We start from the raw sequence: 72089 nt of genomic DNA on the forward strand, positions 1-72089 counted from the left end.
TTTTTAGATGGATTTTAAGACTTATTCTTTAAGGACGTGTAACCTCTAACACAGAGCTCATGAATATGAAAAATAAACAAAATTTTAAAAATTTAAAAAAATAATTTTAATAAGAAAACATTTAAACAATTAGTTTCTAATAATTCTAATAAGAAAACAGGCAGCATATGCAGAAATGCAGTCCAGCAGGCATGAAACAATTTTCCTTTCTCTATTCCTAAGAATTAACGGATTATCATGATCTAGGGTAGAGTAGAGTAGAGGATTTTCTGTTGTCATTTAGAAAATTGATTGAGGATATTCTCGGCACTTTTCCAATGACAAAAGGAAAACGATGAAGTGGATTACCGTCCATGCACGTAAGAACTCGACAAGAGCCCACCGCCCAAACCCCATTCCATACTGTTCCTCTCACTCTTTCCTTCGCCTTTGATGATCTCTCCACCAAGCAGACTTCCTCCCCCCTCCCTCACCAGCTCCTACTTTCTATAAATCTCTCTTACCTCCACCTCCACCTCCACCTCCGCCTCCACCTCCTTCACACACTAAACGCCACCCCCATGGACGGCCTTGATCACGCCATCATGGCGGCCGTCATAAGCCTCGGCGCCACGCCGCCCCCCATGCTCATCCGATCTCTCTCTCTGCAATCTAATCTCCACTTTCACAGGCTCTACCTCCTCGCCAAATCCTCCCACCACTTCAACTGCGCAGTCCGCCGCCTCGAATCCCTCTCTCTCAACCAAAAAACGCAACTAATCGCTACCATCTTTGTCGACCTCCTCAGAACCCTCACCCACTTCCTCCAGACTAGCAAGCCCCAACGCCCCAGTCTCAGCATCTCAGATATCGCTGACTTAGATGCCGGAACTTTGCTCCTCGTGCTATGCGAGGTCCACGAGCAGGAGCTTCGTGGATCAGATTCCAGCCACAGGAAAATGAAGCCTCAAGCCGAGTGGCCCCAGGTTTTGGCCGGAATTATCGCCGGAAAAGTTCTTAGCATGACCGGAATTGGGGTGGGGGGGTCATCTTCTTTTGCTTCACTAGTGATGAGATATGGCCGTTTGCTAGAAGCTATGCAGGGGTTGCTTAGCGCCGGTGGTGTGGGACCAACGTTTGACGACGACACCTGTGAGGGGAGTGGCACGTGCGAGAAGGGTGAGTGTGTGATTTGCACAGAGGAGTTGGGGGTGGGGGCGTGTAGGCTGCCTTGCTCGCACGTGTTTCATCGCCAGTGTATAGGGATGTGGTTAAAAGGAAGGAGCACGTGTCCTTGTTGTAGGTTGGAGCTTGGTGGGTGGGATGTGTACCGCGAGATCGATAGGCAGGTCGGGGTTTTGCTTGGATTTGTGAATGGACGGACCCGATCTAGCTTTGCGTCCTGTGATGGTGAGATGTGAGCAATACGCGATTGCTTTGTATTATGCGTTACTAGCCGACTCCATGTGCTCCATGATTTGAATTCTTTTAAAGTAAATTAAAAGGTTTTTAATTAGCGTGTGGTTTATTATAAGATGTAATTTTGACATCAAAAATTATAGGATGTCTGACATATGTCTGTCGTGGTGATATTTTGTGTTGTCAATTTAATTTATGTGATTAATTTAGATGTCAATCCTAAGTGGCTTTAGAGATACCTAGTTAAAAGCCATAGCGAAAATTTTCCATTGTAAAAAAAATTAATTTATATTATAGCTTCAAATTCAATTATTAATTAAATTTAAAATCATTGGTATAAGAAATTTATTGTTTTTAAAACAAATACTTAAAATTAATTAAAAATATATAATTTACGTAGTATAGATTGAAATTTATTATAAAACTCATATCTATTTTAGAGAAGTTCCCTTAAGGAAATGATAAGCAAGTAAAAATCCTTTTTCAAAATGATAAAGACATCTTGTATTTTCAAATAAACGATGATAATTAAAAAAGAAGCAACCAATCATGCCTGAGCACCCCGGATTCATCGATTATACATTTAAATTTATTTTGTTTATTATTTAAGATTTTAAGTTTTGATTTTTCAAAATTGATCATAAAGTGAACTTATTTTATAGGAAAATTATACAATGAGACCATTGATCTTTGGTACAAAGTGATCACAATTAATTTTGACCATTATATGTGAAATTGGATGGCTGCATTTGTTCTATTGACCAAGCTTAAAGTTTAAAACAAATTTTCTTGAACTTTGTGACACACCTAAGCTATCATATTTCACATCGGATGGTTATAAGTAACAGAAATGATCCTATAAGACCCTCCCCCACCCATGTGTATAGGACCCAAAGGATCACCATTAAATTTGACACGGACTTATAGAAAAGTCAAGTCCCATACCTATGTGATAAATTTTTTAGAGATCCGTGCCGATTAATGGTGATCCTTTGGGGTCCTACACACATGGGTGAGGGAGGGTCCTATAGGATTATTACTCTATAAGTAATTGTGCCTCCTTATACTAAAAGTAAATGGTCTCATTATATACAATCCCTATTTTATATTTTAAATATTCATAGTTTAACTTATAATATGGGAGCAATATGCAAATTAAAATTACTTACAACATATTTTCTTTATATAAAAATGAATTTCATTTTAGAGAATTTTCACTTAAGAAATTATAAATCCGTGAAATACTTTATTTCATATAATTAAACATTTTATTATCTTTTTCTTCAAATAATGACAATTAAGAAATTTTACCGTATGGATATAATTGTAGAATTTAAAATAAATATTATGAAATGCAATAAATGTAAATCGACAAATTAGATAGGATTTTTTTATTTTATAATGTAATGGTTTGATAGGGTTGCAGTCCTACCAAATAAGTAAACCATCACCTCATAATTGATAAAAAAAATGGTAATTCAAGCATGGGAAACCTTTTAAATTGATAATTTTGGCTTAAATATTATGATTGTGAAAAATATTAGGATTTCAAATGCTAAAAATAGTTTATCTTGCAGAAAATCATCTAAATCATACATTTTGCACTAAAAATACATGATCGTAGATCCACAAGATCTGTAACATTTTTTTAGTTTTAGATTTTATTGCTGATGTCAAATTTTGATTTTAGAGCTATCATGGAGATTTTCGATACGGGAAGTACTTTCCATAATGAGGATTTGAGGTGAGGCTTTATTTTTTTCATAAAGCCTAGGCCTTATAGAAACTTCACCTAAGCCTTATAAAAACTTCATCCATTATTTTTTATTAGATACTCAATGACCCAATTGTTTTTTCGTGTAAAGATGTTTGTCATTTTTTAAAACAAATTGAAAGTAATTATTATTACTTTGGCCAGGTCATGTGGCAATATAGGCTATACTTTTTTTGTTTTGAAGATTATTACTTTTGCTCAATCAACTAATTGGAAAAACCCTGAAGTATCCTCGTGGCTCCACCAACTCGTGTTCGCATATTTGAACCCGAATGGTTAATCGGACATGGGGTTGGGAGTAGTTAGTACCGAAACCTCGCTAACTGAGCGGTAAACCGGAGCGGGTTGGTTCGATAGATTTTTTAAAAAATTTTTGGTCAAAACCCCCTCAATTTTTTTTTAAAAAAATAAAAAAATATAAACTAAGTATATACTATCTTATTACCTACATTTATCTTAAAAACAATAAATTGAAACAACTAGTTGTTGAAAATATGCGATTTAAGCTGCTCTAGAAAATCTCCTAAAACCAAAACCAAAATACACAACATTTCTGATACAAAGTAACCTTATAATCATCCACCAACAATAAGCTAAACCTAAATGATTTTTAATTTTTAAAGAAGAAAACATTCCTACTAATTATGAAACCCAAACAACCAGCATATCAATAAAAGAAAAAAGAAAAAAAAATCCATATAACAAACACACGAGCACTGGTTTCTAAAAAAATTAATCTCGTATCTCGTATTTAGTTTCTAAAAAGCACTGGTTTCTAAGTTGTTGAGATCCATTGAAACCAATATAAACTATAATTTTCAAAATTAGATTAAAACCCATACAAACAACATAAGATTACACAAAACCATCAAACCAAATATGCTGATCAAAATGATAAAAGCTAAATACACTTATACCTCCAAGAATATCTCGCAGTGAAACAAAAAAATACTTTCCAAGTATAATTCTCTAAGAATAACCAAATTAATTAACATATCACGTATACAAACATTACATTTTGAGTGTGTTATTTCAAATTTAAAAGTATTTTTTTGCATAATTATTTTTCTAGCAAAATAAAGTGGTAAACAAAATACTCGAGCAACTCAAAAATCATATTAAAAAAAAATGCTGAATGAAAAATCACATGAAATTCTTACTTGCAATCTCAACTGTAAAAATTGATCACCAAATCGAGTACAAAATCGAGTGGTTGGCGGGCACTTTTCTACTCAATTCAGAAAAACTGAGTCAATGCCCTAATCTTTCAAAATAGAGCACCATATCTCGGATTTTCAATGAAATTAGGACTTGAATCTTTTGATTAACGTCATGATCTACAAAAGCCTTAGATTTTGATTGATAAAAAACAAAAAACGAATCAACAATCTGGAGTATGGCGGATTTTTTCAACTCAGTTCTAAAAAACTGAGTCGCTGCCCTAATCACTCCAAATCGAGCTCCAAATCTCAAATTTTCAATGAAATTAAGAGTAGAATCTACTGACTAACTCTATTATCTACAAAATTCATGGATTTTGTTCGATAAAAATCCAAAAAAGAGGCCACGATATGTAGTATGGCGGATTTTTTGAAATCAGTTTAGAAAAACTGAGTAGATGCCCTAATCAATCTAAATTGATGTCGAAAACTTTGATTTTAAATGAAATTGGAATTAGAATATACTGAATAACTCTATTATCAAATCCATAGATTTTTATTGATAAAAATCCAAAAACGAGGCCACAATATGCACCATGGAGAATTTTTTCAAAACGCAAAGAACACGAAAATAATGGCCCAAAAAATCAAATTGGGTGTGTTTCCGGTTGAAATCCTTCATTTTATACTATTATATCAACAATTTCAGTCAATAATTTACTGAAAAATCCTGAAAAATGCTAAAAAAAAGTAACAAAAATCGAATAAAAAAGGGATCCAACAAAAACTAAGGGTTTTGCAAAAATAATGATTGCTGATACAAATAACGTCGCACCGCTAAATAACAGATGTTATTTCGACGTTTTTAACATTATTGGGCATTTTTTCTAAAACTCGGTCCGGTTAGCCAAAAAATCGCCCGGTTAGCTTCATAGATAGCCGGTTTGTGTAGATTTTGGCCGGTTTTGGGCCGGAAATTTTTGAGGGTGTCAGATATGCTAAGTAGAACATCAAAACCAAGACTAACCGGAACCATGAAGGTCTCGGTTTCGGTTTGAACTGGCTGTTTTTTTCCAACACTGCGACACATATTTCACCCCTTAGGTTTTAGAGAGAACATAACCATTTGAATTTTTGTAGAGTGATTTTATGGTCGATAATTGAGGAGAGAGAAAGAGAGAGGGATTAGGAAATGAGAGAGAGGGATTAGGAAATGCACAAATAATAACCCCTTGTCCAATGTTTGCATAATGTTTGCATTGCCGGATAGGAGGGTAACTTAGGAAAACAAAAAAAAAAAAGCGCTAAAAAGGGTGGTGCTTGTAATTTTTGCAAATGATATATCAAATGGTAATTGACTCCCCAAATAAGGTCCGTACATAATTTTCTCGAATGTTTAATTGCGTTTTACATATAGACCATATGTGTAACGAAAACAGATTAACATCTCAAATAGTATATTTAAATGAAGTGTTAGAAAAGACCCCAATTTTAAAAGCCGGTAGACATGCAAAGCTTAATTTCATCTTTTTTAAAAAAAACAAAAAGTGTTTAATATCTTATTCCGTCATATCAAAGTATAATACACATTTACGTCACTGATACCTCTGCAAACACATCCACCATCTCCCTTTTATTGCCCCATCTTCACTATTCTTTTGTTGAACAACTCATATCAACAAATTAATAATTCCTACATCAGGGCATCATCTTTTGCTAACTTATCTGCAATAAGATTCTTCTCGCAATATACATGCATGAATTCCACCTCTACACTAATACATAATCCATGTGACCAAGGATTCTCCATCTCCTTGTAGTATTGTCCAACTAACTTGTAGTATTTATTCAAAATTTCAACATTGTGATTACATACCACTCCCCCTAAGCCTATTCTCCTTGGATTCCCATAGGAGCTTCCATCGAAGTTTAATTTGATAACAACTTCATCGGGTGCCCTCCGCATTAGAAATCAAATTCACCACCTTTCTCATCTGAAGTGCCTCTTCATTTGATACATCTAATCCATCCTATATATTCCCCAAAACTCCTTCCTAATCAAAGCCCATTCAGCAACTAAACCTCTTACCTTCTCACACACCTCAATTGAATCTATCATGCCATTTTTTAATCACACACCTCAATTGAATCTATCATGCCATTTTTTAATCACACACCTCAATTGAATCTATCATGCCATTTTTTAAACATCTTCTATTCCGCTCTTTCCAAATCTCCCGCACCACCACACCTTTCGCAATTTTTCATGGTGTTTTACCTCCAATAATAGGAACTTCCCACTTTGTCAAAATCTCGTTAACTTGATCCATTCCAAATCAATCTATTATATGTACACTTCAAAGCAAATGATCAATAAACTCTTTATTTTCCTTACATGAAATAAAAATATGTCAAATTTTTACTCCTCCTTAGCACATCATTTGTTAGCAGCTCCTTTAAACTAATTAATCAGATAAAACACCTAACTTTATTCGGAGAATGGGGGCTTTCATAGTCACGCAAACAACATTCATTCCATCTATTCTTGTCACTAAACAATAATATATAAATTGAGCTCTTTGCAAACTAACATTTTGAGCTAGGTTCCCGCACCATTTTGTCCATCAACCTTGTGAGAACCTTTTTCTCCTTCCTTTTCCCAACCAACACCTTGTGTTCCTTAAGAATACCTCCCTTATGAGCTATAATTCGCTTCTAGACCTAGGATATACCTTTGTTATTCCAACCTCGAGCCACAATGTTTTGCTCTTATCCCCTCCATATTTCTTGTCCAATATTTTCTTCCATAATTTGCCTATCTTCATACCATTTGTTAAGAAACTGTTGATCATTTATAACCATTTGATTCTCATGCTCCATTTATTTATCAGTGTGCATACCCTATATTAATTGACCAAGTTAAGTTTTCTCTCCACCACAATATACATCAAACCCTCTAGCTTCTTGCTAATATCATTTGGCATCCTAAAAAGGGACACATGATAAAGAGGTAAATTGGACTAAGTAGACTTCATCAATGTCATCCTCCCTCTAATTGATAGAAACTTTAATTTCTATCAGTCCAATTTAAATTGTACACTTTGAACCGCATGTCCCATATAGATGGTGTGCATTTCCCATTAGTAAGAGGCAATCATGTTGGAAGTTAGTTGGGTGAAATAGAAGCAGAAAATGGTACAATTTGCAAAAATAGGATCTCGAACTCTTTTTCTTTTTGGTCACGCAAGAGCGTTATCTCAAGACGATATTTGACCCACTTCGATAGATTATTTGATGTGCATAAGAAAGGCAATTCGTCATTGGGATACAGGAAAACAAATAGGTCTTTTACAATGTTCTTAAGCTCTATGCATCTGAGCTTGAAACTCATACAATAGACACCATAGTCTCGATAGCTTAGAGTTAGAAAGAGATAAAATCGAGTAGAGATAAGAGATTTAAGCCCATTGGTTTACTTCTTGGAATTGTAGAGAATGATGTGGCGTTGTGAGGCTAAAAAATTGTTCTAAGTATCCAAACTTGTATGGGTAGGAGGGTCGTTGTTATAGAGCACCAAGAGGCTGCCCATTTAGTGTTGTGGTGGCTATATGCACCACCCAATAGCTACAAGTTATATGCACCCCAACAGCGATAACTTACATGCACTTCAAGGGTCACGTACACTTGATGACTACTGTTACAAGCCTCTATTTCATCAACGACTGGATGACCATTGGATGTCCCACATCCATCAATGACTAAATGACCGTTCGTAAGGGGGCTCAGGGTCACATGCACTTGATGGCTACTATTACAAGCCTTCATCTCATCAACGACTAGATGACCATTGGACATCCCACGTGCATCAATGGCTAGATGTTCGCCTCCATCTCATCAATGGCTAGATGACCATTGGAGTTTCACATGCATCAATGGCTAGATGACCGTTCGTAGGGGGCTCACAAAAAGATAATGAGCCATGAGCTTGACCTCACATACGTGCATTCGCGTGCCCCACTCAGGCGTCTTCTTTCTCCTTTTATACTTAGAGTATATTGGGGAATGCCTACTTTTAAATACACCTCAACAAACTCTTTCATCTTCAATGTGAGATTCAAACCCACATCTTCATCTATCTACAAAAGTATTTTAGAAAAAAATAATAAAACCAAAGTGTTGTTTTGAAATACATTAAAGCATTTTTCAAACAAAAAATACTAACAAGTCCCAAATATCTTATTGGGAACTCTTCAAATTAGCGTCATTTAGTATGCCCTCAGTGATCGGTTTACCCTTAATAAAGTCAATTGTGGTCGAGAAATCACCATTGGCAGAACTTTCCTCAACCTTCTAGCTATCATTTCGCTATAATCTTAAATAGGTTGGTGAGCAAACGTATTGGAAAGCAATCATATAGTCCTTCGATGGCCCCTTTCTTACACACGTGTCATACGAAACCAATCATTTAGTCCTTCGATTGCCCCTTTCTTACATAAATGTCACACTACTGTTATTGTTTAGTTTTACTAAGTATGAATTTGGATGTACCCAAAATTGAAATATTTTTAATCTAAAAATATTGTGAATCAGACTTTGAACCATTTGGACAATAACAAGATTTTGTTAGATTTTTATATTGAAATAAAAAATACTATCGTGTCAAGGCAAAAGTTACCGTAAAAATAAATTCACTTCACTTCAGACTTGAATTTTTTTTATGAAAGTGTAGCTCTCTCACCGTATACAAACCCCCCACCCAGCTCTCTCTATTTACCCTTGACCCAACAACCCAACTCTCTTGCTGTCTCTCTAATTGTAAACCCAAAAACTTCAAACTTTCTCTCTAGTACCCTGCTACTCAAATCTCTCTCTATCTAAGAAGCTCATTTGATGTTGCTATTGGTTTAGTGGCCGCGGTGCACCTTGAAGAACGAAAATTCCGAGGCTTCACACTCAACATTACCGATTGCAATGGCTTCTTCTAGATTGCAAGAGATTGACTAGTTAGAGTGGTGCTACTCAAATCTCTCTCTCTAAGAAGCTCATCTGATGTTGCTAATGGTTTAGTGGCCGCGGTGCACCTTGAAGAACGAAAATTCCGAGGCTTCACACTCAACATAACCGATTGCAATGGCTTCTTCTAGATTGCAAGAGATTGACTAGTTGGAGTGGTGCTGCTAATGGAGCTCTTTTGGTCAGATTGTGCCATCAATAACACAAATCCCAAATTCTGAAAAATAACAAAAGCCCTCTTTCTTTTCTTTGTAAATACTTTTGCAAATGAAGACTTTTTTTCTCCTTGTAAATTTAACCCTTTAGTGTCCTCTTTCCAAAAGAAAGGGCTAAACTTAATGGTGTGCTCCAAAAGAGAGGGCTGAACTTAATGGTGTTGCTCCAAACGAAAGCGCTGAACTTAAATCCAAGATTTATTTCAAAGAAGGTTTTAGGGGTAATGGTCTTTACTTTCAAGCGGATTTAATTGGGTTTCATGGTTATGTTGATTTTTGGGGGTTTTGGGTGGGAGTTTTTGCAGTATATTTTGAGGTGTTTAGCTTTTAGAGAGAGAAAGTTGTACGAAAGCTGTCTTTTTACTAATGGGAGGGATATAGGAAAACCTTTTGGAATGACAAGATAATTTTGGAAGAGTAGAGTGCAAAATCTGCTTTTTAGTATTTTCACACGCTATCCAAATAGTCAAGCAGACTAATAGAAAAAGATGATTATGTTTTTGAATTAAGGATGATAAAACTTACAAGTTTTTTCAATGTGAAGGTTTTTTTATTTGACATCCAAACTGACATTGAATTATCATGTTTTTGATACACAATTGTCATATTGCTTAGGTCACAATGCATTATAGTCCCCACTTGTACTTTAAATACTCAAATGAGTTGCTTCTATTATCGATGTAGCTTTCAAATTCTTATAGGAAATTTCTCTATTGTTTATACCTCACTCAAAAGAACCACCTTAATGACAGAGGAACCTCACTTCACTAATGGCTATTGTTATGACTCAAACGAGGGCCTTATAGAGTACTGACGCGGTATAAAATTTACTAGCAAATACCACTTGGCATTTAAAAAAGAGAAATAAAAATCGTGAAGAAAATCACAAGAAGAAATAACAAAATGCGTGGATACGGGCATTCCGACAGGGTCCACAAACACAATAGAATAAACAATGGACAATTACAAATAACTCCCAATACTACACTTTCTGTGTAACTTACCCTCCAACCTAATTTTTTCTCTCACTTTTTACCCCAAAATATACTTTTTATGTAAATAACCCCAAAGGAAAATGTTCATTTCTTTTATAACAAAAATGCCCTTTTCATACACAAAAATCATTTTGGCTTTGACGTTGACTTTCAAACCCAGTAGCAATTTGCCGGACGGCACCATCGCATTGCTAGACCCCCTGAATTTCTGTTGGACCGCCCTTTGCATTGCTAGACCAATTATTCCAGAAAATTAACTACCAGACTGCACTTGTATATGTACCGAACCGCAATTGACTACTGACGGACCATATTTGAAAAATGCCAAAGCACCTCTCTTTGCCGAACCCCGTTCAACTTTTATTGTCAGACCGCCCAAAAAATTAGTTTAGAGGAGAGAGGCGTGAGTAAGATAAAACTAAGGGAGGAAGTATAGACTTGCGTTTTTTTGGTTGGGGGAGGGTATTTGCATAGAAAGTGTATTTTGGGATAAAAAATGAGAGAAAATTAGGTTTGGGGTAAGTTGCATAAATCTTGAAATTATTTATAATTTTCCCAAGAAACAACCTCTATAAAGGGTCTCTTTCTACAAAAAAAACACTTTCTTTATTTCATAAAATTCAATCTCCTCAATTACATAGTACGTGATCCGTTTTACAAAGGGTTATAACTTTTTAAAACCAAAACCTTTCATCCAAATAAGGCAAGGACGTACTTACCCAGGGCTACTCCTTTTATCTCCTAATTCAAAAAAACTAAACTCCTTATCTCTAAATAATCAAATTAGAGTCTATATTTAAATAGTATCGAAAAATGTGGTTTTAATGTTAAAAATCTTTGTGATAGTCTTAAAATATATTTTTAGTTTTATTAATAAAATTTAAAATTTCAAAAATAATGTCTCTATGAATACTTGAAAATCTTGAAAATTAAAAATTCAAAAACATGTTATAAAATATATTATTTTTAAAATTTAAAATGTATTTTTTTACCGTTAAATGATCAATTTGAAGATATTCGAGCAGAACCTCGAAATTTTTGAGGTAAGGCTTTAATTTTGTTGTTTAGAGCCTCGGATCTATATAAACTTTTTCCCCTTTAAATATGATCACGCCGTAGTTTTTCCACTGCTTTATACATTCGCCTCACGGATAAGGCGTACTCTCCCGAAAAACACCGCGCTTCTCTCTCTCTCTCTCCAATGGAGCTTTCCGCCTCTCTCTGCAACCAAAACCCGCCCCCGCCCTTGAAAGCAGCTATCCTCTCAAACCCTCCCACCAAAACCACTTTCCTGTATAACCCACTTACCAAGACCGTCTCCTTTACCCCCAAAACCGCCTTTCGCAAAGCGCACAAAACCGCCATTCGTTCAGCCATTAGCCGAACAAAGAAGGAAGAAACGGTAGAAACAGTGAGGCAACAGCTTGAAGACTGTTACTTAGTTGCAGGCATAAAATACAAGGGCCTCACAGTTAAGCAGTTTCAGGACCTAAGAAGTTTATTACCTGAATCAGTGAAGCTCATTGTTGCGAAGAACACATTGGTGGGAAAAGCCATTGAAAATACACAATGGGAAGCTCTGAAACCTTGCATGAAAGGCATGAATGCCTGGCTATTTGTTCACACAGAGGAGATAACGGGTGCTTTAAAGCCTTATAGAAACTTTCAGAGAGAGCAGAAGCTTGATGATAATGACTATACGGGGGCTGTTTTTGAGGGGAGGTTTTATGGGCCTGATGAGTTCAAGGCTCTTGAGACCATGCCCACTAAGGCTGAGATTTTTTCGAAGCTTTTGGGGTTGGTTCAGGGGCCTTCGATATCGTTGATTGGGACGTTGCAGGCGCCTGCTAGGGATATTGTGGGTGTCTTGAAGGCTTATGTGAAGAAGATGGAGGATGAGGGCAAATGATTTAGTGACCACTGAATAATTTGTGGTAAATTGGCTTCTTTGCTTCCAAATTATTATTAACTTGTTGCCATTTTTTCTTCTTTTCTCCAAGAATTGCATATCTGTAAATGTATATGCTTTGTATTCTGAGTTTTTTTTTGCTGCAATTGTAATTTGTTGCATTAGTGGTTCAAATCGCCTAGTGTATCTGTTATTTTTGGTTTTTCTTTTGTGTAATTTCTGTTTTGTCTATGTAATTTGCATTCTTTTTTTTTTTTTTTTTTTTTCTGTTATTCCTTCCTCCGGGGCTTCTCATCCAAAGTTTGTGATGCCAAGGATGCTCTTAGGTCTTTTATTTACTTGTGCTCACTTAGTTTGAGATTCAATGTTGCCCATGATGCTCGTATGCCTTCCCTCTAGTGTTCTTCGGTTTTAATGATGCCAACTAGCCTGTAATTCTCTATCCTTGGGGATAATTCTGCAACCTAATGCTCTATATTTTTCTGTTTTCCTTTTTAAATCAGTTTGATAAAATGCTTTATCTTGATTACTATTATGAGGGAACGCAGCTGAACTTGATTGTTGTTGTGCATATAGTTATGGCTGTCTTTTTATATGTATGAGGGCAGCCTTTTATTGATATTCATGCTAAATGCAATTCTTTTCCTTAATATGGTTTCGTGTTTAGTTTGTTGACTTGCATTCCTTGTTGTGTAAATAGTGTGATTATGCTTTGAGAATGTTTCCATATGAATTCTCATACAATGTAGAAGTCAATCTATGTTGTGGATCCCCATTTTATTGAACCGGTAAGTTCTGTATTTTACTCTTGCATTTCAAATTGTTAATGCTTTTATTCACTTGTACTTCATAGGGCTAGATAGGTGAGGTGCTATGAAGTAAGTTATATGCTTAGAGCATGTTTCCTATGTGTCCTCATACTTATGAAGTAATTATCTGGATGAGACTTTTTATTTCATCTTCTTTGGGTTGCGCCCTTTTCCTAACCAACAACTATACCTCTTATCTCGTGTAACACTTCACCTTATGTAATCAGATTTAGGCTTTCAGGGAGGGGTGTGTGTATATTTTATTATTGTGTTGGTCTTCTTTTATCATGGATATGAGAATGGATGAATTAAGATGTGCATGCCATTTCATTGTGCATAAATATGAATATGCAGGACAAGGAGGACCTGTACCGAGAAAGAGAAAAAGATACCATTGATTTTTAGCATGCTAATGAAGGTTGAAGGATGCTTGTGCTCTTTCTTTGCTTACTTGATTTCTTCCATAGTCTTACACACTTTTGGATGGTTTATGACGGGATTGTCAGAAATTTGGTAGGCTTGTCGGGAGTGTATCTTTAAGCAAAGGGCATGACTACAATCTACAAAACTCATTTTATTTATTAGTGGGAAATTTTTTTTTTTTAGAAGAGTTGGTAGAAAGCGTTGGCTCCATTGTTTTAACATGGGAGAGTAGCGTTGAGAGGTTTGAGTGGCTGTCTTATAAAATGCCATACCAAAAAAGTCTTGTCTTGTTCATTTTAGAGCAGCTGTGGATAATTTGGCATCCAATATAGGTGGTGGAATCATATTTGGAGGGTTACTTGCTGGCAAATTTTTTTTTTTATGAGAGTAACTTGCTGGCCTTTTTTGAATTTGAGGTAACTTGCCGGGCTTCATAAATACTGGCATTTTTTTTTTTCCGTCCTGCCTCATGCACATAAATGTAAATGATAAATCTACATCGAAAGTGTTAGCTCAAGACAGTGTTTCCCTCATTCGTTTCTTGTGCCGCTTTCCAGATCCACTAATTTAGCTGCCATAACTGACACATTTGTTAGAATCTATTTTAGGATATAATGATAAGTTGCACATTATTGATCAAGTTGCAGCAATTTATGTGGTTGTTCTGAACTTCTGATAACCATAATACTAAGAAAAGAAAAGCTTGGGGCAAGTCTAAGTAGAGAAATATATGGTTTCATGTGAGTGGATGGTAAGTCTACAGAGGGAATATTGGAAGATGCTAAAGATGTTGAAGGTGAATTTTTCTTTTTTTGGGAATGAGTAGCAGGAAACCAATTGTCATTTGGATAAATTTGCTCTAGTGGAGTCATATTTGGTGTGTCGGGTATTTGATTGCCTGGACAATATGGCAGGATGAATGTGGCAGTCGCTTCATGATCCTTGTTCTTGCACAACGGGAACCAATAAATCACTGTTGGGAAACCTTTATAATCTGTAATGAACCATGCCGTTCGCAATAGATTTGTATGTGGATATCAAAAAGCTATATTTTTTGGTCCAATTTGGATGCCCCGTAACTTCTATTGGTCAATGGAGTTTACAAGGCAAAGGAAAAAGATATTTTTCTTTCAAGTGGTTGAGGCAGAGATATATGGTGAGGCGGAAGTATGGGACTTAACTCCTAAATCGGATAACTTTGAACACACTTTCCCTAAAACCATTTCAAAATTTCAAATAAGAACACAAGAGAAATGGAAATATTTCTTTGTTTCCATCCAAACCAGAGTAAATAGACATGGTGTTTGGACTCGCCCGAGTCACTCTGCCGAGCTCATAATCCCACCCAATACTCACCTAGGGGGTGTACCGTATCGTAGACTCTTCGGAGTTGCTGCAGTAACTCAGGCGAGTTGTCATATACCATGAGTTTCTAACGAACTAGCCATGTATTTCACCACTCAAGAAGTTCAATGATTTTTCTAGTTTAAAAAGGGAAGGGGGGGGGGGGGGGGGGGAGGGGGATTTGCAGAAAATAAACTACCTTTTTGCTCATCATTCTTCAATCAAACCTAACGTTTTGTATCTAGAGTCTGCATCCTCTATCTATTGAGATTGAATTCGAGAGAAGAACATCTAATTTCTTGGTTTCAAGTGATTGAGATTTTCCAATTTGTGTTTGGCTGGAGACTGAAAACTTGTGATTTCTTCTCAAATCTAGCTCAGTCATGGTTGAAATTTGTTCCCTAAGCCTATTTTTGAGTTCCCTACGAAATCATAGTCTTAATATCCACAAATACTGTTTGAAATCTTGGATTTTCTAGTCTTTTAATAATCTAAACACTATTTGGACGTATACAGTGTTCTATATGCTTTTATTTTTCAAAAACCACCCAAAAGGAATAGCGGTTTAGTTTCCCAAGAAAACCATTCATAATGAAAAGATTATTTTTCTTTTGAATTTATATGATTCAATGTTCCAAAGAAACGCCAGGTGGTGCCTAGGCAGTGGGAGGGGGTTGGGGGGTCCATGCCGCCCAGTGCCTAGGAAGCAGCCCAGGTTTCTGGCCGGCCCAAGTGGTAGAACAGGGGCGAGAGGTGTTTGAAAAACAGTTATGGGTCCAATTTGTGTGTAAAAAATGCATATTGAGGCATTTTTAATACATTTTTTTATGTTCAATCAATCTGAACTCCAAAGACCAACCAAAATATTTGAGATTTGGAAAATTAGTTAATAACACATTAAGAAAAATAGGAAAATATAATCCAACATTCAAATTCAATACTAGGCACAACATATAGTCCACAGTCATAAAATACATCCATAAACTCCATAGTCCATACCATTACCATGATTATCATCCCAGTCCAAATCAAAAGGATGATGTTTGGATCGATTTTTCAAAACTTCGAATTAACCGATCGATCGAACAAAAATGCAAAAAATGCTTTTTTTTTTCCCCTTTTTCCACTCTAAAATGTAAAAAGAAGGTTTAGGTCTCATAAAAACGTAACCGCCCTCCTCCTTATTTAAGGGGTAAAGACAATAATGCCCCTCCATGAGGGGTATTTTCGCTCTGGGCAGACATAGTCCTTGGGACCCCATCCAGGGCTAGGCACTGGGGCACTCACCTGGGCGGTCGCCCAGGGACCTAGCGCCCCCAATAGGGCCGCATCGCCCCGGCCCCCCTAGCCTGCCTAGGCAGGCTGCTTTTTGAATCTATGATATGATTTTCGCTATTGTTGGGATTTTTTTGGGCCACTTGACTATCTCAGAATAGACTCAGCTGGTCCACTCGGGACTTGCTGAACTGACTCCCTCCATGCCCTTGGAGAACCTATCCAGCCGCATGGCTGTGTTCCCTCCAAGATAAAAGATTCATCATCATCATCATCCGAGCCTTATCCTAATGTGGTTTTTGCATGTTTTTTGCCAAGTAAAACCCAAAAAGGCATCTAAATTGTGTTAGTGGTAGTTTGTTCTTCTGTATATAGTTATATCTTATGCCTACAGAATTTATAGGTTTGGATTTCCTCTCCTTCGGCCTTGGCTACCTCTAGTAGAAACTGGAGCCAACAATTTAATACATTTAACCTTGGATATGTATGACCAATTCCTTGTCTCATGATATAGTGATAGTCCCTTTTCAGGTCACTTTACTTTCTCCACCTCTATCATTATTATCTTATTCCTTCTTATCAAAGTCAACAATTCCCTTGGGGACCTTTGGCTTCCTCTTCCTCAAGTGGCCAGATTGGGACCAGTCCCACAGTCCCACAACTTGGGCTTTTCTCTCTATCTGGAGTTTTACCCCTATTTGACACATTAGGGTCAATTACTCGCCCACAACTCCTAAAACCTGTGTCAAACACATATTTTAGTTGATCGCTATGATTCAAATTATTCAATTACTGAAGATGAGAAGCAGTTGATCAACAAATCCTAATACTGATATTTCACCTACATTATTGACTTTGAAAGTTTGATGGGATTTAGATGCCTTTCTTCTTACTTAACCTCACATTGTTCACCTGATTGTCTGATGATGTGTAAGTTCATCGAGATAAGGTCCATTAGGATATCATGATATAGAAACTCTGAGACTCGAACCGTAGCTGCTATCAAGTTCTTGACATAAGAAAATCTGGTAACAGTAAAGTCACCTTGATACACCATTGCTGTCCCTACCTTCTTCCTATAGCAATAAGCTCTCCCTTCTCCCATACACCACTGTCAACATACTCACAAAACTATGGACAGTATAGATTACAGAAAACACAAAAAAAAAATTGATCATATTTTTGCATAAAATGTATTTGAATTCTTCATTTTCTTTATTGGTAAACTACATTTTTTATCGTTTCATAGTTCATCCATTCTAGTTCATCCTCTTGTGAACATTGTTTCATGGTTAACTAAACCTTTCCATATCTCATGAATAAATTTTGAGCGTCTGTAACCATTTTGGCGAGTTTATGCTTTGAAAAGGTTAGCAATAAATTAAGTGATCCAAAAAGAACCTCTAAACTTAAACCTTTGATCTTCATTATCAGTGGTCTCTGAACTCCCTGACCTGTTAGACTATCTTGGAGATGTCTTCTTATGAAGCCTGCTACTCTATATATGCAACATCACCTGGCAATGGTGGTTGCTCATTACATGGACTCCCCATTAACAAAGCTAATGCCCTTTGAAGCCCAGTTGTTATTTTCTGCATTGATGGCTCTCTCCCTCTCATACTCCTACATCAACTCGTTATTTTTGCTATTCTCCTCATTGCCTCCATCTCCAATGGTGGTCCTAAAATGGGGTTCTAGGAGTGCATTAATCTTTCCAGCTTGTCTCCAAAGAACGGCTCATTCCCCTATGTTCCATCTTCAGATTTCATGTCTACGGCTTTTCTGCCACTTATGACCTTTAATAGTTTTGTGATCAGGGAGAAATTTGCCACTCTTGCATTGAATTCTTCGTCAATAAATATGTTCTATTGACTTGATGTCACTGTGAATTACAGGTGGGCAAGAATAGCAATGGAGATATTCAATTCCTCTTTCTTTGACTGCAATGATCACCCTTCTAATCCAATTTAGAGACTCTTTTCTATTTCCATGAAAGTGTTCGCGGAGAGCCATTAGCCATGAATTCATAGACCAAGAGCCTTGTCTCCCTTCTTCACAATTGGCATAGAGGTTTAGAAGATGAGCAGTGTTCAGCCTAGTGATTGATTGATTGACTCCGTTTGTAATATTGATCAAATAAATGAGGTTCTTAATGGTCAAATGCTTCAAATTTTTATATCTAAGAACCAAATTAGGGCCAGGGAGGGAGAAATTTGCCACTCTTGCATTGAATTCTTCATCAATAAATATGCTCTATGACTTGATGTCACTGTGAATTACAGGTGGGCAAGAATATCAATGGAGATATTCGATTCCTCTTGCTCCTTGGACTGCAATGATCACCCTTCTAATCCAATTTAGAGACTCTTTTTTATTTCCATGAAGGGGTTCATGGAGAGCCATTAGCCATGAATTCATAGACCAAGAGCCCTGTCTCCCTTCTTCACAATTGCCGTAGAGGTTTAGAAGATGAGCAGTGCTCAGCCTAGTGATTGATTGATTGACTCAGTTTGTGATATTGATCAAACAAATGAGGTTCTTAATGGTCGAATGCTTCAAATTTTTATATCTAAGAACCAAATCAGGGCCGTTGAAAAAAATAAAAATTTAAAAAACCAGTACATCTTCCATGAAACACAAGAAAATAAGGATACGGAGAAAATGAAAATCAGATGGAGTAACAATATTCTTCTGAGACACTCTTATACCTTTCTCAGAGAATTTAAAAGAATGATCTTGCTCAAACCATTTTACTTTGATAGTTACCTTAATGCATACAATAGGGAACTAAGGTGAGCAAAAAATCAGATTAGCTGGATAACAAGGGGTGTACTTTCTTCAGGTGAAAAAAAAGAAGCAATGTGCTTAATAATCCTCCATTTTGTTAGACTGAAAACAAGGTGAATGATTTGTTTGATCTTTGATGTTTATCGATATTACGAACTGTAACCACAGTTCCATCTTTGAGCACGGCTTTGAACACAGGAGCTCTCCTTTTCCCAAAAACGGATTCCTCTTTGAACCCACCTGTCACTCTCGCTAGTTCTTCATAAGAGAAGGCCTGACCCTCCATGATTTTCGTTCATCTAAATCACTCCTAATTTTGATTTATTCTTTGCATAAAGAAGTGGTTTTGATTATCTGCAACTTAATTTAAACCCAGGCAACTGAAAACAATGAAACAGCGCTAACTAGTACAGCAGCAATGGCAAGTTCAAAGACAAAAACTAGTGGATTCTAGATGGAGAAGAGCCCTGTTTCTCTTCCAGGCTTGCGAAGATCAGGCAGATAAACATTCAGGAGAAGAACAAAGCAAAACAATTGAAGCTGCACCTTCGATTTGAGGCCTCAGTACATGGAAAAGACTGATCGATACCATAGGGGCAGCCATAGCTACAAGGTGAGCAGAGCTTCTTGGGCTTTCATAGATCGAGATCGGAGCTTTCATGACAAAATGCATTGAAACCAAGACCACAAGTTTTCTCCACTGCACAGACCTGGGCCCACAGCCATGGGCAAATTGGTTTGTAAGCATGAACCCCAACAAACTGGTTTTAATGTTGTGGGGGCCAAAGCTCCACAGGTGAAATAATCACTGCTGCAAGAGCCAAAACCCTAGTTTTTGCAGGAACAGGGTGCTACTAGCTAGCTTAAAAACTCAACAAGAAATACCTTTATCCCGTTCTCTTATATGACAAGGATGAAACCTCCGACCACCTGCGATAGAGATCTAGAATTAGTAGGAACTGAGTCCACTTTGCCACTATCAAGGTATAGGCTCCTACCCCAACAAGGAAGGGTGGCAATAGATCGGGCTGGGTCCAAGTGACTTTGACCCAACCTGGGACAGGTCGACCCGGATCAATCGACCCGACCCGATAGGGTTGATGGCGGACTTGGACCCAGGTCGGGTCCAAGTCATTTGAACCTGGACCCGACCCGCTGGTCCAAACCATGGACACGGACCTAGACCCGGTTTGGGTCAACCCGACCCAATGGCCACCCTTGCCTTGAACCAAAAGCCATTAAACCCCGACGCAATTGGCACCCCTGCCTTGAACCAGAAGCCATTAAAACACCACAAACATTTAAACCCACCTGCTGAAATTGTTTCGTGCCCCAAGGAGGGAGGGAGGGAGAACCCACCTGCTGAAATTGTTGTGTTCCTGAGGGAGGGAGGGAAGGTAGAGAGGAGGGTTTAGACAGAGAGATTGCAGGTCTGAATTAAGAGGTCATCGGCCTGTTTCCTTGCATGAACAACAGAACTGCGCCACATCTCTGCCACAGAGTTCCAGTAGGAAGGTGGGGGTGGCTGGGGTTGGAACCGCAGTATTAAAAGAGTTTGAAGTTCTAACCTCAGAATACTGTACCACTTCCCATTCTCAAATGCGGAAGTGCTATAGTGAGCTGGAAGTTTTGGCTTCCAGAGCAGAAACTCTGAGTTATCAAACATGCCCTAAAGTTTTATCACAATTTGAAGTTCACTTACCATAACATCCCCCTAGAGTCCTAAAGGATCCAATAGTCCCAAAATTACACTGATGGCCCAGACGACATGTATTGGTGTTTCCTTCCTATGTTCCTTCCTGTTCATGGATTGAGGCTCCCCATCATCAGAGGCTTTTTGAACCAGTTATGGGCTGGAATTAGAGCTTTAAGATATTTTTGCTGCCCTACCATTCTTTTTGTATATTTTAATCATCTCTTCAACATTGGATTTTATGTGGTGCATGATGAATTTATCCATATTTCTTTGCTTATTTCTCTTGTTTTGCATTGTGTGCTTTATTTTGGAATTTTGTGATTCATTTGTGTTTGGCTTAATTTGGAAGGTATTGCCGATGAGAATGTAATTAATGAACTGTAGCTGATCACTTTAAACAACTTTAAAGAAATGATTGTCATGTTAGATGGCTCTGGTTTTTCATGATCCAATATCATGTGAATTGAGTTTTGCCCTATGTTTGAGAGAACCTGATTGTTCATGACGAGAGAATCCAAGCAAGGACCTTATAAGAGAACATAGTATTTGTTGACTGGAGTGTAAACTAAAACATTACTGGGACAGTTTCGGTGTTTATCCTTTTCATACCTTTCAGGCATCTTCATATTTGTGATATTTATCTTGGCCTTCAGTTGGTATGCTTAAAATTTTTTTTTTGTTAAAGGAAACTTTTATTTCTTTCTTTGGGTTGGAACCTGAAACTTCTGCTCTGATCCATTGTTTGGACATTTGAAAATTGGCTTGGACTAGAAGGCTGCTGCATTTTGATTTACATGGTGATAACTTCTATTGGTGGGGCTGATTCCATTGTGCTTGGGTTTAGTATTTATGAAAAAATCCTTTTGGTTACTTGGCCACACACAGGGCAGGGGTAGGTTAGCAATGAGATTCGGATTTGGGATGTGGTGCTGCAACTGTCAACACCAAACCATTCAAGCGTGGTGCCCAATTGCAAAACATTTTGCTCTAGCAACACACTAGTTCTGCATTTTCTATGTAGGAAACGGGAAACTTAACTCACTGCAAAGGTGTGACTTCACATTTAGTTGGTGTGAAATTACATCTGGGAAATAGCTTATGTCGCTCTCCATGACCAGTGTGAGTTGCTAATATTTAGGGGATAGAAAATTACTAATGGTTTTCACTTCTCAGAAATTTGAACCAGTGCCCTTGACAAATGGAAAGGCATCTGGTTTGAAAATGAACATGCAGGATGACAACACTACCCAGGAAGCACATGCCTAGCAATAGCAAATCTCCAGAATTTTCCAAAATAAACCAAGCCGACCTGTTGGGACTATCAGTTTAAACTGGAATACATGTTTATTCCAGTTTAAACGAAACCAAACATTTTTGCATTTGTAACTGGGTTAAAGAACAAAACACCTAGTTCTAGGCATTGGTCCGTGGTATTAATCTTTAGGATCTTTCTATCTTATTTGTGAAACATGTCGTTGTAGTATAGTAGTAAGTATTTCAAGTAACGTTATAGCTTGGGCATCCAATCCTCCCTCTTGCTCGTGGAGACTTGATCACTTTTTTGAAGAGATAGCGCACATTTCCAGGAACCTTCAGGTCAAGTGGAGTCACATCTTTAGCGAAGCTGACACCGCGGCTGATGTCATGGCCAGGGAGGAAGCCTATTCCAATCCCACCCTGGAGAACTAGACCCTTTTCACAAGCACAAATCCCTGTTTTTGTATTCAGTTGCTGTTTTTTCTTCCCTCTTGTAAAGCATTTTTTGTCCCTCCTCCTGGGGCCAGTCCTGATAGGCACCCCTCTAGAGGGGGTACCCATTTTTGTAAATTTGGATATACTTAATACAAGTGGACATTCTAAAAAAAAAACATGTTCAGTGTACGTGTGCTCATCAATTCAAGCTAGCCCAGGGGCAAGTCTCTTAACTTCGGATGTAGCAGAAATGGTAAAACTTCATCTGATTAATTGGTCTCTTTCATTTGGAAGTCAACTTCTCTTCAGGAGGTTTCTTTGCATATCCAACAATGAAATCTAGGGGAAGAAAAAAGTGGTTGGCAGCAGTACCAGCCTACTAGGATAGCAACCTTTTTCTTGGGTATTTTAGCTCCAGGATCAAACTTGGGATGTAGTGTTGTAATTGTCAACACCATAACCAATCAAACCCACACCAAAATCCTATTCTAGCTGGAGCTAAAAAGGTTGTAGCAAGAAATCCCTCATATCAATGACGAAGATAGAAACAGAGAAAATAGTGCTTTAAGTATGGAAAGCCAAGATAGGTTGGACATGATTGTAGGGTCAAGAAGAACCTTGTAATTCTTTAGGTCTTTGACTGCACACCTCTCCTGGACGTTGTTCCCTTGGTTTTCTTCCTGCCTTAGTACTTCTGAAGGTGATGTACCATTTTCTTTTTTACCGAAATAACTCTTTGTATTGTACAAATAACATTAGGATGTAAATAAAGTTTGTTTCAATGGGAGGAACAAGATTGGCCTTTTTTGGAGACAAAATGGGTGCTGCTATAGATAAAGGTGACGTTTCTTCTATTTCTATGGCTCTCTCTCTTCTTATGCTATGACTCCCTCTTCATGCATGAGTATGTAAGGTTGATCCTAACTCTATGCATAACCAATAGAACAAGAGCCACTTTTTTGTGGTTTAAGATTATTCTTTTTTTATTGATTCTCTGTATTATTCTCGTCATGGACCAGACAGTTTCTGGTGCAGTACTTCTTGGTCTGGGACATCTAACTGTATTGGTACTTTCAATTTTCCACATAGTTCTTGGCTTTATGAGGAATTGATCTCAGCTCTGCTGTGAGTCACCAGAAAGTATCCATTGACATGACGAAATAGTATAAAGTGGTATGTGTGTGTTATATAAAATACGTGATCTAATGTCTCCCTGCGTTAAATGTAGGAGTTCATCTGTCCTTCCACGTGCACTCTAACACTTAGCACAACTGACCAATGGAACTCCAGCTGATGGCTAATAATGATCAAAGGTTGTGGATGAGAATGATGCAGGGTTACTAGCCATTGCCATATTGTTGCCTGGCTATATTTTAAGAAAATGCCAACCACTTCTTAGGGGTTTTGAGATTGATGAACTGCCTCTGTTATTATGTAAATTGGAGCTCTCTACAGTTTTTTTCTGATGCCTAGAGAGTATAGTATGCAAAATACTGTAGCTTCTTCTGTTAATCCTATATTGGGCATCAGACGTTGATTTTCCCACAGCAATGTGTGTCACATTTGAGGAAGGCTGGTGCCACTGTATTTCTTTTCTGGTGTCTCCTCTCTTCATTTTGCTTCTGGTTTTTGCTTTCTTGTTCAATTTCTCCATTTAACTTCTCTTCGCATCATGTTTGGCTTGCATGTCATGTTTTTTATTTAATGGTTGTGGGATGCGAATAATGCACTCAAGGATCTGAGAATTAGAGCTCCAATTCAGCAAAAAGTGTGGTTCACAAAATAGTCCAGAACTAACCACAGTTGAAGTATGATAGTATGTTATAAGCCAATTTCTGGGCCCGTGCTTCTTCCTTTCAATGGGGCATTTGCAGTAGGGACACGGTTAGCATGCGTCCAAGCCCTCACATGTAGAAATGCGAGCTTGGTAATAAATATATTTTTGAAATATAATTTGATCCTAGTTTTTAGGGAATATATAATTTTTTAATATGGTGATCATGAACATGAAAAAATAAATAAAATTTGAAAACTAGAAATAATAATTATATTAAGAAAACACTTTGGACCGTTAGTTACAATTGTTTTTAGATGGACCACCTATTTGCATCCATCTTTATGATGGATGCTTTATGCCTCTGGACCGCATATTGTACAAATGTGGTCCAGCTCACATGAAAGAAGTGGATCTAAGGTAGATGTAGGATTATGTGAAGGATTAGCTGCGGTTTATATAGGCCATGTAATCTGTATAAGATGATCTATTGAAGCAACCAGTGTATTAGCACTTAAAACAGTGAAAAATCTAAGAGAAACAAGATTATAAAATTCGTTGATAATTTGGTTTGGTACCCGTTATATATATTTGTGTTTTTATTTTTGGGTTTTGTTAGGCTACACCACTTGTAGTGTAGACCCCTTAAAGTGCTCAACATTTTTAGACATTTAGATACCCTTATCCTATAGTATAATAACTTTTTGTTTAGGGTTATTTTAAGTAATTAATCAAGGGTAAACTATACATTTCTAATAGAAACAAAAACATTTATTAACAATAGTAGACAATGACATCCTCGATATGGTATGTGACATCACCCACAAGATGGATTAATTGTTTTTAACTACTAATAGAGTGCCACTCTTTTCTTATAAAAATATCAATTCTACCCTTTTAACTGACCAAAAATGCCCCTACTTGATAATTTTGTATTACAATTCAAAGGTATTTTAGTGTCAAAAAATGTTGAGCAGTTTAGGGGTCTACAACACCAAGTGGTATAGCTTAACAAAACCCTTTATTTTTTTAAGCTCATCAATTGTTTTCCTAAGTCCCTCTAAATCCCCACCTAAACCACAATTTTAATTTTTATTCTATTTTATTTATTGTTTGACATTTTCCTGGATCACCAAGTTGGACAGATCCACATCTGATATGGATCACTGACCCAACAATCCAACAGGATCAATGGGTGAATGATCCACCCAAAATGATCCGAGTTTTGAAACTTTGGGGGGTAGGGTTCCTTTTAAATGGCTTAGATTCATCAAAGTACTGCAAACTGTATAGAATACCAACTTGGAAAGCTTCTGGAAACGTTCATGTTATTTCTCATGGTACTGTGTTACAGCTCTGTACTACGAGTTGAAGTGCAATAGAAGTTATACGGTGCAAGATTTGTTGCATGTGTCACAAGATGTGTCACATGTGAGGCAATAATGGAAAATTTACTTTGTTTAGGCAAAATAGTGGTAACTTCAAACAGTATATTAGATCAATGTTTTGGCTTATTTTTAAGACTTTTAAGGATATTCTGGTAATTTGAGAGGTGTATAGACAAGCTTCTATGTGAGGTCTGGCACAAGAAGTTATCATGAATGCCAAGACGTAATCAAATTTTATGTGTCTGTAGTTGCCTCTCTTTGATATTTGTTCATAAGTTGAATGATTATCAAAGAAGTATGTACTTCATGTTGTGGGATATATGAAAAACAATATTTGATAGTCGAGAGACCATTCATCAATCAGAACCTAGGCAAATGGGTCAAGGGTCATATATGCAGATCCAAAGTGAAAAATGGGGCTTTGTTATCTGAGAGGATCAATTATCTGACAGGATCCCGATGCATGAAATGGACTGCCAAATGGGAAGTCATATGAACTAAGTCCTTTCGGCGTAAAACTGACTGCCTATTAGAAATGTATCTGAACTGGATCCTCATGGTGCGAAATGCATTGCTATATGAAAAAATACAGGATCCACTTGGCTACATCCGCCTAGACCTATCTTTCTTTCTATTTTCCTATAAATCTCTAGGAAAAAGTAGAAAGCTAACAGAATTCATCTATGATTGGATTGAAAACAGCATAGGCCTTGGTGACATGGAGAAATTTGATTGAGAAAATATCTTTGAATATAAATCATATTATCAAGGGCAACAAATTGGTCTTCTTAAACGTAGGCTTTGGACATGTTCACCTGTGGGTAGGGTTTTAGTTTATTTGACTAGATTTCAGAAGAGATCATACTTCTCCAGTCAGATTTGGCCTAAAATAATGGGACAATGTCATCGTTTTTTGTTGTGTCGTCACTCCTTCATTCTAGAGTTCTTCATTCTAGAAAACTTTAAGAGATAATGGTTCTTAAAATACAATATAATAGAGATTTGGAAAAGTGTTTGTTGAGTCAGCCAACTTACACTATTTTTGTGCGGTCTTGTTACGAAATGTATCTCAAAGATATATTTTCGATCCAAAAATTTCAGGTTTGATAATCTCAACCATGACAATTATCTAAATTTATAATTTTTCTTTTACAAAAAATATAAATGTTATTTTTTGAATTCCTTTCTTCACCGTTCATTTTAACTTTTAGCGGATATTAACATTTTTTGACATCCAGCTTAGAAATGGACAGTAGACAAGGGACCGCACAGTAATAGGTGAGTCGGCTGACTCACCAAAACCGTGTCCTAGAGATTTTAGGAAAAAGAAATTAAATTTTTTGAGAAAAGGAATTAGGATACTTGCCTTTGATGATTAGAATTTTGGCTTTGGAGGTTATGCTGTCCCTCACAGGGATTAAAATGATCCTTATAGACTACATAACTATGCAGTTGCCACTGTGGAACGTACTACTCGAGAATTTAACTGCTGGGTATACTGTCATCTTGTGTGCTGGGGTAGTCCATTGTGGACTGCAGAGCTTTACGGTCACCACCATCATCATGGGACAATCTTGATGCTCTAGAAAATTTCTTAACTCGATCACCACCTTGGGGTAGTTTTTGGGTGATCCAAGGTAACTGTGGCATGCGCGAAATGTGCGACATGTTGTGAGTACAAGATGCACCAAAAATGCAGAAAATACAATTTTATAAATCACACCTCTTGTGACTCCTATGTTATTTGTTGTTGAAAATTTTCAGCATGCCTGCTTTGAAATCACGGTCGGAATCTGCAGATTCAATTTATCCATGACTAGGATCGAGAACTTGAAAATGAGTCATCTTAAGGACAAATAAGTAAGAAGAAATCCTCCGCAAAAGCAACATCCTTGATTTCTTGTTATATTCCTTGAGCTCTAATGTTCCTTGATGAAGGTAACTACCTCTTCGTTAGGTGATGAGTCAATTCGTGTTCTGAATTAGCCGACTTGTTCAGAGGAGTTTTTTGCAGTAGCAATGTGTTTCTTATGTGTTCACGTTCTACAAGGTGCATGTAGCTGATCTTGGTAGGAAAGCCACCCGCAATTGCCTCTTCACAAAGCGTGAGTGCTTGCAACATTTTGTTGATTGATTAATTTTGAAACTTGTTGGTCCTTTTCTCCTTCTCATTTCTTTGTAACAAGGCTTATCTTAAGGCAATTTCCAATTTGCTTGAGCAGCTGATGAACCTTTTTGATTCAACTAACATTGATTGAGAATATTTTCAATGAAATTCATATTTCCTGTGATATCTTATGAATGTCTATGAAATTGCTTCTGGAAATCAATGTTCACGATCTCAGCTAAAGCTCATGAATACAAGATTGCTAAGTGGGATGATGACATACCTCAGATCTCAATTTTGGTGTAATTACATAGAAAAGAGTGGGCATAGGACCCGCGACTTTTAGGTAATTAAGCTTAATTTTTATGGGAGCTCTTTAAGTGACCTTTGATTAGTAGGCATTGGGGGTGTCTTGCAAGAGATCAGAGGAGCATTTCTATTGACATATTCGGGTTCGGTGGGGAAGCTACTGCTAAGGAAGCTGAAATCAAATCCTTGTTATAGGGTTTAAGACTGTTATCTTCTTTTAGTGGTCCTACAATAGTAGTGAGAGATTCATTGAAGGTAATAAATTGGAGTGGGGATAGATTTCGGATTCCGTGGAGGCATTTAATGCTTACGAATGAATTCAAGAAATAATTGTTGTGGAAGGAATTCAGTTATCACATTGTTTGTGGGAGACTGATAAGGAGGCAGATGCTTTAGGGAGGAGTGGTACTCAAAACCTAATTCTTTGGTGGTTAATAACTTTAATATTTTGACTCCAACTTTGTATTGCAATCCTGTACGCATTTTTCTTAATGAATATATACATGTTAACATTCCGAAAAAGAAAAAAAAGAAAAGAAAAGAAATTTGATGTTCACAATTTAGAAATGACAAAAAAGGGGGTTTTAGAAGGTTTACTTCATGGGCCATCTTGGAATGCATTCTCTTACATTCAGCATCGTTTTGACCTATCTTTTACATGGGGAGAACTTCACTTGTAATAACATCACCTCAATCTGAGTGAGGTCTATAACAAATTCTCATGTTAAATTTCAATTTAAACCTTCTTCGAGAGGTTTAAGCAAAAATCTCATATACTTTCTTACTTCCAACAGGTGAGGCGACCATCACATTGACGAAAATGCCATATTTTCATGGTCTAGATCCTTTTGAGAGCATACTGGGTATAAAGTAGGGGAGTACAAAACTCACTCAAACAAACAGGAAAAGGAGTATTTGTTGCTTCTAGTTAATCCTCCAAGGATATTCAGGCATGGTGGCTCAGTTTACACTTGTTAGCAAGAAAACTGAGGAAGAGGCACCAGCATTGAGGGACTGGTTTGGGAACAAAGTAAACCAAGGTGTATTAAACAGTTTTGAGCTTCAAGACTGAGAAACCCCTTGAGGGTTAGGTCTCAACTTGTAGTGACGAAGGAGTGAAAGAGAAGCAGACGGAAGAAGAGAAAGAATAAGAGGATGAGAGATAATAGCTAGGTGAGAGGATGGAGCTCAAATATCTAGAGGACTACGAGAGATGGAGTTCCGTAGTGCTTAGGGAGTGAAATGTGATGACGTGGACGAGGACATATAGAAAGAACAATGGAAGAGACTACGTAGCACTTATGGGCGAAAATGAACATTATTTTTACCTATAGATTCGGCACTGTCTGATTTTTTGGATGGCAGACCGCCACAGGCATAGCATGTCCGTCGCAGGTTTTTTCACGCAAGAAAAAATGGGATTCCGCCATGGTTGTTATAGAGCCGTTGTGGGTTTTCAATGGGTGAAATACTATTCAAATTTACCTATAGGCATTTTTAAGACTTTTCTGAAAATAATTATTAGAGTTTTTGTCCCACATGGTTTCAATGGTAAAATATGGTGGATGGGTGAGTCTTTAAAAGAAGAGTGGTTAAAGAGAGCTAATAAGACCCTCAACTTATCCGGTTTGAGTTGAGTAGGGTCGACCTAGTTCGAGACCCGACCCATTAATTGGTTGGGTCCACACTTTTGGATTCAGTCTCAACCCACCATGATCTAAAAGCAGACCAAGACTTGGACTTGGGTCTCACACCCCTACTTTCTAAGTCGTTTTACACGATTCGAGGAAACGAGCATTGCCTCAAAACCCTAGCTCCTTGAGCTTAAGCTATAGATAACCGGATTCAATTCAAATAGTGGAAAAACTCATATTTACCTCAAATATATTCATGATCAATCAATTTTTACCTACCCTCCAGGTAGAATCATCTCTTGGAATACATGGTTGAGAGCCGCACCCCAGCATTATTTGCATTGAAGGGCAACATCATTGTGAGCATAAAGGACGTATGGGGCAAATGCCTTACACCCATCTTCTATTTTCTTATAAAATTCATGGGGCCATTGCCTTGCTATAACTATCTTATCCCAGTGAAATAAAATTGCATTGAATTAGATGCACCAACATTTGGGTTTTGGTGCTATTTTAAAGGAAAATAAAGTTATATTTGCACCTATTTTTTACAAACTTTTGGGTGGCTACAGTGAAATCACCTCAGATGGTAGTGACACTGTTAAGGGAGGAGCGAAAAAAGAAAGAAAAAAAAAAGACTTTGGGACAAAGGGCAAGGGCCTTATGAAAAATTACAAAAGGACATAAGAATGGGCTCAAGGTTAGGTGGTCAGGGACAGGCGCCACAACGTGACTTCTAGATTTCGTTGCTACCACAAGTAAGCAACCGCTTCCCCATTGAACTACCTAGCAAAACAATTATGAAGCCCTAGTTAAATTTTCCGTGTGCAATTGAAAATATTTTCGTGTCGTTCGATATTCTAAAGGATCTTTGCAATAATGCAAGGCCCCTGTAACAATGGACGTGGTTGTGAGTCTTAAATGCTACTCCCCAACTTAGAGAAAACTCACCATATATTTATAGGGAATTTATAGCCTTTCAATTATTACAAGCATCCTCTTACCGTCTCCAAAACAAGCATTGACAGCAGTTTGTAAGTCTTAAATGCTACAAACAACTTAAACAAGCATTCACTGCAGTTTGTAAGTCTTAAATGCTACAAACAACTTAAATAGTAGGTAGAAAACCACTTTCGGAGTAAAATAAAAACCGACCTTATCCTATCAGTGAAAGAAGGCAGATATTTCAAGGAAAGATTTAATATTTTAATAACTAGATAAATTTACTCAAAAAAAAGACATCCATATTTTGCAGAATTTTAAAAGTTCTTTTTTCTTTTTATTTTTTTTTTATTTTTTATGCTCAATTTCCCTTTTACGTCGTATTTTTATCTCTCATATTAGCTCTGAACATGCCACTTGTAGTGCTGAACTCAAAATTTTTTCCTTTTAATCAAAAACGGGTTTGAGTTCGACATATGAAGTGCTAAATTCTTTTTGTTTTCTAGTTAAAACATGAGTTTAGCACTTGATGTATTCGTACTTCAACTTTTAAGTAAAAATATTTTTTTTGAGTAATTCAGTGGGAAAGAGAGGCCCCTACTTTTTTTTTTTTTTAAATTGATTGGGAGTTAGTTTTTGAAGGTTCAAGTTGGTGGCATTAACATGATTAGAAACAACAATGGGGTAATTAGATATGGGGTTGTGTCCACCACTATCCAACCCGAAAAAAAAAGAAAAAATATCTCATTATCTCATATTTTTAATTTCTATTTATCATATTTTTAATTTTTATTTATCATAAGACCGAATAATTGAAAATATTACAGGTAATATAGAATCTCTTATCTTTTCTATTTCGAATCCTTTTGATCATCTATTTTTTACTTCAAAAAATATTAAAATGACACCTTCTCTCAACAATTCTTTTTTTTTTACCGTTAATTGACCCTCTATCTCTCAAATCACAGTCTCTCTCTCTCAAATCACTTTCTCTCTCTCTCAAAACTCTCTCAATTACCCATTGTTCTAGAGAAGTTTCCCTCTCTACATCGTCTCTCTTTTCTCTCTCTAAAAACACCAGGTCTCTATCTAGCCCCTTTTGCAGCCCAATATACCACAAACTCCCTCTAAAAAAACCCATTGATCTGAAGCCCTATGGCCCTGTTGTAGCCCCAATCCACCAATCATTTGGAGGGCACAAAATCGAGCCTCAAACATAGCCGATTGTGCAAGCAAAGTATACTTAGCTCAAAGATTGCAACCAGTTCTGTGGAACATAGGAACAACCTTGCTGGATGAAAAGCTAAACTTTGTGATTGATTGAATTCTGTTTTCATGCATGGATAGGGATGGAGATAAATGGTGGTTCTGCTTCTTATTCTTCTTCTGGTTAAATGCGCACAAGCACGCCAACTAAATATGCATATTGCAAATTTAGAGATTCAAGACCCAATGTTATGTACTGAGCACCCTGCAAGATTCTAAGGTTCCTGACTTTGGCATAAGAGGATATAACTCTTTCTTGGTGATGAAGATTTGGCTGCCCCATTGAGTGGTTTCCTCTGGTTGGCTGCTGATAAGAGAAGAGCTCGTCCATTTAATGTAAATATGCAGCGGCATGTAAAGCAATTTGATCGGTGTTCATTAGAAATTATGATGCATCACTTGATTTTTGTTAGCACTGCATACAAGTTAATCATTAGTATTCGATATGAACTTCATGTATGTTACATCGTTGAATATAAACTTGCAGTTGATTGATTAGTTAATAGTGAACATGTGATTTGGTCTACCATCATACTCCTCATCTGTGATTTTGAAAAGGCAAATTCAAATGTGACTTAGAATTTAGATCCATCAATAATAACACTTAGATTGGGGATCTACGATTTGGGTATTTGAGTTAAAACCTTTTTAAAATGGAGTTCAACCGCTAGAAAGAAGAAATATATGGATGTAGGTGTTTGAGGCTCGATTTTGTATCCTCCAAATGATCGGCTGGTTGGGGCTGCTACAGCACAATAGGGCTTCAGGTCTGTGGAATTTCTTAGAGAGAATTTGTGGTATATTGGAGCTGTAAAAGGAGCTAGATTGAAGCACAGTATTTTAGAGAGAGAGAGAAGAGAGACGATGTAGAGGTAAATTTTTCTGCAACATTAGGTATGAGAGAGCGAGAGATGGATATGGAGTTTTGAGAGAGAAATATAAGGTGATTTGAGAGAAAGACGGTGATTTGAGAGAGATGGTGCTTCGAGAGATAGATGATGATGAAATTAATAGAAAAGAAAAAAGTTGTTAAGAGGGTGTTATTTAGTATTTTTTTGGATAAAAAATGAATAATAAAAAATGTCTAAGTGGTTGAAAGATAGGAAAGATAGAGACTCTATACTACAATTAATATTTTTAATTTTTGGATCTCACGATAAACAGAAATAAAAAAAAAAAAAAAAAAAAAAAAGAAGTAAAAGATAAAAAAATATTTTTTAAAAAAATGAAGGTTTAGCATAAGTAAAGATGCGTAATCACTTTTTTTTAAGTCTATACACTCGTGTGAGCAATATTACACACTTAGTCCCTTTGGCAAAATGAGATACTTAGGATAAGGCCTATGCCTTAGAGAAACACATCCTAGAAAAACGGTTAAAACGGGGCCTAGGCGTTACGAAAATAAGTTCTGCACATTAAATCTCACTAAAAATTATAGCATAAAAAATCATAAAATTCATCATCTCGTTCTTGATCATTATGAATGTGAAAAAATTAGGGTTTTTAGCTCTCAAAATAGTATTTATTGTAATAATGTATCTAGACCGTTTATTTTCAGGTGTTCATAGATCGACAAGATTTGTGCCATCTTTCAGCTACAAATTCTTTATCAGTGGCAAAAATAGATTTTATAGTAATCGTAGGGGTTCCCATGTCTCGAGTGTTTTCCCGACGAGATTTTGAGGTGAGGTTTTATTATTTTTCATAAAGCTTACACCTCTTAGGAACTAAATCCTTTTTGTAGGAAAAAGGTTAAAAGAGGACATATGCTTATGAAAATAAGTAATGTTGCATCTTAAATCTCATAAAAAAACTCTAATTTTGGTATCATAAAACTTTAATTGATTATCTCAACCTTGATAATTATGAATGCGAAAAAAAATTAGGATTTTGAAGCCCAAAAAATAATGTATATTGTAACGCATTATCTAGGCCGTCCATTTTTCAGGTGTTTACAAATATGTGAGATCTGTACCAGTTTTTGAGCTACAAATTTGACTTTTGATAGTGAAAATAGATTTTATAGCCACCATAGGGGTTGCTCTTGGCCAAAGTATTTTCCAACGAGATTTTGAGGTGAGGCTTTACTTTTTACCCATGAGGGCCTAGGACTTATAGAAACCACAACCTTTTGTAAGAAAAGATTGAAACAAGGCTTAGGCCTTATGAAAAAAAGTAAAGCCACATCTTAAATCTCACCAAAAATTGTAGTTTTGGCATTGGGAAGCCTTAAAATTGATCGTCTTGATCTTGAAAAAAAAATTAGGATTTCAAACCCTAAAAATAATATATATATTATAAAAGCATTATATAGGCTTTCCATTTTTATGTATTCACATATCTATGACATCTACCATTTTTTGACCTACAAATTTCATTATCGGTAGCATAAATAGATTTTATAGCCATTGATGTAGTTTTCCACGCCCGAAGTGTTTTCCAGGCAAGGTTTTGAGATGAGGCTTTATTGAGGACTAGGCCTCTAAAAACCACATCCTTTTTTATATTTAAGACTTAGAGATCCACCTAAAAATCACTTGACGAATATAAGAACAAGTATAAAATTGGATTTTGTGTTCTTAAACACTTAGAACAGATGGTTGAAAATTTAGACAATCTGTGTTCTATATTTGTTCATTATCTTTTAGGCACATGCACAATCCATTTAAAAAGAATATTTTCTTAAAGTTTAGTCTGTTGGGATATATAACTAGGGAAAAGTTTATATAGAGCGGAGGCTCTAAACAATCAATTCAGAGCCTACCTCAAAAAATTCATTAGAAGAGTTGGTTTTGATGCTCAAATATCTTTAAATTGATCATCTCAACATCAAGAGGCCATGAGAAAAAAATGGATTTCAAGTTTTAGAAATAGTGTATTTTGTAACGCATTTTTGGACCGTCAATTTTCAAGATTTTCAAGTTTTCATAGATCAATTGATCTACACTATTTTTGAAGTTTTAAACTTTATAAATAAAGATGAAAATATATTTTAATACTTTCACAAAAAATTTTAGTATTGAAACCGCATTTCTCAACACTATTTGAAGATAGGCTCTAATTTGATTGTTTAGAGCCTAGGCTTAATACAAACCGCACCCATATAACTAAACGTTGTCTTCTAAACACACTCTATACATGCCTAAAAAATACTCTATATATGTCTCCTGAAAAGAGACATACACCCCACTTCTTATAATTATAATCTTAAATAAACCATTGGGTCCATGAAAAGACTCAAGAACCCATCTAAATTAAAAGAAAATAATGTCTAACCCCTTCCAAATCTTTTTCATAATGCAAATGACAGTATTTATGCTATTATTATTTTTCGATTGACCTCATTATCTACCCCCCCAACCCACCCAGCCACCTACCCACCCAATCTCTCTTTCAACATCTCTTGAATCTTCAATCTCTCTTATCTCTTGAACCTTACAAGAAGGGTAAATGTATCATCTCAAAATTTACTTGGATGATGGGGATATTAAAATTAAAAAAGAAAAGGAAAAAGTAAAAAAATGCATATTGCAATTTGGGCAGTGGAAAAGGTAAGGGGACCATGAGCTTTGTTTGGATCCAAGGCTTTATTTGAAATTACAATTATAAATAGGAGGTTTATACATTTTTTCCTCTTTTCCTTAAAAATAATTATCATGTGATATTTGGGTGGATCCCAAAATTCCAAACCTAAAAAGTTGTCCTAAGTAGCTCTTTTCATAAGAGAGCGGTTTGTAATATATTGCTCTAGGAGCATAATACACATGCACTTAAAGAAAGTGGTGCTAAACCCATTATTTGCTTAAAAATAAAGAAAGGCTCAATACTTCATCATATTTTTACCTACATGAAAATAGGATTATATACAATGGGACTATTTGCCTTTGGTACAAGGAGATTACAATTACTTATTATCATCTGATATGAGATCTAATAGCTTGGGCGGGTCACAAAGTTTGAAATTTTTTTTTTTAAACTTTGAGCTTGGTTAATGGATTAGATGCAGCCACCCAATTTCACATCTAATGGTCAAGATTAATTGTGACCTGGTCTAATTGTATATTTTCTCAATAAAACTATACAACTATTTCAAGTGCCCGCTCATTCTTTTTAAAAGAGAAAGTTCAAGTACCAAACCCGGAGGTATTTAGGAAAAATAAACTACCACAAAAAAGACTTGAATATAAAAATTAAAAATAATAATATTTTTTAAAAACAGGTGTAGTATGCTCTAACATAAACATATTGTACATTAACTCCCTTAAGCAAAAGAGTTACTTGGGAGAAGTTTTTTGATATGAAGTTTTGGGATCCACCTTAGAACCATGATTTTCGGTTCTTCGATACTTAGATGGTGCCCTCTCAAGATTAGATGCCCTGGTTTAATTTTGGGACGATGTTTTTTTTTTGGCACGTGGATGTTTGATATGAATTTCTCATTTTTGGAAGTTGGTCTGTAGGTTTAAAAAGTTAAAACCTCAAAATTTGGAGTCAAAACGTACTTTCTAGCTTAAAGTTTACCCGAAGGAGCGGGTAGACAGTATTTTCCCATGAGAACAACATGCCTTTTGTCATTCTTTTAATTGCAAAAAATATAAAAGACTTTTGTATCTGCTCCACATTGAGCATCACAATCATCTCTTTCTCTCTTTTCTCAATAGATAAAACTAATTTGGAGTGATTTCATGCAATGATTGTATCATAGTATAATACAATTAAACTTCTAAAAAATAATGTTTGTGGTATTTATAACATTCAAAATTTTGCACACACTCTCTTTATCTCAATAGTCAATATAAAATAAATAAATTAATTTACATTCTATGAATGGTAAAAATGAGTCTCCTCTAACAATGAATATAGACCATCCATTTGATAAACAAGATCTAGGTCTTTATGAATGCAAAATCATTTTTTTCTTTTTTAGTATTGTTAATGTAATGATAATAGAATTATCTAAAAATTTGAAAAAAAAAAGAAAAGAAAAGATCATTTTAAGGCTTAGATTTAAGCATTTCACCAAAATGAACGGCCTACATCAATTGGGCTAAAAAAATACTTTTTAGGTTGCGTTTTCAAACTTTTCTTTGTTATGATTATTCATTAGAAAGAAAAGAGTGTATATCTTAAAATTTAAATCAAACAAATAGCTCTAATATAATTTTTGAAAATTATTGCATTATATTACTCTACGACTGTTGTATGAAACCACTGCCCGAACTGGAAACTAGTGGGTTTAAAAGATAAAGCGTGGTACTATCGTCCTTGATTTTCCTTTGAAAGAGCCTTCCTGTTTTCACCTCATGCTCTCTCATTTAATCGAAGCCTCAAAAATTAATTAGGAGTGAGAAAGCATGGTGCTCTTTCACCCAAAAGAATTTCATTTTCTTTTTCCCAATGCATTGACGCCTCAAATTAATTAGGAGTGGGAAAAGTTGGTTCCCTCTCTTTATATTCAAACACCCAAACAGCCCACCCCATCTATTCTGAGATGGTTTTCCCTTCTTTTCTGACCTTCTTTCTCTTACTTTTCTCTCTCCATGGCCTTGCCTTTGCTTCGAAAACAGGGCGCTACAGCTCTTTGTTCAGCTTTGGCGATTCGATTTCCGATACCGGCAACCTTCTCCTCTCGGGGGACAATCCGTTTATAGGGATAGCAAACCCTCCCTATGGCCAAACATTCTTCAAAAAACCGACCGGTCGATGCTCTGATGGCCGTTTAATCGTAGACTTCTTTGGTAATTTCTCTCTTCTTTATTTTTCTTTCCTCACGCATGTTATATTGTGCAGCTTTAGGCGCAGCGTTTGTTTTTGTGGAAAAGAACTCTTTGGGAAATGAATCTCTAAGTTCTTTTGCACTCCACCAACGCTTTTCATACTTCTCTATACTTGTTTTACGCAAAGCTGGTAGTTATTGTTGCACTAAATGAAAAAATAAAAAATTAAAATGGGGTACGATGATGCCATCATCGGATTAAGGGATAATTTTGAAAAACAAATATCATGTGTTGACCGATTTTTTTTTGTAATTTTCAGTTATAAATGGAGCATCCAGTATTTTTCATTATTTTTTAAGGGCCTTTCGTAATTTTTTCAAAAAAAAAAAAAAAAAAAAAAAGAAACAAGAAAAAAGAAAAAAGGTCGCTCCTAGCACTGGAAAATAATGTAAAGCACGTTCCCATTCTTTCTCAGTACTCAGTAGTATTTTTTGAGAGAGCGGGATCACATCTATTTATTTGAGGGTGAAAACGGTTTCTCAGTTCTTTTAGAAAAAGTTCACGGGTGGCTGGCACTAAATCTACCATGGGCTAGAAACTAAGGCCTTGTCATCCCGGCCAAGCCGGGATTAGCGGTCATGTCTGATGGTTTCTCTTTTTGGTTCGGTCTGGGCTGAGTAGGGCCAGACCTCTAGGGTCGGGTCGGGGCTGGGCTTGTGCCAGCCATGCTCAGCCTGTTGCCACCTTATAGAAGCACTCCCAATGAATAAACTTTCTTAGAGCCCTTTGAAAGCACTTTCACAAGAAACAAAGATGTCCTTTGTGTTACATTTTTATGCTCAGTAAAACACCAACATGGATGGTAACTGTCATTTGGTAACTGTAAATAGCTGAGGCCTTGGGGCTCCCTTTCCTGCCTCCTTATCTTTCAAAGTCGAAAAGTAAGAAGGATTTTCGGAAGGGTATGAACTTCGCAGTCGCCGGAGCCACGGCTCTCAGTTACTCGTATTTTGAAAGCAGAGGTATGGGGTTGCTGTGGACAAACAAATCTCTTAGTGTCCAACTAGAATGGTTCCAACAGTTCCTGCCTTCATTGTGCCATCCAGGCACTGGTAAGACCTCTCTCCCTCTCTCTCTCCACCATAAACTATTGACTACTATCTCTCTCATCTCATAATTAATGGCTTTCCTGGCTTTGTTGATGCTTTTGAGGTGAAGACTGTAAAAGGTATCTCAAGAATTCATTGTTTCTAGTTGGGGAGATTGGGGGGAATGACTTCAATTATCCCTTACTACAGGCCAGGAGTTTACATGAAGCTAGAACTTATGTACCTGATGTTATTAAGGCCATCACTGAAGCTGTTTCGGTACGTCTCTTGAAGAGAAATTATGTAATCCTCACAAAGTTCGAAATTTTTTTTTTTGAATTTTAAGCTTAGTCAAAAGAATAAATACAATCATCCAATTTCACATCTAATGGTTAAAATTAATTTCAACTGTCTTGCACCAAAAAGTAAATGAGGTCCTATGAGGTCTTGTTACAAGCTTTCATTTAGAGAAGGCTATGCAACCTAAGGTTCTCTAGGTACATGGAGGTCCAATTCAAATGCAGTCCCCTTCAAAAATTTCATATGAGAAATAATCTTAGGATGAAAACACATCCTAGGTTGTCACTCTAGATACATTGATGTCTAATTCAAATATAACTTCCTTCCAAACTTCCATTTTTGAGATGAAATTACGATCAGAAACATATCTTAAGTCACTTTGGACATACATCAGTTTTAGATCCATGATTTTTAGCTAAAAAATGCATCCATGATGATTTGCAACGAACTAAAATGAATGATGATGAATGGTCCAAAATAGGGTTTAAAATTTTTTGCTTCTAGGTTTCAAAATCCTTTTTTTTTTTTCAAACTGGGACCACGTTAGTATAAATTGTCAACCTGTAATATTTTAGGCCCAAATCCATCTCTAAGATGAGTGTTTTGATGGAGCTTGTATATATATGGGAATACTTGCATACGCCTTTTTTCAGACGTGCCTAGGTACGTCACCTTCAAAAGCCTGGTCCAAACAAAATTTATTTAACCTCAATTGTGGGGTTGATCACAGAAAATACTTGATGGACAACACAAAAGAGAAAAAAGAAATTGATTTTGGGCACATTTAACTCTTGATCTAAAAATTCACCAAAACAAATAGCTAAAGTTTAATAGAAAAAAAATTCAAATAAGATAAAAAAGTGTATTACTCTTTCCTTTTTGAGAGCTCTCTCAAAAGAAAAGAGTAATACAATTTCCTATACCGCTTGAATTTTGTTTCTTTTAAAGGTAATCCGAACTTGGGAGGAAATAAAAAAAGAAAAGACAACTATCCTGAATTCTACTTCAGCAAAGTGTATTACTACTATCTCTAAGCTTAAAAGCATAGATGCAACATTTATTAAGTGCTAACAGGATGCAGCCACTAGAATTTACCACAACTTCATAGGATAAATCTAGTCCATCACACTTAAAACCTGTTTGTCATTCAATATGCAAGTCATCAAGGAGGAAAACAACAATATAAGAAGAAAATCGATGTCGAAATGATCATTTCTACTATTGTGAGACTTAGTTTTAATAAATCTACCGTTACCGATCCTAATTAATTGAGAAAAAGCTATGATGATGATGATGATGATGATGAGTTTTAATAAATCTAAAGGTCTTGATAGCTTCCAGTTCCTACCCTTTTAAAGATCTTAGAACACTTAAGCTAAGCCTTCCAAAATTTATTTGGAGAGGTATCTAATAATACAATCTAGTATTTCAACTTCTGTTATCCTATCCTTGAAAATCATTTGCTATGTCGTCACCGATTTTCATAGTCATTAGCCCTTGCAATGTGATTTATGAGTCAATTAGCAAAATAATTGCAAGGGCAAAAAATTAGTCCTTATGTGTGTTAATAGCCAATCCTAAGGGCCTTCCTTCAAAACAGAAGTATCTTTAGGCAAGGAAGAGACACACCACTGCACCTTGCATCTTTGTACATTCCATTGGAATTATCCTTTGTCCTTTAAAATTCATTTTTAACGTTTTTTATTGTTGTTTGCTGGTTATGAACAATGTTTGAATAATGCAGGTGTTGATCCGTCTGGGTGCGAAAACTCTTGTCGTGCCGGGTAACTTCCCGACTGGGTGCTCCACTCTTTATCTCACAGTTTTTCAGACAAACAACAAGGATGAATATGAACCAAGCACTGGATGTCTAATCCGTTTCAATGAATTTGCAAGCTACTACAACTCAAAGCTCCAAGATGGAATCCAAGCATTAAGAAAGAGGTTTCCCAAGGCCACAATCATCTATGCTGATAACTACAACATGTCTATGCGCTTTGTTGAAACCCCAACACTCTTTGGTACTTCTATCTCTCTACAATTCGTTTTTTTTTTTTGGAACTATGTTTCCTGCTTTTTTACTTTATTTCCATTTTTATATGGCGGGGACGAGTCAGGTTTAGGGACCCATCTCTTAAGAATATCCTTGTTAAGATGTCAAAAGTTTTTGTGCTCCTTTAGGATCATATTGTCCATTTACTCCCTCAGATAAATCTCAATATAAGAGTAATATTAGGATCTCAAGTTTTGGGGATGTACCATTTTCAACATAGTGACATATTTTGAAAAAACTAGGATCCCAAGTTTTGGGGATGTACCGTCCTCAACATAGCGACAGACTTTGAACTAAAGGAAAATATTTCAATTGCACTCTCTGTTAGCTTTAAAAAATAGAGTTAAACCATTTATCTTTAGTACAATCAGGTCACCATTACTTATAACAGTTCGATGTGAATTGATAGTTTGGGTGTATCACAAAGTTCAAGATAATTTATTTTTAACTTTGAAATTAATCAGTGGAATAAATGCCGTCACCTTATTTCACATCTAATGGTCAAGATTAATTATGACCATCATGTACCAAAGGTAAATGGTCTATTTGGTACAAGATGATCATAATTATATACTTTTTATAAAAAATAACATCGTAAAATTAAATGTAGACCGTCCAATTGTTTGATAACTAAATCAAAGTGTTAAAGAACTTAAAATGAAAGTCATTTTTTAATATAAGCATGTGGTGATTCTCAGTGGATCCCAATTTTCCAGACCCAAAAAAACCATTTTAAGTAGCTTTATCACCCGAGGGAATAGGCTCCTATAGGAACATGGCATAAGAACTCAAGTATGATATCATTATTCAATTGTAAATTATGAAATTGCACAATATCTCATATGATAAATATCTGTGCTCCACCATATAAGGTGAGTAGAGAGAGTGTCATTTTTTTTACCTAAACAACCAATCATTGGGAAGCGCGTCACAAACTCCAAGAAAACCATATTGAATAGCTCTTTAATACCATAATAATGGTATTCACCATTCTCCATTTTGGGGGCCTTAGTGGCAACGTTTTTGCCTAAAACGTTACGCTCATACTTTTAGTCCAATAGATAAGATCATTAAAATAAAAATTTAAAAGCAAATATCGTCATATTTTCTATTTTTAGGTTTTATTTCAAAATATACTTAGAGTTTTAAAAGATATCTTGAGATATAAAAATTATAGATTTTATTTCTTCTAACCCCCTGAGCTAATTTAAACTTGTTTTTTTAGGCCAAATAAATCTTAAAAGACACGGCTTTTCTAAAGGCCATCATTCCAAACCTCTAGAGAGAGAGAGAGAGAGAAAGAGAGAGAGAAGGGCTTCATAGAAATGAGAGGTTATCGAGAGAGGTGCTTGGAGAAGCACGAGAAGAGAGAGAGTGAGAGACATTGTAAGAGAGAGAAAGAGAGAAGTTTGAAGTATATAAGTGAAGAGAGAGAAATGATTGGGTTTAGAAAGAGTATGTCTTTTTCATATTTGTTTAGATTAAAAAATAAGTTTAAAGTAGACATGAGCTTAGAAGATATCTTTTCAAACTTTGAGTTTATCAATAAATGAAATCTAAAAATAAGATATAAGAAGATATTTTTCCAAAATTTGAATAAAGAAGCTAAAAATTGGCATATTTAAGAACTAGTGAAGTGAATAGAGGCCATCATTTAAGGAAAGAATTTACATTGAGGATCTAGGGGGTCGAGTTTCACCCCAAATGTTGTAGATTTCCTCATTATCACATGTACAATTTAAAATGTAAAATTGATTTGAAGCCTTAAAGGGTAAGATATGCCCTCTCATATATGGACGACTTGTGCTTATTGAATGCCAAAATAAATAGGGAAAATAACCTCTATCTACCTCGTTGAAATTTTCATTGCTAGTAACCCTTTCGGTTAACCAAAATTTCTTGCATCCCCTCAAGTTTTAAACTTTGGAACCAATATCCTTTTAATTATATATATTTTTTTCTTTTTACAAATTTGATCTTGTTGTTATACAAAATGCCAAACCCATACATTAGTCATCCATATTTTTTTTATAACTTGTTATATAAATTTTATTGATGATAATGACTTATAATTAATTAATAACTATAATAACAACAATAATTTATTGTTAAATATTTTATCTCTTATAAGTATCTTAATAAATTTTTTAATAAATAAATAATAATAACCATCAACAATAGTAACAAATATCTTGATTAATCAATTTTCAAGTTCAAACGATATTGATATAATTGTAAAATAGGTCATAATGCTAAATAAAAAATTATTATTTTTTGTATGTCTAAATTTATAGAGTGGGATCCACGGGGGTAAGATTGGTTTTAGGCAACAGAAGAGAAAGAGAACGAAAAATTTTATAAAATAAAAAAAAATCGAATTTTTAAAAAAATAGATAAAAACACAATTAGTGGGCTAACAGTATCGAACTTTCAAATTTCAGGGGGTTCAAGGGATTTTGGTGAACCCAAAGGGCTAATAGGGATGAAAGTTTTGGGGAGGAGGGTAAAGGTCATTTTCCCAATAAAATATGGGATTGTATACAAAGAGACCATTTACCTTTGATACAAGGTGGTCACAATTATTTATAATCATCCGATGTGAAATTTGATAGCTTGGGTGTGTCATAACATTCGAAAAAATTTCTTTGGAAGTTTGAGCTTGGTCAATGGAATAAATGCAGCCACCAAATTTCTCATTCAATAATCAACATTATTTGTGACCACCTTGTACCAAAGGTAAATAATCTCATTCTATACTTTTCCGTAAAATATTTTATTGTTATATTCAATTCATGGGATTTTTCATTACACTAAAGAGAATGCATGTATCAAGGCACCAAGCAAACACCCATAAGTAAATGGCCCTAAAACCTACCTCAACATAACGTCCCACCCTCTATTCCCATCGTTAACATTTTCTTTTATTTTTTAAAACCCCAAAATGGAGGGTTGGCAAACCAATATAGCCGTCCAAGGGCGTATGAAATGTTTTCCTTGTAATAAATTTTCTTTTAAGAATGAATAATTAGTGAGATATTTTTTTATTTAAAATAATTAGTGAAATATTCCTTAGTATATAAACTATAATTTAATTTTCCATTATCCGCACTCCTTAAATCTTAAAATAGTCTACCACCACTTTTTAGGCTACATATTGGACATTGCTCTCTTTCTTTGTAGCGTGATTTCATATAGAAATATAATGAAATAATCTTCAAAATTCACGTAGGGTTCATTTATTTGACTGGAATTTTTAAATATACACTCTTTTAATTTTAATAAACAATCACCAAAAAGAGAAAATAAAAAATGCACCCTATAAAGTATTTTCTAGCCTAATTAATTCGGGCTGTCCATTTTGGTGAGACACCTAGATTTAGACCTTAGAAAGATTTTCCCTTTATAGATTTTTTAGATTACTTTATTATCATCAGGCGAACAATATTAAAGAAGAAAAAAATGATTTTGAGTTTTTAAAGGCCTAGATCATAAAATTTAACAAATGGATGGTCTAGATTTAATGTTTGGGGGGACTCACTTTGATCATATCTAAGATCCAATTTGAAATATATTTTTTGGAATTAATTAATAGGATGAAGAGAAAGTGTGTGGAATTTTTGAGTTCATACAAATGCCGCAAACATGATTTTTTTAAAAATGTTTGTTTCATTATAATGATGTATATATATTTTTGCATGTATGTATATATTTGTATCGTGCATGGCACACATAGCAAGTGTGTTATATTTCTCTAGCAAAATGGCCTATCTTTCTCTCACGATGTTTAACTACTTGCGGAGTGCACTCAAACTTCCGTGAGTTACTCAGACTTGGCCCCTTCTTGAGCTGAGTGCCCATGAACAACTTGGGCATGCTACGAAACGTAAAAAAAATTTCATATGAATTACTGAGATCAATGTATTACAATTATTTATATAATTAATATTTTTTAATGATGTTTGCCGAGTTTTTTTTGTCATATGCTCTATTTTTTTTATTTTCTTCCTTTTTTTTTATTTTTATTTTCTAAAATGTCAAACCGCAAATCAAACTTTTCTATATCTATGTTTTACTTTTTTTAGCTCATTTAAATTAGTTTTTTCTGTTTCAAACTTTCAAAAAATTTATTTTATTTTTTATAATTTTTTATTTTTAAAAACTTCGAAGGCTTTATGGGTCCTCTACATTACTTCACCGAGTCCATCGGCGCTGGCCCGAGCCGAGTTTGAAGACATTGCTCCCTCTCTCTCACAAAAGGAAAATAATCTTTTGCCATAATATCTACTTCTACAAATTACAAAATTAATTTCCATCCCCAAAGTTGGAAGTTGAAACCATAGGAAAAACTCAAAATTCATAAAAATATCAATCCCTGATTTGACCAATGCTCTTTATGACCATGAACCTAGGATTTCCAAAGGAGAGAGTTCTTTTTGCATGCTGTGGAGGTGGAGGGCCTTACAACTTCGACATAACAAAGACGTGTGGAAGTCCCCGGGTCAAAGCTTGCACATATCCGGCCCAATATGCCGATTGGGATGGCCTACATCTCACAGAAGCCGCTTATGAGTTCATTGCCAAGGCCATGTTGAATGGAGAATTCATGCATCCTCCCATCAAACTTGGTGTTGCTGCTTAATGACTATCGATTCAAGTGTCAATTGTTAGTTGCTAAGTTTCTAATAATTTTCCAAGTGTGATCAATTACAAGTCTAGTGGATGTGGTGGGGGTTTAGTTATTTTCAATTTCTTAGTTATTTCTCCCTTTTTTTTACAAAGTTCTATAATGTATTGAATATCTTAATTGGTATATATGGGCTCCGGGCCCGTCATAACATGATCAGTTATTGGGCTTCAGGCCAAGCCTGTCAACGTTAGCTTTCTTGAGGATCTCATCTTAATCATAGGCTTAGTAATGGGTCAGGCGTAGCCCAATCAGGTCGACCTGGCCAATTCGATCAGCCCTAAAGAACTAGGATTTGAATGGACTGCAAGAATAACTTTACTCATAATGTCATAAGTTAGGGTTTGAGCATCTAATCTTTGATCATAGGCTTGGCCCAGCCTGGCCTAGGCTCGGCCTGTTGTAAGCCCTATTTGATTGGAAAGCTTAGAATATTTCCTTTTAGATTTGTTTTTTATAAAATCATTTTCACATAAAATTTGAGGCATGCCCACTTCTCATAAAGGCACACCTAAGAAAACATATTTTTGGCAATTTGTAGATGTGTTTTTGTTATTTTATTTTATCATAACTATTTTTTAATTTTTGTAGATGTGCCTCGTAAGGAGTGGATGTGCCATAAACTTCATATTAAGATGATTTATATAAGAAAATAAAAATAGTATATTGTTAGGCATATGACATTAAGACTAAAACTTTCCTAACCGTTTATTTAGATGAGACAGTTGGTGGCAACAATGATATATGTATTAAATGTAACTACCGCTGCACATAAAAGTTTCCTTTCCTTTGTAAAATGAGCCCACGGAAGGATCAATTACTGAAGGATATGCAAATTTTGTGGGTGACCTTATCAATGAGCTGATAAATGAGATATTATTTAGGGGTTAGCAAACCTAAACATGCTAAAATAGCCCAGGTTCAGGGTTAGGAAACCTAAACCAGCAGGGGCATTTCTCTTCTAAGAGGCCCCAACCAAATGACGGGTCTTACTTGTTTAGGGTAAGTAAGAATGATTGAAATTCTCCAACTTGGTTAGGGTTCCCAACACTAAATAAAGAAAATTTGAAAAGTTTAAATATACTTTTTGAGGAGAAACTTGGGGTAAAATGAATATTAAAAACAAAAGATCTTTGGAGTCTCTTTAATTATTTTGTAAGAGGTTTTGACTCCTAAAATAATATTTTCTCTAGAAGCTGTTTGATTGTCAAAACGAATTAAATGACATTATTGCATTTGTAATTATCACCTTTGCAAATTCACAGGTGCTTTGTGCTCTCTCTTTGAGTGGAACTATAATTTTATTGTTAATTTGTTATAGGAAAGATCAAAATTTTCCTTATTGTTACTGATTATTTGGATTGACAATCCTTTATGGTCAAATGACCAGGAAACTTTTGTCAAATTCTCTATATATATGATTCATGTTATTTACTATCTTGATTTCTCGATCTTGGATAATAAGACCACATATCTTCCTCAGGTATTAGAGTCCAATGAAACTACATTGAACTGTGGCTGCAAATGGGTGGTTGGGCCTCGATCTCATCGGGTCGGATGACCGTGCGGGAACCCAGATGTGTGGGTCCAGCTCCAGATCGGAAAATACTTGCTATATTTCTATTGCCATGAGGAAATCGTTGTGTATGAGAAAATTGCATATTAAACTGATAATAGCCAAGGCTTCTTTTGGTAGGGTCCTGTATTAGGAAAAGTTATGCAATGGTCATCACAATGGAAAGGCTTCATGAGGAGTAGGAATCTTGCCAAGATCTCCCTGTTCACCACTACAACAACCTTAGCTGGACTTGTATTTATCTCTTTAATTACGTCCACTTCCTCTACGATGGAGGAATGAAACACATCTATTTAATTAGTTACAATAAGGAGGAAGAACAATAAAGTTCAAAATATGTACAAAGGATCTTCTATTGTTCTCTTGCTAGTATCTCAAGTTAACTATCTATGTGTCAAGTATTTCCTTCTTGATTACTTTCATCGAAATTCTTTTCTCAAGCAACTAACAAAGAGTGACTAGGGAACAAAACATTTTAATAAGACCCCCACCTCTCACTTAGTTTCTGAAGCCACCAAGACCCTTAGATTCCCAGTCCTCTAACATCCCCCGTCTGGTTGGAGTGGTCAACATGCTTCACCTCAATGCCTCTTTCTTGAAGAGAGGATGGTTTGTTGAAATATCGAGAGAAGAGAAGGACCTACCAAATTCCCAAGAGTCGAAACTAATGTCGTGAGACTGTGGATCGTAGATGTCAGGTTTTTCCAGAACAATAAGAACTCAAAGATAACTTCTATGTATATGCTTCTCTATGGTCACGAAAGGCCTTGTTATAGAGGGATGGAGGAGGTTGTTCTCCAACGTTCGGTTTTCTTTTGGAATCTCTGAAAAATGTGGCCCACAATTCCTGGGAGATGTATAGTTATCATCTATCTGTTAAATGACTTATTCTCTCTAAGAAACCCTTATTTTTAGTGGTAAATATTAAATCATTAAGATAAATAATAAAAGAGAGAAATATGGAACATGTTAGGCCCCGTGGCCAATCATACATATCTATATCTCCCACTTGGTCATAAGGGCTAGATACATTAAAATATCATAAAGTTTATACCACTTAGTGGGTTTAATATTTATGAGCATATCATTGTCATGAGGCCTTCAAAATGTAGAAATGTGGGCTTGGCAATAAATATACTTTTTAAATATATTTTGAACTCAATTTTTAGTGAATATATAATCCTTAACATGGAAATCATGAATATGAAAAAAAATTTGAAAACTAGTAATAATAATTATATTAAAAAAATATTTGGATCATTAGTTACAATTGTTTTTAGATGAACCACCTATTTGCATCCATCTTTAAGATGGATGCTTTATACGTTAGGCTGCATATTCATGAAACAATTTCCCTTATATCATTTAGTATTGCAATTGTTTTAAAGGCAGAAGAACAATTAATTTTTGTATCTTGAAAAGGAGCAAATTTATCATCCTTTTGGGTATGTTCCGTACAGAACCAAAAAGGGTTTGTTATCTCAAATTTTATTGTCATAAACTTCTCAAAGAGAGATGGTCATTTGGATGTTGTGAATGTCAATGCTCATTAAGGAATTTTCCCTTTTGAAGGCCATGACTGAGTTTGCAATTTTGAAAGGGAGCTAGAGCTTTCGTGAAAGGCCAAGAAGTGGCCATTTATGGAAGGCCTCGAGCAATGTTGTCAGATTCACTTCGGAGTCTTTTTCGGTTTGGTAAAAATATGACGTAATTCGGTGTTTCGGCCGATTGAGAGAAAGACTTTGGAATTTTTATAAATAAAACAAAATCAATATAAATAAATTAGATATTTATATATAAAAAAATATATACAAATAATGGAAAAAAAAAAAAAAGCTTTTATATAGCTATTTCTTTGTTAGTTGAAACAGATCCGAAGCATACTCAAATCTGACCAAAGCTGCATTACTAGGCTTAGCTTCGCTTCGGATTGTGCCTAAAATTCAAAAGCTTCGGCATCTTTAGCCAAAGGAAGCGAATTTCATAACATTGGCCTCCAGTGACCGTTAAATTGCACATGCGACTTTTCAAGAGGCTTACTCATGTGACCATGCCCAAACCCCCAGTTTTTAAGTCGGCCCTGCCTCCTCACAAATCTTTAGCAATGGATGCCTATCAAAGGGACTGGATAATATGTTTTAAGTCTCTCAAAAGAACAGTGCCCTTAGGAATTGGGCTTTGACTCGAATGATTAGTAGCACCGCATCTCAAGTTTGATTCCTACCACTGAATTATCCAAAAACAAAAAAACAAGAAACAAATAGTGGCCCATCTCTACCCTCTGTTGACGACAACGAATGGTGGATGGCCGACGTAGCAGTGCGCACACGCAACGCGTTAAACCTTTGAAGCATAAGCTGTGTTAAATTCAGGTCAAAAAATACGGCTACACAACCACAGGCTTCACCAAAATTAGATTCAGTTTTCAAACTTGAGACCATACGGCACCATAAATGCTCGCTTTTCTGACAATTAAATATGGAAAAAGTTTAGATAGAGCCGAGGCTCTAAATAATCAAATTAAAACCTACTTTAAAAGTTTCACTATAATAAGTTGTTTTGATGTCCAAATATCATCAAATTGTATGGACATAAGAAAAAAATGAATTTCAAGTTTTTGAAATAATGAATTTTGTAATGTATTTTTGGACTGTCAATTTTTTATTATCAAATTTTCATAAATCTGCTCGATCTATGCTATTTTTTAAACTTTAAATTTTATAATTAAAAATGAAAATATATTTTAAAGTTATCACAAAGATTTTCAGTATGGAAACCACATTTCTTGATACTATTTGAAGGTGTGTTTTACTTTGATTGTTTAGAACCTCGGCTCTACAGAAACCGCACCCATTAAATAATCCCTCAAAGTCAACCCATCCGATCTTCCTCTCTGCTCGATTATCCTACAAATACAAATAGGAGAGCTTCTCTTGTGTCATAACCAATTGTAAGTGAAAAATAAGAGAGATGGCAAGCAAGAGAGGCATGCAGCATGCTCTGGCAGCTCTTTTACTACTTCTTTTCTTGTGCTCCCTGTCTCCTCTTGCTACTGCCGCACGCATGACCCAGGGTAAGCATATCTCCTTTAGCTACAAATTTTGATTTTTTCTGGCAATGCCCAGCCGGACGATAGCAACCATAAAATATGGCTCAAGTGCCGGTCCACGGGCAGGCAACTATGGCCTGATATAGGACCAGGCCGGGTCTAGGCTTACGCCAGGACCATTATAGCGCCGGCCCCGTTTGTCAAGCTCTGCCTAGCCCTTTATTTCCCTTATTTTTTTCCTTTATTTGTCTTCTCTTTGTTTTTTTGCATTTTGGCAGGGCCGAACCTGACCATGCCTTGTCAAGGCTAGAGCCGGGCCTGGGCCAAGCCTTCTTGGGCTAATTCGGGCTTAGACAGTCTTGGGCCGGCCCTACAGGGATTAGGTTCAGGCTAGGCCTGGCCATTTTCCCCCACCACGGGTAGGTTTTTTTTGTTTGTTGGGTAATTCAATGGGGAAGATAGTGGATTAGGAGGTAGCTTTTTGAAAATGTTAGATGGTGTCAGTTGTGGAAATGGAAACCATGGCTACTAAGGTGTGGGGTGCTACCACCCCGATCCCGATCCCGATCCCGACCCCTTTTCCACCCCGTGTTGGATACAATGTTCTCAGGTTTCAGATTTGAACGTGAGATAGTGCTGCAATTGTAGCAAAATCAGAAGCGATGAATTCAACCTAATTATGCTATATAGTCATAGAAAACATAAGGTTTCCATGACATTGCGATCCAAAAGCACAAAATGGTCATCATCTATTTTGCTCAAGACACCACAACGCCGCCTTTTACTTTTTTGGTTTTATATGCATTTTCATCATCTTTTCTTTATTTTTCTCACTAAGGGCATTTTCTTAATCTTGAACATTAGATTACTTGCACCATGAGAATTTTCTTTTGTGTATTTCCATAGATTCATAAAATGCTTTTGATGATGATGTTTCATGTTGGGTTTTCAGAAGTGATAAATGGAAGGCCAACAAGGCAGGGATCTGTCTTTTGTCCTGCATGTGTGTGTTGCAGCCCTGCCCCAAATGGAGGCTGCTGCAGATGCTGTAGCTCTCCCAGCCAGACCCAATCTTTACAGCCTTGATGAGGCCATCTCCATTCAATCTTCCACTATAAAATAAATTGAATAAATGGTTTCCTCACTCCACTTTGTTCCCAATATGAATGACTTGCAACTTAATCAAGTTTTTATTGCTTTCAGGGGTGAATTATTGCTGTTTGACTTGGAACTTATTTTCACAAATTATTTCTTATTCATTTGAGTCATTGGATTGTTCATTTCCCCCTTCAAATTTTATGTATCACATGGGAATGGGATCGAGAGTGCAGCATTTTGCGTTTTTCCTTAATTCTTTGTGATTACGACCCCGAAAAGAAATTACCTAATCATGCAAAACAGACAGCAGTGTTTTAGTTTTTTTTCGGTAAAAGATTTTGAGGCCCGATCTTTTTAAGAATTGTATACTATAAGACCATTTATCTTTGTTACAAGGAGTTCATAACTGTTCCTAGAAATTGGATATCAAATTGGATGGCTTAGGGTACGTGTAAAGTTCGAGAAATACTTTTTTAAATTATAAATGCAGTCTATGACACACTCACAACCATCCGATTTGAAATATGGGGGGTAAGAATGATTATGATCTTCTTGTATTAAAAGTAAATGGGGGCAATAGTTTTCAAGAGACATACTCATTGTATCGTATAGAAGATGAGTCCAAAGTATAAAAAAACAAAACTTTTATTGAATACAACTCATGTTACACTTGATACATACAATTTGCAGCTATTGCTCATGAATCTACGCAAGAACTTAGAATGCAAGCACTCATATGGACTAAATCTCAAATACAAACATATGCAATCAGTCTAATGGCATGTGAAGTCGTTTGAAATTATCTCATGTTGTCGGGATGACCCTACAGACTTGGACATAACCCTTGTTAACATAACCCTTGTTACAACTTTTTTTATGATAGAGCAAGACAATTAGGCTTAGATTCAATCTAGATGGGAAGCATCCATCATAATGAAATCATTCCATACTAATGGGTGCATAATGCTCTGTGAAAAATCAATGAGAAGAGGGCCTAAAATGAACCACATTCGGGAAAAATGGGGGAAAGCTCAACACGTGGTGGATTGAGACAATGAAAGGTCTAGTTTGGAGAGTGATGGATGCAATAAAACTAGATTGGTGCTTTGAACAAAATGGAAATGACAGCACTCATAAAATAGCACTTTTGGAACGATAAGGAGGACTTAAGCTCACTAATTTTGGGCTCAAGAACTTTGAGAGTTATAGCAAGGAAGTGCCAATAAAAATGGATTCGAAACGATGATAGAAAATATAGTCAATGAGTGCAAATGGAACAATGAAGGACTAGTGAGCAAGCAACTTGAAATATGAGCTAAAGATAACTAAGGGAACAATCTTAAGTTCTATTAGTATGTATTTACAGCAAGCAAAGAAAAGGAGCTTGAAGATATAGAAGGCTTCTAATAAAGGTTGCATCTTAATGGACTCAGAGTCATCCATTATGGCGACTCTCAAAACACAGCACTATGCACTTCTTCATTCATTTAAAATAGGTAAGGCAAGAAAGAAAGAAGGCTCGAGTGGGGCATCCCATACGTGCTCACATACCTCTATTGAGATGTTCTAAGTGTAATGGATGTTAGGGATAATGAGCTTCTATAGGTGGTTCAAATATGATTTTAACCCTAGATTGAATCTTAGCCATCAAACAAATTATCCAAGGGTTGAGAGAGGTTTTTATCCTGATGTTGCTTAACACCTTATGTGGCTAATATAGGATGGGTGAGATTTAATCACTATTATTACAAATTTCCAAAATTGTCCTCCAAACTTCATTATTCTCATTTTAGGCTTGTAAACCATAATGTCTTTGGATGCCTTTTATTACCGTTAATTTTATCAAAACTCAATTTTATCCATTGATTTCAGAATCAATATGTGTGGTGTCCCAGTACTTTGTCTCTTGGGAAAATATTTTCAAGAGCTTAATGAACAGTCATTTTCACATTAGACATTATCTTACACATGGTGCCATAGGATGTCATAAACCTCTTCATTAAACAAATAGGAATTCCAACATACATAAAGCATATTTTACCTTAAAAAGCTATTAGTTGGCAACTTCAAGAATATAGATAATATTTAAAAAATATATTTCCTATACTCACTCTTGTGCACGCAAATCCTAATTTTGCACAACACACTTATCCACACTATGTGGCTCATTCAAACAAGGGCCTCACATGCCACTTGGATTGTCCATGTCTTATGCACATGGAAGTGGCGTGGCATCCTATGTAAGGCCCGCACGTGGCATACATTGGCCATTTACGTGGTATGCTCACATACGTGGGTGTCTTTAGGTGGAATTTTATGCAAATAAATTTTAGAATCAACTTTTACTCATAATAAAATTCTTAGAAATTTTAAAAAATCATTATAAAATATTTTAAAATATTATTAAACAAAATTCACTCAGTTTAGAATCCAACAAAACATTCAAATAGGGAACTTAGGATCATTTGGTAGGTACAATTGGGTTGTATGGTACTCCACTCGCTGAGCTTCAGAACCTTTGGCCATTTTCTCAATTCAACCCAACAAACCTACGATCTACATTTTCAAGTAGTGGGAGTGATGTTATAGTTTTATCACTACACGTGGATGATATGCTAATATTTAGTAGCTCAATGGCCCTTCTTTTAGAAACAAAAGAATTCTTTTCACGACCCTTTGATATGAAAGATCTAGGGAAAGTTTTATATGTATTGGGAATCAAGATAACAAGAAATAGAGCAAATTGAACCATTCAACTTTCCTAAACAATTTACTGCCAAAGAGTAATGGAAAAGTTTGAAATGGATAAGTGTAAGCTATGTTATAAAGATTTGGCGCCTAGTTGAATTTGAGAACCTTGTTAAAAATAACAAAGAAAAAAATTTAAGGAATCATTGAACCTCATTACCATTTCTTTTCAATTTTTATCAACTCGAGTACCTTGTAAAAAAAATACATGAATTACCCCTGCTCAGTACCCAAACTGAGGTGATATCAATAATTTAGCCAGCGTAAATGAATACAGCCAAATGATGGGATTACCTTAGTTGTTTAGGGTGGGTCAAATTAGAGAAATCTAGGGTTTTGAATCCAGGGCAACTTGGGAATTTTTCTTGATAATTTTTTGGGAGCGACCTGTAAAATAGAAATTACAAAGTAAACTTTTTAATGGTAATTTTGATGTTTTGAACCCTTTTTATGTTAATTTTTATTTAAAAATTTTAGAGTTTCAAAATCTTTTTTAATGTTAATATTGATGATGGTCCATCATGCTCGTTTGGTATGCGAGGACCACCACATCTTCCTTCCACCTTTTTGTATTATCTTTTTTATTTTTTATTTGTTGTTTTTTAAAAGTATATTTAAAAAGTTTATCCTTATCTCTTTCAATTTTTTTTTCATATTCATGATTTCCCTATTTTGAAGGCCGCTTAGATGAAGGAAGGTTGACAGGACACAACTTAGATCCCTCTCCCATAATGAGATAAAAGCTTATTAAGATGCCTTTTATGGAACACATGCTGATTGCAACATTAAATTGTTGTTTGAAATATTTGAAGTTTACTTGTTTATTCTTGTGTTAGGCTTAGGCTTGCATAGTTAAATTACATATATCTCCACATAATTGTTCTAAAAATTGATTACTCGTCTCTTTGGTTTATGGCACAACAAGAGTTCAAAAGTGTAGGGAAACTTGGATTTCTTTACCATTTTTTTTGGTGAACATGCTTCACTATAACCTCAAGGTTACAACAAGTAGGTCACTACAACCTCGAGGTTGCAACAAGTAGGTCAGAACCTTTTGTAAAGAAAATATGTACTCCTTTTGTTGTCCTAAGGTAATATTCATGAGAGATCTCCCCACACATACACTGTTGCATTTACATGCATTTTTATCCCCTTTATACCTTATCATGTGGCAATGTGATTTCCTATGATGTTGTGAGTAAACTTTTTAGAAAAGTAAAACTAATAATAAGAAAAATGAAAAAAACTTTCCTATTCACTGTGGGCACCTAACAAACTCTCATGTTTGCTGTGGGTACCTTAAAATCCAGATACAAGAGTAGATATGGAGGTACCCACAGTGAATAGGAATGTTTGTTAGGTGCTGAAATGGATGCTTTAGTGTATGTTTGGAACCAAAATTGCAACATGGAAAATTCAACTTGAAAACCAAAGAAAGAAAAGTGGGGGGTGCTCGATAAAGGAAATCATGAAACCATCTAAGTGCCTTTAGGAATTCCAGAATCAACTTGAAAGGAAGTACAACCTAATGGGGTTGAACTTTAAAGAGGTACTTGAAGATGCTATTAGGAGGGTACTTTTATGCCCAATATGAGTAGGGGAGATGCCAATTTTTTACTTTTCGTCGATTTGGGCATTGGTTTCATTGGTTTGATGTTTAACAATTGAAATCCCATATCCCAGAATGAATCCATGCTAAGCTACCCAAGCAAAATGGTTCATATGCAGGCTTTTGCTTCGACATGGAAAACTTCAGTCTATTGGGAACATTCTGATGAAATGATTGTTGGAGATGGAGAGAGACTCAGATAACAAGTTAACAGTTATTTCTTGTATTTTAGCTATTAATTCTCTCCATTGCATCATTTCATTAGACTAATGACTTAGGGATGACAATTTTCAATCTTGATTAAGAATTGAAGGCACTATTCCTAAGCATCTAGGCTCTGACCCTTGGTCCTAAAACCCCAGAATTGTCCAAAACCCAAACATCACCCAGCACTCTAGAATTCGGAACCATGATGCCCTGTGACACACCTTTGAGCCTAAAAAATGTTGGAAAAAGCTATTGAAAATCAAGTCATACCCCTAGCCCTCTATCTATGATCATTTTGTGCCAAATGAACCCCATACCGCAATTTTGGATACACCATGTGGAGCTGGCGTATCCCCTACGCATGTTACATTGTCTTCTCTGCCATGTGCGGCGAAGTTCGATCTTCTTTGGCCAGATGGTTTCTAGAAGCTTCTGAATCCTGTTCCAAGCCTCTAGACGGAGAAGTTTTGTATAATATTTCAAAATTAGGGAAGTTTGCATGGAATACCTAATTATAAATAGTTCAATCCAAATCTAGGTAGGAATATATATATCTTTTTTTGTCCAATTCATGAATTCTATACCTAAAATTCATGAGCAAATGTTGGCAAAGTGAATTGAAACACTAGGAGAGAAAAAATCATTTTTAGGCAATGATTTAGGAAATGACTATCAAGCCCTCAAATTAGAGTTTCTCACCCCCAATAGATCTTAGACCTTTAGCACATGCAGTATTAATCAAAGTTGGACACTATCCGGCTGAGATTTTGAGCTAGCACAAATGAACTCTATGAAGAACACATTTATGTCTTCTCCAAATGGAGGGTCTAGATCAACCCTGTTTTTGATGGACAGTAGATTGGGTTAGATGTGTTTGTAAATATCCTCATTTGACCTAAAGAGGTAGTTTTTCATGAGACCTCTAGCCTCCTTGGCTACCCAACTGCCCTAAATCTTTATCTAATTTGACCCCCCTGCTAACCCTAGCCCTAAACACAGTATTCCAGGAAGCTTAGGATTGGCCAGAAAACCTTCATCCTCCAACACCCAAATCCTAGCCAAGCCAAAAACCCTAGAGATTTTAGTCATGACTAACATTTAGGTCACCATTAGGCACCTGGTCCTAAAATCTTAAAATCATTCACTTAATAATTTAAGAACTCTTCAGTTTTAGTTCAATTTCATGCAACCCAGCAGCATGTCTTTTAAGTCTCAGGGAGAATCAATCAACTACTCAGCCTGATTTGGGCCTTGACTCTGATCATTGTGCTTGGTTCAAGTAGGCGATCTATATCTTTTCTTACTTACAAATGCTATTTTTCAACTTCTACTATTGGTGCTGCATATTTTCGATGCCTCATAATATGGAAACATCCCAACACGTAGTTGGTTTCCTATCAAGCAAAGGTGTGAGAATCTTGTTGCTTGGGAACTCGAGAAACGAATCACCGATTAATATTAACTTAAATAATCGGCCTCTACGTTGAAAGGAAAGGTTACACTATCAAAGACTTAAAGTAAACCTCTGATATAGAATGAGATAAGTGTGTAAGATAAGTAACAATATATGTTATTGGAACATTTGCTCATATCAAGAACATGGGAATACTATAGCAAGGGAGAGGTGAGTACTTGGTTAAGTTTGGATTCTGGTTTCGCCTTGATTGATTCCAAGTTCCTATCCTACTCGTGAAGCACCCCTAAAAAGAAAAAATTCTTAGTAAAGTCGAAACAACTATGAAAATTTGTGTAATAGTAGGCTTGTCTCTAATGTGAAGTTTATCCACTTTTAAATCCTTATCCATATCTTAAATTTACATGCAACAGTGACCGACGCCACACCTTATTCGACTTTCTCATTTGTGCTACTGGGATGGTGTTAGATTATGAGAGAAGAGATGGATCCCTAAATTCTCAGGATTAGGGGTAGTGTCGTGAGACTGAGGATCGTACAGTGGAGGATTTTCCTGAACAGTAAGAACTCGAAGCTTCTCTGTATATGCCTCTCCATGGCCATGAAAGGCTTATTTATAGAGGGATAGAGGAGGCCGTTCTTCAACGTTTGGCTTTCTCTTTAAAACTCTGAGAAACGTGGCCCCGTAGTCCTGGGATGTGGGTGGTTATATCACGGTTAAATATATAACGGGACTTTCTCTCTCTAAGAAGGGCCCTTATCTAGTGATAAACATAATATTTATGATAAAGATTAAAGAGAGAAAAAATAGCATGTATGAAAGCCCCATGGCCACCCATACGTACCAACATCTCCAACTTGGCCATGAGGGTCAGATATATTGATATAATACCACTTAATGAACATATCATTGTCATGAGGCTTTTCACGCTAGAGCGGTTATACATTTCATAACAAAAAATATCCAAACTCATGTCATGGGGTTTTTCACTCTAATGTGGCTTTTCTTCTCATGATCAAGACATCAAAAAAAATATCCCATTTGGGAGTTCTTGATTTAAATATTTTTAAGTCCTATCAAAGCTACATGCTTTGATAATATTTCTGCACTCAATCCCTTTTTTAAAGGGTCTGCAATCATATATGAAGATGGCAAATAACTTACAATTATTTCATTCTTTTCAATAATATCATAAATATAATGATAATCAATTTCAATATGCTTACCTTTGAAAGTATAAGCTTCATTTCTATTTGATGAGATAGCGACCTGATCATCACAAAAAATTTTAATAGGTCTGTTGGCTATATCCAACTTTAAATCATTTATGAAGCGTTTAATCCAGACAACATAAGTTGTAGCAATATAAGCAATATACTTGGCTTCCATAGTATACCGAGCTACACAACTTTGTTTCTTGCTAGACAAAAAAACACATCCACCTCCAAAGAGGAATACAATCTTGAGGTTGATTTTCTATCATCTAGGTCTCCTGCAAAATCTGCATCAGAGTACCTAGTAACCTCTAAGTTGTTAGCTTGGAAGCACAACTTATAATTTTTTGTTTTCTGAATATATCTGAGTATCCTTTTTACGGCTTGCCAATGAGTTATCCCAAGATTACTCTAAAATCTACTTACAGGATCATATGCATGACTTAAATCAGGTCTTGTACACAACATGACATAATTTATGCATCCTACAGCTTGAGCATATGGAATTCTTTCTATTTCAGCTTTGTCACTATCATTTAATGAACACATTTTCTTTGATAATTTTATACCTTTACAAACTTGTGTATCTATGAGCTTGCAATTTTTCATCTTAAATATCTTTAAAGTACTTTTTAAATAATTTTCTTGAGATAAACGTAGAAGTTTCAAACTTCTATCTCTTGTTATCTTAATGCCAAATATATGTGAGGCTTCTCCCATATTTTTCATTTAAAAATAGGAACTTAGCTATGATTTGATATGGTTAATCATGCCAATATCATTACCGGCTATCAAAATATCATCCACATATAGTGACAATATAACAAAATTGCTCTCATTATTTCAGACATATACACAATGGTCTAACTTATTGGCTATATAACCAATTTCAGTGATTACATTATGAAAAGTAAAGCACCTTTGCCTAGAAGACAGTTTTAGATCATATAAATATTTCTTAAGTTTGTATACATTGTCTTCTTGCCGTTCAATTACATACCCTTATGGTTATATATATATATATATATATATATATATATATATTCTTTTAATTCTCCATTTAAGAAAGATGTTTTGACATCCATCTGAAATAATTCTTGATCATAATACGTAACTAATTTTAGGATGATTCTAATAGATGAAAATTTTGCTACAGGAGAATAAGTCTCTACATAATCTATACCCTCCCTTTGGGTAAATCCTTTAACTACCAACCTAGCTTTATTTATCAATGGATCCATTTACATTAAGCTTTTTCTTTAGGACTCATTTGCAATCGATGACTTTTCTATCTTTAGGGAGGTCAACCAACTTCCAAACTTGATTTCTTTTAATAGAATCAAGTTCATCATCTATGACTTGAGTCCACTCAGCTGAGGCATACGAGCTAATAACTTCATTGTAGCTTTGAGGTTCATCTATTGTATCCTCACTCATTGAAGAATAATTATCTTCATTCATAAATACATAAAATTCTTCTAAAGTCGTAGATGAGGCTCTAATTCTTTTAGGTCTATCTGGTATACTTGATTTAATTGAATCACTCTCACAAAATGTAGAGGGAGTATGAGAAACTGAGTCTTCCAGACCTGTATCTTTATCAATTTCATGTAAGTCAACTGGTTTATTTAAAATATTTTCATAATCTATATTTTCTAAGAAATGAGCATCATGACTCTCTACTAATGATCGAGTATCATGGTTATAGAATCTATACCCCTTAGAATTTCTGAATAACCTATAAAAGAACATTTTATAGTTTTACTTTGTAATTTATCTCTATTTTATGGTGGTATAAACACATATACCCAAGAGCCCAAAACATATACACATATACCCAAGGTTTCCTACCTGTCCATAATTCATGTGGGGTCAAGTCTATAGATTTAGTTGGGACACGATTAATAATATACATTACAGCGTTGAGAGGCTCACCCAAAAAATGAGGTGATAAATTTGAATGGCTCATCATAGACCTAACCATGTCCATTAGAGTTCTATTTCTCCTTTTAACGACACCATTTTGTTGTGGTGTAAATGACATGGTTATTTGGTGAATTATACCATACTCCTTACAAAATTTGGTAAATAAGGCAGAGCAATATTCACGTCCCCTATTTGTTCGACGAATTTTAATATGTATACGTAACTGATTTTCTACCTCAGCTTTATATGCTTTATATATTTCTAATGCATTTGATTTTTTATTAATTAGGTAGACATATCCATAACATGAATAATCATCTATAAATGTTATAAAATATTTCATACTACTATGTGTTTTTACATTTAATGAGCTACATATATCAGAGTGAACAATACTAAGTAGTTCACTGGACCTTTTCCCTTTAGGGAAATTCTTTTTAGTTAATTTACCAGAAATATATGGCTCGTATGTTTTGATCACAATTTTCCTAAATTGGGGAGTAAGCATCTTTTAACCATTTGATTCATTTTATCTTTATTGATATGTCCTAATCTTAAGTGCCATAAATATGAATCATCTATAAAAACAAAAACAACAAAAGAGGCACAAGAATAACTAGAAAAAGATGAACTTTCATTAATATTTAGCAGATACAAATTGTCAACTTTAATACCATACACCAATGCTCTAAAATGCTTTCCAATGGTGACTCGACCAGACCTGAATCTTATTTCATAACCTTTGTCGTTTAGCCTAGGGACATAAATCAAATTGTGCCTCATATTGGACGCATATAATGTATCAGTCAATAAGAGATTTGTTCCTCCTGGTAAACACAACTTGAAAGTACCAACACCTAAAATATCGCAGTAGGTATCATTTTTCATGTAAATCCCCTGGTTACAGATTGCAATCTCTTTCAATTATGTGAATCTGTCAATGGTCCTCGAGACATGTCGAGTGGAGCTGAGTCGACCCACCTATTTCTCAGGTCACGGTCGGCAACTATTGATTCTAGAACTACACAGATCAAGTCCTTTCTTTTATTTTGATTATTTCGAATAGGGTTGTTATTCTGGTTCCTATTTTTATTTTTCAGTTTAGAACAATTAAACTTGATATGTCCAATTTCCTTACAGTAAAAATAAGTCTTTTCAACTTTATTCTTTTGATTTTTAAAACTTCTTATTTTTTCCTTATACTTATTATTTTTCTGATTATTGAAAGGTTTCTTGGGGATCTGAGAAGATGAACTTTGAAAGTGGAGCTCATTTGACTTCTTCCTCATTCTTCTCTCAGCTTCAATACTGAGATGCATGAGAAGATTTAACATGATTATCCCTTGTGCAGAATGGTTCAATGCAATTATAACAAACTCCCAAGATGGAGCGAGACTGGTAAGGACAATGGACACTTGCATGCGATCGAGGACTTCAATAAAATACAAACTCACAGGAAACCAAATAATCGATTTCGATCCTGAGACCCGTGGGTTATGAGCCCACCACGCTTCTGCTAACTTGGCTCTGATAGGATTTCGATCTTGGGACCTGTGGGTTATGAGCCCACCACGCTTCTGCTAACTTGGCTCTGATACCAATATTGGATTATGAGGGAAGAAATGGATCCCTAAATTCCCAGGATTAAGGGCAGTATCGTGAAACTGAGAATCGCAGAGTGACAGATTTTCTTGAGCAACGATAACTCAAAGCTTCTCTGTATATGAGTTCTCTGTATATCAATCTCCATGGCCATGAAAGGCCTAGTTATAGATGGATGGAGGATGTCATTCTCCAACGTTTGGCTTTCTCCTTAAAACTCTGAGAAACGTAGCCCCATAATCCTGGGATATAGGTGGTTATTTTCTACCAGTTAGATAACGAGACTTTCTCTCTTTAAGAATGGCCCTTATTTAGTGATATAATTTTCTACCGGTTAGATAACGGGACTTTCTCTCTCTAAGAATGACCCTTATTTAGTGATATACATGATATTTATGATAAAGATTAAAGAAAAAAAAAATAGCATGTAGAAGGGCCCCATGACCACCCATACGTACCAACAGATGGCTTCTTCTGGTGCAACTAAAACTTGCAAATATGAGCCATGAGACCCCAATGATGAAGCCTCCTTAGCTTTGATCCTTTCCCATGTACATCATTTTTACAACAAAACAAAAGAAGAGATTTAACTGCCTGAGAATATGCCACCACTGGTTAGGTCTTCCAAGTTGCAACCATTATCGTCAAATCGCCTCCTTCTTGGAAAGATTACAAATATATCCTTAAATCATAAGCGAAGAGAGGATGACCATGGAAGAGCTAATGACCTATCTCAAGATTGGACACCCAATCTTGAGATACAAAGGAAGAGAGGCCATAGATGGTTGCTAGGTGCATTTGATTGAGATCCCTAAAAGGAAGCCAAGGCATCAAGGAACTAGGATTTATGATAGAAGAGACATACAAGAAGATGTGAAAAATGGAAAAGGAGCTAATACAAATGAAAGATGAAAGTTGTCTCCTATTTCTATGGTATACTAGGCCATGGTTGCACCCCACATCTTAATCACCACATTGTGGTTTTCATTTCTACCACTACCACTACCTTGGTAATACTTTCAAACAGTTCTCTTAATCTACTTGAGCAAAACAGTTTGGGGCCGTCTTTCTCACTGAATTACCCAAAAATGAATTACCCAAAAAAACACAATAAGTACTATGGACTTCGAAAGAGGCAACTGCCACAAGCCAAGCGACTCAAAAGAAGCATGTGGCTGTGGTCTTACAGTTGTCATAATAAGGGGCATGAGACAATGGTGGGCATACTCTTAAAGCCAACAAACATGTCACAATGATAGGAGTGTGTTTATGACCTATGCAATGGTAGGGTAGGAGAGGGACCTTTCCTCTAAATGGTGCTACTTCTCATCGGCAAAGTTGTAGGCAAATGTATAGTCGAACTGAAGTTCATGTCCCCAAGGTAATCGCATGTCTTAACCTAGGCATATCTTCTTATCAATCATGGCTTTTAACTTAGGAAAAAGTTTGTCTAAGGCTGCAACCTTAAAATGTAGAAATAAAGGTGCACCTAAAAAATCGATCGGAAAAAGTTGTTTTAATGTTGAAAGCCCTCTAATTGATCATCTCAACATCGAGATGTATGAATATGAAAAACAAAAACATTTTGAGTCATAGAAATAGCGTGTCTTGCAACATATTATCTAGACCGTCCATTTTCATGAATTTCATGTGTTTATAGATCTACTTGATTTTAACTATTTTTGGAGTTTAAAATTTTATAATTAGATATAAAAATAGATTTTCAGATGATCCTAAGAATTTTTACGTCAAAATTATATGTTATGATAAAATTTGGAGGTGCGCCTTAATTGGATTGTTTAAGGTTGTAACCTTATAGAAACCACACCCACTTAACTTATTTTTCAGTTCAATATGGCGCTATTGTTGGTACGGACAACACCTGTGATGGCAAGTTCGAGCTCAATCGAATAAATAGAAAGGGTACATTCCATCCTATATTCATGATCAATTAGTTCAACTTTTGACACCGTAAATTAGGAATGTAAATTATTATGCTTCAAAGTTACTTTAGATTTCAAGTATTATGGTTTAAAGAAAGCGAAAAGTTTATATAGAGCGCAGGCTCTAAACAATCAAATTAGAGCCCACCTCAAAAATTTCGTAAAAAGAGGTCGTTTTGAGGCTCAAATATTCTCAAATTGGACATCACGATGCATGAACATAAGAAAGAAATGGATTTTAAGGTTTGAAAAGTGTGTCTTGTAACCCATTTTTTGGACCGTCAATTTTCAAGATTTTTCAAGTTTTCATAGATTTGCTCGGTTTGTACTTTTTTGGAAGCTTTAAATTTTATAATTAAAGATGAAAATATATTTTATGGCTATCACAAAGATATTCAATATTGAAAACACATTTTTCGACTTTATTTAAAGGTGTGTTTTATATTGATTGTTTAGAGCCTCGGCTCAATACAAACCGCACCTTTAAAGAAAATGATTTTAGATTTGTTTAATTTATTGCATGGTAACTGGTCGTAAGATGGATTGGCAAATAAGGACTTCCCAAGATTTTGTTTGTCTTGTATTTTGGCACGGAACATGCATACGTACAATACTATAGGCCCTAAACCATTGTTCGTAAAATCGCCCGATCTAATTGCTAACCACCGGGTAAGATCGGATCCAGCTACTGGCTGGTTTCGATTTTGGGCAGTTAGGGTGATCAAGCAGTATTTTTAAAAAAAATCAAAAAAATGTATATAAATTCTAAAAAATAAAGAATTTGATTTGTAATGTGTTTTTAAATATTCTTTAAATTATGGTAAAGATTAAAAATTTTTTTGGTTATTAATACTTACTTTTATATTTTCCCATCTTTTTTAGAAAATTTTAAAAATAGCCATTGAAAAATAAAATGGGTTAAAATCCATTTTTTTTCATTAATTTTCAACTTCATTTTAATGTGTTTTGTTTTAATCATTCTTTATATGCTTTTCATGTTTTAGTAGATTTTTTTGTATTTTTTTTAACACTTTTTTGACCACTCGTGACTTGCTCGGTTAGAACGGTTGAATTGGCCAGTTTACCAAATAGGTTGGTTAAATGGCATCCAAGCCCATGTCTGATTAACTGTTCCGGTTCGATTTTGCGAACACTGCCCTAAATTATAGAATTAAGGCGCACCCATAAAAGTTACTAGAAGAGGTTGTCTCGATGCTTAAATACGCTCAATTCAATCATCTTTACCTCAAAATGTATGGACGTGAGAAAAAAAGATTTCAAGTCTTGGAAATAGTGTATCTTGTAACGTATTATCTAGAATATCAATTTTCAAAATTTGACAACTATAATGAATGGTGATATTCTAGATTATCAATTTTCTAGCTACCAAATACTTGACAACTATAATGAATGGTGATATATGTGGAATCTCACCTGTCAAAACAAGGCCACAAAACAGGTTGCCAAAAAAATTTTCGATAGTCAGTACGGTGCGACACGTGTCGTATGGGACTGCTCTATTCGACTCATCTTTAGTCGCTCTGCACGACTCATCTTGAGTCATTCTGCATGACTCATTCCAAGTTGGGCTTTCTAGAGAGTCCCAAATCGAATTCCTATGTCTTTTTAGTGTATTTTCGACGTTTTTTCAGCTTTTGTAACTTCTATTTTTTCTGAATTATTTGCTATAAATTTACAGAGACCCTTTTAGGGTCTAAAATATGTGGATCTGAAGCTTGTGGGCGTCACGGTGGGTGCCAAACTCTTTACGATTGGATTTGTGCCGATCTCAAAGTGAGATAAACCAAAATCTCTTGCCGAACTAGTTACTTTTCTAACGTCAGTAGAGAGAGTTGAGTCACTCAAATTATAGGCTCATAGGCATCATAGTGCTTTAAAGATTTGGTTCTCCCTTGAGTTTACTGGCAATGCCAACTCTCAAATCCATATATAATAACTTAAAAGTGTTCAAAATACTAAGTAAATTTTCCAAAGAATGAAAAATTATAGGAAAAATAAACTAAACTACAAAAAATAACAAATTAAAGAGAATAAGGGAGGTCACTTACCTTAGATACCCAACACTCAAAGTTTTGGGCTCGGCTTAGACCGCTCTTCTCGTGCCACCATCCCCTCTTTGAATGCTTTTGACTATTGGATTTTTCTAGATCTGGGGTTATCCTACCTAGATCTAGGAATTCTAAGGCTTAAAAAGGGGATATGGATCTTGGTTATGAATGTTCTAATTATTTCTAAGGATGGGAGTGTCCCTTATATCTTTCTAAAGGATTTGGGGTCTCCTAATGTTTATTACAAATTTTGTGATTTTCTGTTATTTTTGGGGAATTGTTTCTAATTTTTCCTTAATTTATAGGATTTATCTAGGATTTTTCCTGATTTATGGGATTTATCTAGTAATATCTTGGGATTTTTAAAACTAATTTTTAGGCTATTTTTGGTGTAATTTTCCTAGGATTTAAATGGAGTATTTATAGTTTTTTTATTAAGATTAGAATTTAAAATAGTTGATTTAATCCAAGGGGCCAGATTCAATAAAATAATAAGATAATTCGATTTTTCTTGAATATTTGGTTTTAAACTACCTCAAAAATACTTATCAAGAAGAATTTGGACAGAAAATCACCACCTCAGGCCCATCGGTCACCTGACTCGAGGTGAGTCATGCGACCTGACGCGCCGACTGGCATGCGGTGCATGCATGACACACACCATGTCGCACACAGGGGCACTATGGTAATTTTCCTAGGGATCTTCCTGAGGCTCTAACTTGTTATTAGTGGGTCGAATTTTAGTGATTCTTGAACCCTTGGAAAGCTTAGGTTCTACTACAGCTTGGGATAAGTTTTGGATAATTTTAGGGCAATAAATTGGGTCTAAGTCGACTATGGCTCACTAGATTTTGTGTTGTCATTAGGGCTTAGAATTAGGATCTCTAAGATTTCCCTTTGCCAAAATTTCAAGTGGGGTGTCTACGAGTAGTGTCCTCCAATTTTGATGTGAAGGATTAGGGAAAGTACGTCATGTGCTCGATATTGAAATCAAACACAATCATTCTAAGAGGCTCCATAAATTTGTCGTAATGGACTTACATTGGGAAAATGTTTGAAATATTTAGGATACATGATCAATTAGCATGCATGCCTATTGTCTATTTTGGTGAGGGGTCGAATCCCACACCAAAAGGAATATTTGTGTATCACATGTGAGCATAATAGGAAGTCTTATGCATGCCATGTTGTGAATGTGATAGGATGTCTTGTAGGGCTTGTCAAGCTGCCCCTAGAGCAATCCAGGTCTAGAACATTGACAGACTATCCCTCCGGTATGGGATGGTAGGGGTAAGGGGACGGGGTCGTGATAGTTATGGTATCAGAGCAATCATGATAGGATTGTTAGCCTAAGGAGTTTAGAAGTGTCTATAGAATAGTTTTGGGTAGATTAGTAACTGATTGCTTGTATCTTAGGTTGAAGATGACGAGGACGCAGGGAAATAATGCAAGTTCCAGTAATGAAAATACCAAGGCCCTCGGTAAGTTTGTCAGGACTTTAGGGGCCATGACATAGATAATGAAGGAAGCAATGCCAACCCTGTTTACCCCCGCCCCTGACCAGAATGAATACAACTTGATTGAAAAGTTTAGCCTGGCTCCTCCGACTTTCTTGGGGCTTGGGAGAGTAGAGAAAGCAGAGAGATGGTTAATGTAAGTGGAAAAGATCTTTGGAGTCCTCCAATGATCAGATGAGCAAAAGTTGAGACTGGGTACCTTCATGTTAGAAGGGGACACCGAACATTGGTGGCATTCGGTCTAGTAAGCCTGGGAAGGGGATGAGATAATACCTACTTGGGAAGGATTTTTAGTGGCATCTAATGAAAAATGTTTCCCTGAATCAATAAAGGAAAGGAAGGAGGTGGAATTCATAGAGTTACAACAAGGGAATCTAACCGTTGATCAATATGTGGCCAAATTTTCAAAATTATCCCGATATGTGATGCATATCATCAATACGGAGGCTAGAAAGACAAGTAAGTTTGAGAGAGGGTTACGACATGATATCAGAGAGAGAGTTCTGTTGGCCAATCTTAAGGCCTTCTCTCGATTAGTGGATCTGGTCAGAAGGTGGAAAAAGATTGTGATGACCATCGACTAAGGAGGACAGGGCCTCCACCCTTTGAGGGCCCACGAGAAAATAAAAGTCGAAGGAATGACAAGGCTCAAAAGAACTCTCAGAGCGATGTCAAGCAGAGCCAACTCGTGTATTGTCTTTCTTGCAGGAAGCAGGGCCATGCGGCTTCTGAGTGTTGGCTGAAGACTAGGGCATGTTACAACTGTCGCAAGTCGGGCCACCTGATTAGAGATTGCCCGACAATGAAGAGCAAACACAAACCCAAAGCTCAGGGTCAGGTCTTTGCACTTGAAGGGGAAGGAGCTAAGGCCTCGTCTTCAGGGAACTAGGAATGTGTTTTGTTGTTTCCTCTCACTGTTATTGTAATACTATATTTTGGTATATCTAATGAAATTTGGACCTTTACTGCCTGATTGTGCTTAAATCGGTTACAACTGATTTGACGGATCCTTAGAGACCCTTTATTTTGATACTTGTGTGGAACTTTGCTTGAGGGGTATGACCTATTCCATTTAGTGGAGCGTTGATACGTGTCATGTGGTTGAATGAAAAGTATTGTATGATATGGCCTGTATGGCCAATTGTGTGACGAATGGAATGTGATGAATGAATCATGGTATGAATCTAGCGAGTGCTACAAGGTTTCTTGGGAATGCTTTGAGCATACTACATGACCTTAGTTGATATTGTGACTGTGATTTGTTAGGTGCCTACTTTGAGCGTAATGTAGGGCCTAACTATGTGATTGTTAACAGCCGCGTACCTGCTTTGAGCGTCTTGCAAGGCCTGACTTTATGATTTGTTAGGTGCCTACTTTGAGTAGGGATTGACTATGTGATTGATAACAGCGAGGTGCTTACTTTGAGCATATTGCAGGGCCTGGCTCTGTGATTTGTTAGGTGCTTACTTTGAGTGTATTGTAGGGCCTGACTATGTAATGGATAAACAACAAGGTGGCTGCTATGAGAGTATTGCAGGGCCTGGCTTTGAGATTTGTCAGGTGCCTACTTTGAGCGTATTGTAGGGCCTGACCTTGTGATAGTTAGGTGCCTGCCTTGAGCGTATTGTTGAGCTTGACTTCGTGATGATGGTAAGGTGTCTACTATGAGCATATTGTAGGGCATGACCTTGTGATAGTTAGGTGCCTGCTTTGAGCGTATTGTAGAGCTTGACTTTGTGATGATGGTAAGGTGCCTACTTTGAGCATATTGTAAGGCCTGACCTTGTGATAGTTAGGTGCCTGCTTTGAGAGTAGGGATTGACTATGTGATTGACTATGTGACTTTATTGTAGGGATTGACTATGTGATTGATAACAGCGAGGTGCTTACTTTGAGCATATTGCAGGGCCTGGCTCTGTGATTTGTTAGGTGCTTACTTTGAGTGTATTGTAGGGCCTGACTATGTAATGGATAAACAACAAGGTGGCTGCTATGAGAGTATTGCAGGGCCTGGCTTTGAGATTTGTCAGGTGCCTACTTTGAGAGTAGGGATTGACTATGTGATTGACTATGTGACTTTATTGTAGGGATTGACTATGTGATTGATAACAGCGAGGTGCTTACTTTGAGCATATTGCAGGGCCTGGCTCTGTGATTTGTTAGGTGCTTACTTTGAGTGTATTGTAGGGCCTGACTATGTAATGGATAAACAACAAGGTGGCTGCTATGAGAGTATTGCAGGGCCTGGCTTTGAGATTTGTCAGGTGCCTACTTTGAGCGTATTGTAGGGCCTGACCTTATGATAGTTAGGTGCCTGCCTTGAGCGTATTGTTGAGCTTGACTTCGTGATGATGGTAAGGTGTCTACTATGAGCATATTGTAGGGCATGACCTTGTGATAGTTAGGTGCCTGCTTTGAGCGTATTGTAGAGCTTGACTTTGTGATGATGGTAAGGTGCCTACTTTGAGCATATTGTAAGGCCTGACCTTGTGATAGTTAGGTGCCTGCTTTGAGAGTATTGCAGGGGCTGACTTTGTGATGATGGTAAGGTGCCTACTTTGAGCTTATTGTTGGGCCCGGCTTTGTGATTCTGTGGTGCATGCTTTGAGCATATTGCATGACCACGACCGAGATTGTAGGGTGCTTACTTTGAGCGTATTGCATGACCATGATCGAGATTGTAGGGTGCTTACTTTGAGGGTATTATGGGACCTGATATTGTGATTGTACCATGGTGCCTGCTTTGAGCGTATTATAGGGCCCGACTTTGTGATTCTGTGGTGCATGCTTTGAGCGTATTACATGACCACGACCGAGATTGTAGGGTGCCTGTTTTGAGCACATTGCAGGACCTGATATTGTGATTATATCGTGGTGCCTACATTGAGCGTATTGTAGGGCCCGACTTTGTGATTCATTGGCACATGCTTTGAGAGTATTACATGGTCGTGATTGACACTGATAGGGTGCCTACTATGAGCGTATTGTTGGACCCGACTATTGTGATTGATACTGATAGGGTGCCTACTTTGAGCATATTATAAGACTCAACTATTGTGATTAATACTGATAGGGTGCCTACTTTGAGAGTATTGTAGGACCTGACTATTGTAATAGATATCGATGGAAAGCCTGCTACGGGTTTGTAGCAGGACCTGACCTTATATTTAATTATAGTGAGATGCCTACTTTGAGTGTATTGCTGGACCTAGTGTTATGACTTTGTGATTTTGTGATTTTGTGGTTCGTGCCTTGAGTGCATCACACGATTGATATTGATAAGGTGCCGCTTTGTGAGTATTGTCGGACCTAATTAGCACCTCATACTGATCGTCAGCTGGTAGTGGCTGAATTGATGAGATTGCTCAGAGTTGAATGGCTTGATCTATGTTTATGAGAGTGTCCACTTGGTAGCAATGGTTGAATGGATTGATGGAAGGTCTGAAATGCTAAGGCATCTGAATGGTTAGTGCATGACACTGTGTGTAAGATATGACCGTGTGATTTCTAGAGATGAGGCTATAGATAATTGTATGAGGCTATAGATAATTGTATGAGATAGTAGTGGATGTGTGGGTGCCCTACCCTGATTGTTGGTTCTCATAAGTATGATTTTGGGGACAAAATCCTTTTTAAGTGGGGGGATGATGTAAGGACCCCAATTTTCTAGACTTCAACACTCACGACAGTAGAGAAAAGGAAGCACACGCTCAGTGCTATGGGAGAAGGCTAACGCCACGTGTATAAGGATATCACCACGAATGAAAAAGAGGTAGCGCAGCGCGTGAACAGAGGCATCGCCATAAGTGTAAAGGGCTATCGCCGCGAGCGTAGGAGGCAAGGCTGCATGCGTAAGGGAAAAACGTGGCGTGCATAAGGGAGAAACGCCACACGCATGGAGGAGTAACGTTGTGTACGTCGAGGAGCAACGTCGCGCACGTGGAGGGCAAACGCAGCATGCAAATGGACCAACGCCATGCATGTAAGAGGAAAGACTAACGCCACGTGCGTATAGGCTATCGCTGCGTGCGTAGTTGAGCAACGTCGCAGGTGTAATGCCGTGCATGAATTGGGGTATCACCGTCCATGTAATGTGTAACGCCGTGCGTGAATGCCAGCGGGGAACCTTTTTATGCTATGCATGATTGCCACTTGTGAGTAATTGTCAACCACTTGACTAGCTGCATGACTTTGAGACTGCCACTTGACGCACCAATGAGGCCACCTCTCACCTTTGGAGCATAAAACCTTTCTCTCACATGCCATGTTCATTCTCCCTCTTGAACACTTAGCATTTCCAGCCCCTTTGAGCCTTTTGGGAGAAGCTTGGAGAGTGAGTTGTGTGAAGGATATGAGATCACCAT

The 72089-nt window shown here is 36.3% G+C and overlaps 3 protein-coding genes and 1 long non-coding RNA gene across 10 annotated transcripts in view; 3 read left to right on the forward strand and 1 right to left on the reverse strand.

The window, feature by feature from the left end:
* LOC18423612 (E3 ubiquitin-protein ligase SGR9, amyloplastic) overlaps positions 1-1567 on the forward strand; it is a 3497-nt gene extending 1930 nt beyond the window's left edge. Inside the window, exon 1 of the mRNA XM_006828212.4 lies at positions 1-1567. This exon is cut by the window's left edge and continues 1930 nt beyond it. Within this exon, the coding sequence (XP_006828275.3) occupies positions 354-1400 (1047 nt within the window). The 5' untranslated portion in view covers positions 1-353 and the 3' untranslated portion in view covers positions 1401-1567.
* Positions 1568-11665: 10098 nt separating this feature from the next.
* On the forward strand, positions 11666-32413 carry LOC18423611 (large ribosomal subunit protein uL10c). Of its 6 annotated transcripts, none has more exons than XM_011629025.3 (2): positions 11666-12489; positions 31992-32413. In XM_011629025.3, exon 1 carries the CDS (start codon positions 11757-11759, stop codon positions 12462-12464), a length of 708 nt encoding a protein of 235 aa, XP_011627327.1. In that variant the 5' UTR covers positions 11666-11756; the 3' UTR covers positions 12465-12489; positions 31992-32413. The 6 variants fall into 6 exon arrangements, with proteins under 6 accessions (XP_011627327.1, XP_020530135.1, XP_006828274.1 ...); XM_020674476.2 differs by lacking the exon at positions 31992-32413 and adding an exon at positions 28863-29604; XM_006828211.4 differs by lacking the exon at positions 31992-32413 and adding an exon at positions 23719-24077.
* LOC148781010 (uncharacterized) lies at positions 31657-32803 on the reverse strand. Its single transcript, XR_016061172.1, has 2 exons — positions 32555-32803; positions 31657-32325 (listed from the first exon to the last, which is right to left on the reverse strand). It is a non-coding gene; the product is annotated as an uncharacterized LOC148781010 (long non-coding RNA).
* A 4424-nt stretch (positions 32804-37227) lies between these two features.
* On the forward strand, positions 37228-45905 carry LOC18423610 (GDSL esterase/lipase At5g45910). Of its 2 annotated transcripts, none has more exons than XM_020673835.2 (5): positions 37228-37648; positions 38518-38739; positions 38846-38994; positions 40760-41036; positions 45478-45905. In XM_020673835.2, the coding sequence occupies exons 1-5, from the start codon at positions 37402-37404 to the stop codon at positions 45705-45707; spliced, it is 1125 nt and encodes a 374-aa protein (XP_020529494.1). In that variant the 5' UTR covers positions 37228-37401; the 3' UTR covers positions 45708-45905. The 2 variants fall into 2 exon arrangements, with proteins under 2 accessions (XP_020529494.1, XP_020529489.1); XM_020673830.2 differs by having other exon boundaries at positions 37312-37648; positions 38840-38994.
* Positions 45906-72089: the final 26184 nt, after the last annotated feature.

This window comes from Amborella trichopoda, chromosome 8, assembly GCF_054954075.1.
Source record: "Amborella trichopoda isolate Santa Cruz 75 chromosome 8, AtrichopodaSantaCruz75HAP2 v2.0, whole genome shotgun sequence".
Taxonomy (NCBI): Eukaryota; Viridiplantae; Streptophyta; class Magnoliopsida; order Amborellales; family Amborellaceae; genus Amborella; species Amborella trichopoda.

Bases quoted from the DNA above. Each gene is read 5' to 3' on its own strand.
- LOC18423611 (XM_011629025.3), top strand. From the start codon at position 11,757: ATGGAGCTTTCCGCCTCTCTCTGCAACCAAAACCCGCCCCCGCCCTTG.
- LOC18423610 (XM_020673830.2), top strand. From the start codon at position 37,402: ATGGTTTTCCCTTCTTTTCTGACCTTCTTTCTCTTACTTTTCTCTCTC. The intron at 38,995-40,759 runs GTACGTCTCTTG...TGAATAATGCAG, and splicing joins CCATCACTGAAGCTGTTTCG to GTGTTGATCCGTCTGGGTGC. The intron at 41,037-45,477 runs GTACTTCTATCT...CCATGAACCTAG, and splicing joins TGAAACCCCAACACTCTTTG to GATTTCCAAAGGAGAGAGTT.